The sequence below is a fragment of the Phocoena phocoena genome, chromosome 2, assembly GCF_963924675.1.
Source record: "Phocoena phocoena chromosome 2, mPhoPho1.1, whole genome shotgun sequence".
Lineage (NCBI taxonomy): Eukaryota > Metazoa > Chordata > Mammalia > Artiodactyla > Phocoenidae > Phocoena > Phocoena phocoena.
In genome coordinates, this window is record NC_089220.1 from 20,878,828 (window position 1) to 20,950,916 (window position 72,089).

The window sequence follows — 72,089 nt, forward strand, 5'->3', positions numbered from 1 at the left end:
TCTTCTTTAAATCTTCTATTTCTTTGCTGAGACACTTTATTTTTTCATTTGTTTCAAGCATGTTCAGAACGAGTCCTTGAAGCATTTTTACGACTGCTTTAAATTCTTTGTCAGATAATTCTAACATCTCTGATATCTCAGTGTTGGAATCTATTGATTGTCTTTTATCATTCAGTTTGAGATCTTCCTTGATCTTGCTATAATGAGTGAATTTCAATAAACACTTGGACATTTGGGAGCTACGCCATGACACAATCTTTTTTTTTTTTTTTTACATCTTTATTGGAGTATAATTGCTTTACAATGGTGTGTTAGTTTCTGCTTTATAACAAAGTGAATCAGTTATACGCATACATATGTTCCCATATCTCTTCCCTCTTGCGTCTCCCTCCCTCCCTATCCCACCCCTCTAGGTGGTAACAAAGCACCGAGCTGATCTCCCTGTGCTATGCGGCTGCTTCCCACTAGCTATCTCTTTTACGTTTGGTAGTGTATATATGTCCATGCCACTCTTTCGCTTTGTCACAGGTTACCCTTTCCCACTCCCCATATCCTCAAGTACATTCTCTAGTAGGTCTGTGTCTCTATTCCTGTCTTACCCCTGGTTCTTCATAATATTTTTTTCTTCTTAGATTCCATATATATGTGTTAGCATACGGTATTTATCTTTCTCTTTCTGACTTACTTCACTCTGTATGACAGACTCTAGGTCCATCCATCTCATTACAAATAGCTCAATTTTGTTTATGGCTGAGTAATATTCCATTGTATATATGTGCCACATCTTCTTTATCCATTCATCTATTGATGGACACTTAGGTTGTTTCCATCTACTGGCTATTGTAAATAGAGCCGCAATGAACATTTTGGTACATGACTCTTTCTCAATTATGGTTTTCTCAGGGTATATGCCCAGTAGTGGGACTGCTGGGTCATATGGTAGTTCTATTTGTAGTTTTTTAAGGAACCTCCATACTGTTCTCCATAGTGGCTGAACCAATTCACATTCTCACCAGAACTGCAAGAGTGTTCCCCTTTCTCCACAGCCTCTCTAACATTTACTGTTTCTAGATTTTTTGATGATGGCCATTGTGACTGGTGTGAGATGATATCTCATTGTAGTTTTGATTTGCATTTCTCTAATAATTAATGATGTTGAGCATTCTTTCATGTGTTTGTTGGCGTCTGTATATCTTCTTTGGAGAAATGTCTATTTAGGTCTTCTGCCCATTTTTGGATTGGGCTGTTTGTTTTTCTGTTATTGAGCTGCATGAGCTGCTTGTAAATTTTGGAGATTAATCCTTTGTCAGTTGCTTCATTTGCAAATATTTTCTCCCATTCTGAGAGTTCTCTTTTGGTATTGTTTATGGTTTCCTTTGCTGTGCAAAAGCTTTGAAGTTTCATTAGGTCCCATTTCTTTTTGTTTTTATTTCCATTTCTCTAGGAGGTGGGTGAAAAAGGATCTTGCTGTGATTTATGTCATAGAGTGTTCTGCCTATGTTTTCCTCTAAGAGTTTGATAGTTTCTGGCCTTACATTTAGGTCTTTAATCCATTTGGAGATTATTTTTGTGTATGGTGTTAGAGAGTGTTCTAATGTAGCTGTCCAGTTTTCCCAGCACCACTTGATGAAATGGCTGTCCTTTCTCCACTGTACATTCCTGCCTCCTTTAGCAAAGATAAGGTGACCATATGTGTGTGGGTTTATCTCTGGGCTTTCTATCCTGTTCCATTGATCTATATTTCTGTTTTTGTGCCAGTACCATACTGTCTTGATTACTGTAGCTTTGTAGTATAGTCTAAGTCAGGGAGCCTGATTCCTCCAGGACCGTCTTTCGTTCTCAAGATTGCTTTGGCTATTCGGGGTCATTTGTGTTTCCATACAAATTGTGAATTTTTTTGTTCTACTTCTGTGAAAGATGCCAGTGGTAGTTTGATAGGGATGGCATTGAATGTGTAGATTGCTTTGGGTAGTAGAGTCATTTTCACAATGTTGATTCTTCCAATCCAAGAACATGGGATATCTCTCCAACTATTTATATCATCTTTAATTTCTTTCATCAGTGTCTTATAATTTTCTGCATACAGGTCTTTTGTCTCCTTAGGTAGGTTTGTCCTAGATATTTTATTCTTTTTGTTGCAATGGTAAATGGGAGTGTTTTCTTGATTTCACTTTCAGATTTTTCATCATTGGTGTATAGGAATGCAAGAGATTTCTGTGCATTAATTTTGTATCCTGCTACTTTACCAAATGCATTGATTAGCTCTAGTAGTTTTCTGGTAGCATCTTTAGGATTCTCTATGTATAGTATCATATCATCTGCAAACAGTGACAGCTTTACTTCTTCTTTTCTGATTTGGATTCCTTTTATTTCCTTTTCTTCTCTGATTACTGTAGCTAAAACTTCCAAAACTATGTTGAATAAGAGTGGTGAGAGTGGACAACCTTGTCTTGTTCCTGATCTTAGTGGAAATGCTTCCAGTTTTTCACCATTGAGGACGATGCTGGCTGTGGGTTTGTCATATATGGCCTTTATTATGTTGACGTAAGTTCCCTCTATGCCTACTTTTGGGAGAGTTTTTATCATAAATGGGTGCTAAATTTTGTCGAAAGCTTTCTCAGCATCTATTAAGATGACTGTATGGTTTTTCTCCTTCAATTTGTTAATATGGTGTATCACACTGATTGATTTGCGTATACTCAAGAATCCTTGCATTCCTGGAATATACCCCACTTGATAATGGTGTATGATCCGTTTAATGTGCTGTTGGATTCTGTTTCCTAGCATTTTGTTGAGGATTTTTGCATCTACGTTCATCAGTGATATTGGCCTATAGTTTTCTTTATTTGTGACATCCTTGTCTGGTTTTGGTATCAGGGTGATGGTGGCCTCGTAGAATGAGTTTGGAAGTGTTCCTCCCTCTGCTATATTTTGGAAGACTTTGAGAAGAATAGGTGTTAGCTCTTCTCTAAATGTTTGATAGAATTCGCCTGTGAAGCCATCTGGTCCTGGGCTTTTGTTTGTTGGAAGATTTTTAATCACAGTTTCAATTTCAGTGCTTCTGATTGGTCTGTTCATATTTTCTATTTCTTCCTGATTCAGTCTTGGCAGGTTGTGCATTTCTAAGAATTTGTCCATTTCTTCCAGGTTGTCCATTTTATTGGCATAGAGTTGCTTGTAGTAATCTCTCATGATCTCTGGTATTTCTGCAGTGTCAGTTGTTACTTCTCCTTTTTCATTTCTAACTCTATTGATTTGAGTCTTCTCCCTTTTTTTCTTGATGAGTCTGGCTAATGGTTTATCAATTTTGTTTATCTTCTCAAAGAACCAGCTTTTAGTTTTATTGATCTTTGCTCTTGTTTCCTTCATTTCTTTTTCATTTATTTCTGATCTGATTTTTATGATTTCTTTCCTTCTGCTAACTTTGGGCTTTTTTTGCTCTTCTTTCTCTAATTGCTTTCGGTGCAAGGTTAGGTTGTTTATTCGATATGTTTCCTGTTTCTTAAGGTAGGATTGTATTGCTATAAACTTCCCTCTTAGAACTGTGTTTGCTGCATCCCATAGGTTTTGCGTCATTGTGTCTCCATTGTCATTTGTTTCTAGGTATTTTTTGATGTCCTCTCTGATTTCTTCAGTGATCACTTCGTTATTAAGTAGTATATTGTTTAGCCTCCATGTGTTTGTATTTTTTACAGATCTTTTCCTGTAATTGATATCTAGTCTCATAGTGTTGTGGTTGGAAAAGGTACTTGATAGAATTTCAATTTTCTTAAATTTACCCAGGCTTGATTTGTGACCCAAGATATGATCTATCCTAGAGAATGTTCAATGAGCACTTAAGAAAAATGTGTATTCTGTTGTTTTTGGATGGAGTGTCCTATAAATATCAATTAAGTCCATCTTGTTTAATGTATCATTTAAAGCTTGTGTTTCCTTATTTATTTTCATGTGGATGATGTGTCTATTGGTCAAAGTGGGGTGTTAAAGTCCCCTACTATGAATGTGTTACTGTCGATTTCCCCTTTTATGGCTGTTAGTATTTGCCTTATGTATTGAGGTGCTCGTATGTTGGGTGCATAAATATTTACAATTGTTCTATCTTCTTCGTGGATCAATCCCTTGATCATTATGTAGTGTCCTTCTTTGTCTCCTCTAATAGTCTTTATTTTAAAGTCTATTTTGTCTGATATGAGAATTGCTACTCCAGCTTCTTTTGGTTTCCATTTTCATGGAATATCTTTTTCCATCCCCTCACTTTCAGTCTGTATGGGTCTCTAGTTCTGAACTGGGTCTCTTGTAGACAGCATATATATGGGTCTTCTTATTGTATCCATTCAGCCAGTCTGTGTCTTTTGGTGGGAGCATTTAATCAATTTACATTTACGGTAATTATTGATATGTATGTTCCTATTACCATTTTCTTAATTGTTTTGCGTTTGTTATTGTAGATCTTTTCCTTTTCTTGTGTTTCCTGTCTAGAGAAGTTCCTTTAGCATTTGTTGTAAAGCTGGTTTGGTGGTGCTGAACTCTCAGCTTTCGCTTGTCTGTAAAGGTTTTAATTTCTCCATCGAATCTGAATGAGATCCTTGCTGGGTAGAGTAATCTTGGTTGTAGATTTTTCTCCTTCGTCACTTTAAATATGTCCTGCCACTCCTATCTGGGTTGCAGTTTCTGCTGAAAGATCAGCTGTTAACCTTATGGGGAGTCTCTTGTGTGTTATCTGTTGTTTTCCCCTTGCTGCTTTTGTTTTCCTGTATTCAATTTTTGACAGTTTGATTAATATATGTCTTGGCATGTTTCTCCTTGGGTTTACCCTGTATGGGACTCTCTGTGCTTCCTGGACTTGATTAGTTATTAGTAGTTATTTCCACTATATTATCTTCCAGGTCACTTATCTGTTCTTCTGCCTCAGTTTTTCTGCTATTGATCCATTCTAGAGTACTTTTAATTTCATTTATTGTGTTGCTCATCATTGCTTGTTTCGTCTTTAGTTCTTCTAGGTCCTTGTTAAATGTTTCTTGCATTTTCTCTATTCTATTTCCAAGATTTTGGATCATCTTTACTATCATTATCCTGAATTCTTTTTGAGGTAGACTGCCTATTTCCTCTTCATTTGTTAGGTCTGGTGGGTTTTTATCTTGCTCCTTCATCTGCTGTGTGTTTTTCTGTCTTCTCATTTTGCTTATCTTACTGTGTTTGGGGTCTCCTTTTTGCAAGCTGCAGGTTCGTAGTTCCCGTTGGTTTTGGTGTCTGTCCCCAGTGGCTAAAGTTGGTTCAGTGGGTTGTGTAGGCTTCCTGGTGGAGGGGACTAGTGCCTGTGTTCTGGTGGATAAGACTTGATCTTGTCTTTCTGGTGGGCAGGTCCACGTCTGGTGGTGTGTTTTGGGGTGTCTGTGGACTTATTATGATTTTAGGCAGCCTCTCTGCTAATGGGTGGGGTTGTTTTCCTGTCTTGCTAGTTTTTTGGCATAGGGTGCCCAGCAGTGTAGCTTGCTGGTCGTTGAGTGAGGCTGGGTGTTGGTGTTGAGATGGAGATCTCTGGGAGATTTTCTCCATTTGATATTATGTGGAGCTGGGAAGTCTCTTGTGCACCAGTGCCCTGAAGTTGGCTCTCCCACCTCAGAGGCCAAGTAGTGACTCCTGGCTGCAGCACAAAGAGCCTTTCATCCACACAGCTCAGAATAAAAGCAAGAAAAAGTAGAAGGAAAGGAAGAGAATAAAGGAAAATAAAATAAAGTAAGATAAAAAATAAAGTTATTAAAATAAAAAATTATTAAGAAAAAATTTTAAGTAGAAAGAAAAAAAAAACGGACGGATAGAACCCTAGGACAAATGGTGAACGCAAAGCTATACAGACAAGATCTCACACAGAAGCATACACATACACACTCACAAAAAGAGGAAAAGGGGAAGAAATCATAAATCTTGCTCTCAAAGTCCACCTCCTCAACTTGGATGATCCATTGTCTATTCAGGTATTCCACAGATGCAGGGTACATCAAATTGATTGTGGAGATTTAATCTGCTGCTCCTGAGGCTGCTGGGAGAGATTTCCCTTTCTCTTCTCTTTTCTCACAGCTCCCGGGCCTCAGCTTTGGATTTGGCCCCACCTCTGCGTGTAGGTCGCCGGAGGGCTTCTGTTCTTCGCTCAGACAGGACCGGGTTAAAGGAGCCGCTGATTCGGGGGCTCTGGCTCACTCAGGCCTGGGGGAGGGACGGGTACGGAGTGCGGGGCCAACCTGCGGCGACAGAGGCCGGCGTGACGTTGTACCAGCCTGAGGCGTGCCGTGCGTTCTCCCGGGGGAGTTGTCCCTGGATCCCGGGACCCTGGCAGTGGCGGGCTGCACAGGCTCCCCGGAAAGGGGTGTGGATAGTGACCTGTGCTTGCACACAGGCTTCTTGGTGGCAGCAGCAGCAGCCTTAGTGTCTCATGCCCGTCTCCGGGGTCCGCACTTTTAGCCGCAGCTCGCGCCCGTCTCTGGAGCTCCTTTAAGCAACGCTCTTAATCCCCTCTCCTCGAGCACCAGGAAGGTCCAGACTTTTCCCCAGATTCCCTCTCGGCTAGCCGTGGTGCACTAACCCCTTCAGGTTGTGTTCACGCTGACAGTCCTCTCCCTGCGTTCCAACCGAAGCCCGAGCCTCAGCTCCCAGCCCCGCCCGCCCCAGCGGGTGAGCAGACAAGCCTCTCGGGCTGGTGAGTGCCGGTCGGCACCGATCCTCCGTGCGGGAATCTCCCCGCTTTGCCCTCCACACCCCTGCTGCTGTGCTCTCCTCCGCAGCTCCGAAGCTTCCCCCCTCCACCACCCACAGTCTCCGCCCATGAAGGGCCTTCCTAGTGTGTGGAAACGTTTCCTCCACAGCTCCCTCCCACTGCTGCAGGTCCCGTCCCTATTCTTTTGTCTGTTTATTCTTTTTTCTTTCGCCCTACCCAGGTATGTGGGGAGTTTCTTGCCTTTTGAGAGGTCTGAGGTCTTCTGCCAGCGTTCAGTAGGTGTTCTGTAGAAATTGTTCCATGTGTAGATGTATTTCTGGTGTATCTGCAAGGAGGAAGGTGATCTCTGTGTCTTACTCTTCCGCCATCTTCCAGGGTGGTCTCAGATGATGCTTTTGAATAGAATCCAGAAGCGATCCGCGCCGCTGTCCCCACGACTGTCGCGGCTTCGGCCGCCGGGGCCACTCCAGAGCCTGCAGCTTCAGTGAGGCCGCCCTCCCCTCGGGCTCCGGGGCAGTTCTGTGATGGCAGAGGGAAGAGACCCCGAGCCAGGAGTTCCAGCTCTGAGGAAACCACTGAATCTTACTTGAACCTTCTTCTGGTCTACCTGGCTTCTTTTGACACCACTCTTGCTGAATGGAGGTGGGGGTTCTGGCTCGCAATAGGCCTTCACAAGTACCTCACTGGCTAGGAGGAGTCGGAGGACCACCTTACTGCTTCCCACATGTTCTCCACTAACACCATGGTGGGGAGGGGTGGCCTCATGATTGTTGAATGGTGATAAAAGTCCCAGATCTCTACTTGGTCTTCTCTGACACTACCCCAGTGGTGGGTGTGGGGCACTCCTCATTTAAGCTCGGAGAGTTTTTGAAGTCTAGGATGCCCACTTTCTTACTGAGTCCAGGCTTGTACTGCTTGCTGCACAAGAAGCCAATAAATCGAGAGACAAAGTTTTGGGGCAAGGACTGGCAACTTTTATTCAGAAAGCCAGCAAACCAAGAAGATGCCAGACTAGTGCATTAAAGACCCATTTTATCCAGGTTAGAATTCAGACTTCCTTTACACTAAAAAGGAAGGGGTGTGGCTAGTTGTTTCACACTTAGTGCCAGCCAGACCCAGGAGAGGATGTAATAATCCTTTGTTCTTGCAGCTGTCGAGGTAGTTCTGTTCACAATGTTCCTATAAAGCCCCAACAAGGCAAATGTTATTTTCTGTTCTGGAATTTTTAATCTCTAATGAAAAGTGTTATAGCTTTAAGAGTCAAGCCTGGGAGGCAGAGCCCTGAGAATGAGCTATTATGTATATTTCAGGCTAATAGGCAACATTCTTTAACTGACTGATGAAAACAAGGTGCAGAGCCAGCATGACTAAGCAAGAGCGCCCAAAGGTTAGAGCTTCAGTATGGAGTCAGGTTTGTCCTTCTCTGTTACAACTTGGCCTTTGTAGCTGGATAGGTGGGTGAGAGTGGGGACACAAATTTCTCTGTGATATGTGGCAGGAATAGAGTCCACAGGTTGTCTACCCTTCTAGGCTTTCCTTTCATGGCCCTGTAGCTAGAGAGAGTGGAATATTATCAGTGAGGGGGGTGGGAGAAAGTGGTGGTGGTGAGGGATAAGAGGGGGGAATGATGGGGGACAGAGGGAAGTCTGCACTAGTTAGCACTTCTAGGTTGCTGGCTTCTTTAGGTCCACGTCAAAACCCAAGGAATCCTTACCATGATGATGATCCTTGGGTCCTGAGGTCCCTAGCCTTTTTCTTTCCACCTCTTAAGATTTTTTGATGTTTGTCCTAAGATTTTAGTTTTACTTAATGTGAGGGATAGGGAAAAGTATGTCTACTTCATGTTCTCTGAGCAGAAGTTCAGTTTCATACTTGTTTTTGTGACTTTTTTGGGAAAGCATAATTCCTCAATACCCGAATGCCAAAAATTAGACTTTTTCATATTATGGCTTGGAGTCCTAAAAAGCCATATAATTGTGCCCTCAAACAATTCTATCAGATGCAGCCACCATGAGGAACCCCCGATTGTCAAACAGACACCCCATATCCTCACACTTGTGCGTTGCTGCTAGGAGCTGGCCACAGTCTTCACCACTCCTACCACCTGTTGTAAGAGGGTCAATGTCCATCATTGAGTGTGACCTCAGTATGTTCCAAAGCTTTCAATCATTAGTATCTCTGAGTACTGTTGAGCTCCCTAGAAATGTAAGAACAGCTTCTCTCCTCATTATGCCTTGTTTTTACATTTGGACCCCAACACAATTCCATTTATTCACCAGCCAGCCTCCACCCCCTTCACTCCCCATAAGCTGGAAACCACTCAAGGTAACAAGTGAGAGCCATTTCCCATTTTACTCCTCCCACCCTGCTCCCAACCAAAACTCCTCCGTCCTCTCTTAGATAGAAAAATGCTTTATGTATATACACAGGCACAAATAGCTAAAGAGAGTGATTTCATTCCTTACATTATCTCTACTCACTCCTGTCCTAAGCCAGTCCAAATACTGCCAAACATTTTGCTAGCATATGAAATGCAGTAGGGGATTTTAAAAAGTATGTGACAATATTTATGACATCAAAGACCTAATAATCTAGTTTGGAGGACAAAATTCATACTTCCAAAGAAAGTCTAAATAAAAATAATTGAACTAGTATTAATATGCCAGGTGTGAGGGTCTGAAAAGAATCCTCATTATCTTTTTTCTCTTAATTTTCAAAGAAAAATCTAAAAATATGAGAAACCTGACCCCAGGAAATTTAAGTGGCTTGTCCAATGTTATTTGACTAGTAAATAATGACTCTGAGACTAAAACCTGGGTGTCTCTGCTCTGAGCATGAGACCATGTTAAGACACTTCTAATGAGATCAGTAAGTATTTTAGCTCATACAAATAAAAATCATCTGAAGATTAAAATAGAGACCAGTGACAGGAAGAAAAGTTAGCAAAGTGACTGCTGCAACAAATTTTAACTACAAAAATAAGCAGCCTCTAGAAACCTCCACAGATAAGATTAGAGCTGTTCATTTTACAGTGGCATATATTTTTAAAAACAAAAGAAGGAAAAAAGATCTATGTCTTCTAACAATCTAACAAGATAAAATTCTGTTTATTCTTGCTGTAATGCCTAAAGCTTTTACTGTCTGGTAGTTCCTGATTCAATAATTAGTAAGCAGTAAACAAGAGAGATTTAAAGTTGCTTAATAAAAATTTCCTTATAGCAGGCACTAAAAGTATCAAGAAGCTGTAACTAGTCAAAATGGTTTTTAAATAGTAGTCTATAAGCAAAAGCATTTGATGGGTAAAAAAAAAATACATGAAAAACATTTTAAAGGCAGGGACTCATAAATTTTATTACTATATTTCCTTTGCTTAGAACAATGTATGGCACATAGTAGGAACTCATTAGATATTTGTTAAATTAATTCTAGGAAATTATTTCTGTTATTAGCAACAAAACTCTTTTAGAAACTCACATAATGTCACTTGATGTTGCTGCAGGGCAATTTTCCTGAGCCAAAAACTAACGTCTGAGCTCCTGATTACAACCTTTTTGTCCAAGCAAACAACAGGGTATAAAACTTATTATCAACACTGACAAATATGGTTTCATCATTTATTGGAAGAAGCTGCCCTCAGTTAACCAAAGCCAAGTTCCCATATCCATGTAAGTTCCAATCCCAGTGGTTATCACTTGTTCACTGAATAACTCTGATCTTCAGGGCTTTTTAATCTGAGGAATAAGAATTTTATCTCTTAAGGTACTTGTGATGATGTTTTTTAAGACAGCAAAAAAGAGCTACATTATAGATCTCCTGACACATAGTATGCCCACAATGCTTGCAAAATATTTAAATCAGATGCTGAAAATTCACCCCTTTTCTATGATGCTTACCAAGAGATTTATCAGTTAACCCAGAGTAATTTTATTAAATCCTAATAGCTGAGAAATAGATGTAGGGTTATTTGCATGGACAATTTATACCTATGTAACTCTAACTTCCTCCATGTCTACTAAATCCTGTAGCCTTTGATAGTCAGTACATGGGACAAATATCACCCTCCTAGTTATCCAAAGCTTACAGGTAAAAATTTCCAAAATATGTAAGCTATAGCAGCTTAGTAAACAATCAATATTATCACCTATTGTGTAGCTAACAACATGAAAACATGGCTTTGTATCTTTCACTAAAGCTCAAATATGATCACTCTGGAAAACAATGTCTCAGGGCTGGTTTATTCTGAGCTCCAGATAAATATAGCCAGAGAAGAAATGTTGTCAGTGTGGTCAGCACTGAATCTGGATGATTGGAGCTAACAAGAAAGAACAAAGAGAAAAAGAAAATAAAGAAAAATTATCACTGGATCACCTTGAGTCTCCCATCATAGATAGGGAACTAGATAAGACTTAAGTGAGATGCCTTCAGTCTTCTTTCACTGGGACCTAGTTCTTTACCCTTATTTTCAGCATCCTTTATGTATATGAAATTGTGCAGTTACTTAAGGGTGCCCCCAAACAACAGCTGATAGATGAGTTCTAAGGGCCTCCATGCTCTGATATCCTTAGTTCTGTGTATCTCTGAATGGTAGGTGACATGAACAACACAACAATGGCTAATATTTCTTTGCTATGTGCCAGTCATTATGCTAAGCACTTTCCTTTAATCTTCTTTAATAACCCAAGGACAAAGGTGCTACTAATACTCCTATTTTATTAATGAGGAAACCAAGGCATAGAGAAGTTTTATCACTTTTCTAAGGTTCACAGTGAGCAAGTGCAGAGGTGAGACATGAACCTAGGCTGTCAGCTCGCTAAGTCCACACTCTTAACCAACTCCTGCCAACCAGGACATCGTTTAGAGAATTAATGAGGCAGGCTTAGAGGTCAGATAAATTCAAGGAATTATTGAGCCCAACTTCTGGAATATGCGATGGCATAATCTTCTTATTGATGATCTTTAAAACAAAGGGAAAGGGGAAGTCAAAGAGACGAATCAGAATGATTTTCTTCATGTGATTTAGTAAAAGGTTCTTTCCTAACTTCCCCCTATGTGCTTTCTGAGCACAGAAACAAAAGTAGGATGAAATGGGGAAGAAAGCATTGAGCCTGGGGAATGTGTTTTCCAAGCATAAAGTGCACCCAACCTCATCCCTCAAGTCACCCACAATCATGAGCAGTTTAAAAATAAAAAACATATATATATTGGGCTTCCTTGGTGGCGCAGTGGTTGAGAGTCCGCCTGCCGATGCAGGGGACACGGGTTCATGCCCTGGTCCAGGAAGATCCCTCATGCCGCGGAGCGGCTGGGCCCGTGAGTCATGGCCGCTGAGCCTGCACCTCCGGAGCCTGTGCTCCGCAACGGGAGAGGCCACAACAGTGAGAGGCCCACATACCACAAAAACAAAACAAAAAACAAACATATATATACATGTATATGTATATATATATATATATGTGTGTGTGTGTGTGTATATATATATATGTGTGTATGTGTGTATGTGTATATATATAATCTCTCACTTTTGTGCATTTTGCTTTTCAGGCTTATTAAAAATAGCACTCATTAACACCAAATAGGAATTTATATCTCTTGTACATAAATTAGCATATCAGTTTCAACAATCTTCACTCTGTGGCGATGAAGTAAAGTTAAAAAGAAAAATCAGACCAGCTTTAGTCATTCTATTCCTTCCCTCTTAAACATTTTCATTTTATTTCTTGTCTTCTCTAACCCCATTCCCAGCTGCCAACCCCAAGCTCTAGGAGTGTCAAACCTCAAGCATAGAGTGGCATTTATCCGGAGGCTGCCTGCTATAGCTGAACAGGACTGCAGCCCGTCACCCATTCTAGGTTCAGGGAAACCCATGCAGAGACCCCACTCCTGTTGCAGTCATGCTTGTGCTCTCTCTCTGCAGTGTACCTTCTGAATGCTCTCAGGGCACACATTTCAGTAATGTTCATGCAGGAGAACTTCCCAGATGCCAGGGTCCTGCATTTTTCATGTTTTTAAAAAATATTTTTGCTGTGTCTTCACTGAAAGTCCCAATTCTATTCTAGATGCAGTATCAGTATGTGTTCAAGTGGGAACTCTGTCAGTTCTGGGTCTACTTTGTTAATGGATCCCTTCCACAGTAAATATGGGGAAAAGGAATTGGCCAGGAAACAAACTATTTAGTTTGGAAATTAGTTTGGAAATTAGTCAAAAGACTGAGTGATGAGACTGATACAAATTAGAGGCTACTTATATTTAATGTTAAGCTTTGCATACTAAATAAAATTACTTATCCTACCTTGAAATACCTGAAAATGGGGAAAAGATGGAATGGAATGGTACTGTATCTTGAGGTTTTAATTAAGTGTTTAAAAAGGCTTAAGTCCATTGTTGATTTCTTTAATGTTAAAACTTTTATAATCATTACATTTCCATAAGGAACAGAGTCATTTGTTTATTCATTTATTCATCAAGAATGAACTAATATGCAACAACTAGGGAAAGTCAGAGTATTAAATGCTGTGGGTGCTACACAGCTGTCTAAGACAGGGATGCTATTCCCAAGAGATGTGTGGTATATAAGGCAGACATACAGTCAGTCCTCCTCTTTGCACGGACCACAGTAGTACTGGTTAAAGGTAAATTCAAGAGCATCTAGTCCAGTGTTTCTCAAACATTAAGATACATACAAATCACTTGAGGAGCTATTTCAAATGCAGATTCTAATGCAGCAGACCTCAGATGGTACCTGAGATTCTGTATCTCTAACAAGTACCCAAGTGATGCAGAAGCTGGTGGTTCACGGACCACACTTTAAGAAGCAGAGTTAGACAACAATCCCGACCTATAATACCAAGGTATTTAGTTCAATGCAGCTGGAGTCAATGTGCATTAATCCTTTATATACCAATAAATATTGCCCTAAAAGAGCAACCACATAATATCTTTACAATATAATATTCCTCAGAGAAGCATCATATCCACATCTGTGACCCACCAGCTATTTTGCCTTTGCAAGCTATTTACCTATAAGCTCGTTTATCCATCTAAAAGATGGGAGCAATAATGCCTAACTAAAAGAGGATGAAAGAGAACATGCTAGTATAGTGCCTAGTACATAAAAGCTGGCACCCATAATAAGGAGCTTTTTTTTTTTTTACCATTATTATGAGTTGAGGAAAATGAGTATTTCTTTTTAAATTTTAATAATGAAAATTTATCTTTTCTAGTCATAAAAGCAATATCATTAAGAAAAGTAAACTTCAGTAGGCATTTGAGAGTTGAGTCATTTTTAAAGCATTGGTGAAGGACATATTCCAGCAAAAGCACTCGGTCAGAGGCTCCCGTCAGTAATTAAGGACTGCTTGCCATTAGCAGTGTGACTCTGCATTATGTAAGACATACCGATTTCTGGAGGAAGTCAACCGCAATCTCTCCCCTGCTAATAAGAAATTGGGGGGTACAAAACAACCCCAGATGGTACATGTTTGTAGTAGTGAATGAGGTATTTTAATGGTGTGAGTTAAGTTTTACTTTGCGTTTTTAATGAGAGACTCACTGCCCGCGACATTTTCATTGTAAACTAGATTGCCCCATTAGGTCTTAAACTATTTTATGTTAAACATAAAGTTTTGTAAACTTGTATGGGTGATATTGTTCATCCCCTGAAGCACAAGGGGATATAAAAATATTTCATAATGAGCCATGAATACATATCATAACCCCAGAAGTTTAATAATACTAACACATATTTTATTTCACCAAATTATTCCTTCTTCCACCTGCATGAAGCCATTTTCAATAGAGAAGATTCAAAGTCGGTTTCAAAAATATCAAGAGTTATTTTCCTGAAATTCTAAGTGAAAATAACCAAACAGGAAGTGGGATGAGATTATTTAACATTCTTTTGAAAGAATATTCTGGATGGATATGTAAGTCATTTACCTAAATCTCTTTTCCTTGATTACCTGAAAAGTTACATTACTTTGAGATGACTTGTTTAATGAGATTCAGTCTCCATCTCCCAAGAACCACTTTAATTTTAAAATTCTCATCTTTTATTTGGTAGAACATTTTCTTACAACTGAAGACTTGGGGAAAGAAAGTCAGCTGGAACATTTTTAGAGCCTTTACCAGAGACTGTGAACATAAGACACACCTTCAGATACACTGAGTCACTAGTACTGCATACTAAGGAAGGGGAATTAGTTTCTAGTATCTAAACATGGTTGTTTAAACTTGGGCAAGTTAATGAGTCCCTAGACCTCTCTTTCCCTGTCTGCCAAGAGTTTTTCAAAATCTGTTTGAGGATCACCTATATGCAATACCACCTGGTTGAGCTTCTTAAAAATTCATATTCCTGAGTCACACCAACTCCTACTGAATCAGGTTCCAAGGATTTCATTTTTCTTGACAAGTTTCCCAGGTGGTTCTCATGTTCAAAAGTATGAGAACTACTGGACTAGTTTAGTTCCAAGGTCTTCCAACTTCACTATTCTTTGCTCTGGAACACACACCCAATATGAAATACAACTCTTGATAAATCCCACCCCCAGCCCACTCCACCATTTCCCTATGATCTTGTATTTCAGTCTTCATTTAAGACTTGAGTTCTGTCATCCATTTGGCAACTATCAATTGTGTACCTACAACATGCAATCTCCTCTTCATCTCTATCCTAATTGAAACAGAACATGTGAAGGACATTAGGGGAAGCATATGGAAGAGAGTATAGGCAACTAGCAAGAGACTAGAAACTGACTAAGATTAATAATCCAAAACTTCTTGAATTTATAATCAAATAAATCATACCTATATTAAATTATGAGAGTTAAACAAGAAGCCAAAAGCAAACTGTATCAAAGTGTGTCTAATATGATCTATTTTTGTAACATAAAATCAAAAAGGCTATTTAGGGAGATGTATATGTGTGCCACATCTATATAGAAGCACTGATGATTTTTATATAACATATAAGCATGAGAATAAAAGGAAGTAACTATTTTCCTGAAATGCTGGGAGATAGGGATGATTTGTTAGAAAGAAACAGGGAGAAAGAAGCAAGAAAAAAAAGAATAGGTTAGTTATAGCAGTTAGGCATTTACAGAAAATTATAAATCTATGTATGTATATATATAAATACACTTTTTTTTTTTTTGGTTGCACTGCATCTTAGGTGCTGCAGGCGGGCTCCTTAGTTGTGGCATGCAAACTCTTAGTTGTGACATGCATGTGGGATCTAGTTCTCTGACCAGGGATTGAACCCAGGCCCCCTGCACTGGGAGCACAGAGTCTTAACCACTGTGCCACCAGGGAAGTCTCATAAATACACTTTTAAAGTATAAAAGAATAAATTTGAATACTGAACAACTAAGTAATCCAAAGGTTATGCAAATAACAAGTCATACACGTTTAAAATATATCACATAAAACTGGCCATCTGCACCGTTTTTCTGAATACTACGGCTCTATTCTAATTAGACATTTTCTAATTTAAAACCTAGAAATCAGGAGTTCTTTATAAAGAAGGAAATTTGGCTCTGTTCAAGGCAGAGTATCAGTATCAAAGCTTTGATATGGATTGGACTAACGTTGCCAAAAATTATTTGCACAATTCTAAGCAGTCCCTGTTGTCACTCTGGTCTTCATGCAATCATTTGTAAGATGAAGAGCTAGAGCTCTATTTTTTAAATTTTTTCATGATTGCTCTGCTGTCTTCAAATTCTGCCTCTGTAGGAATCTAAGTTTATTTTTCCCTTTCATCAAGTTTTGAGATAAAAAAACTGCTTTGTAAAAAACTTTTAAAGTAATTTCTTTTAGTTATCTCTAAAGGGAGAGCCACTACAAATACCATAAGCTATTCAGAAGACAATGAAAAGATACAATCCTTTCTTGCTAGGGAGAGGTGGGAGTGTAAGGGGATACTAAAGATTTTTCTCTAAGAATTGGGCAAAGAAAGAAAGAGAGGGAGAAGGAAGAAAGGGACGAGAAGAAAAGGGAGGGGTGGGGAGGGGGAAAAAAAGAGAAAAGGAAGAAAAGCTAAGCATCTGCAGTGTAAGAAGGGGTCTTTTCAACCAAGCAGGCATATGCCAGTTGAGTGTAGCCTGCGAGAAAAGGAAACTATCCCAGAAAAAGTGGCAGTCTTACATTCTTATCCTAGCCAAGATGTGGGTAATAATGCTATCTGTAAGGGAGATAATGAAATATGAGACAAAGAAAATGAGTTCATGAATTTGAGATCGAGAGAGAGAGAGAGAGAGAGAGAGAGAGAGAGAGAGAGAGAGAGAGAGAGAGAGAGAGCTCATTCGATATCTCAGAACGGCCTAAAGCTTTCTTTGAGCCAAGTTTAATTTCCTTTGCCAAGTTCAATTTGCAGATCTTACAGGACATCACCCATGGGTGCATGTACTCCTCCTAGTACCTATTGTACTATTCTGTCCATCTGCAGCTCAGCAGGGTGAACATATTAAGTAATTTACCTAAAGGCTCAAATTCCTTGCTGTAATGTTGGAATTTTCAAGTCTGAGCAAGTCTGCAGAAAACATCATCAGTCAGTTTTCTGCTTAATAAAAAGCAATGATTTTCTTCACCTTGCAGTGTCTTTATTTCCCAGTTCCCAAAATAGAAGTCATTCATCTCAGATTCAAAGTAGAGACACAAAGATGTGAAGTGACATACTCAAGGTCCCATATCTGGTTACTAGCTGTGTCCAGAAGGACTCTTTCAGTTGCAAGTGACAGCATACCCAAAACAAACTAGCAAAAGTAAGAGTTACTGGTTCAAGTTTAAGAGCAAGACCAACTTCAGGATTAACTTGATGCCAAGTCTCAAAAAATTTCACAAAGACCTAATTTTCTCGTAGGTCCTTGATCCCCATCTTCTCAGTTGGCTCCATTCTCAGCTGTCAATAGATCCAGATCCTATTCTCTTGGATTGAAATCCACTGGGAAGTAGCATCTGCTTCTGCATCAAAATTACCAGCAAAAAAATTCATTGTGGGGACTTCCCTGGTGGCACAGTGGTTAAGGATCCGCCTGCCAATGTAGGGGACATGGGTTCAATCCCTGGTCTGGGAAGATCCCACATGCGGCGGAGCAACTAAGCCTGTGTGCCACAACTACTGAGCCTGCGCTCTAGAGCCGGCAAGCCACAACTACTGAAGCCCATGCACCTAGAGCCCATGCTCCGCAATAAGCGAAGCCACCACTATGAGAAGCCCACACACCGCAACGAAGAGTAGCCCCACCCCGTGCCGCAACTAGAGAAAGCCCATGCATAGTAACGAAGACCCAACGCAGCCAAAAAAAAAATTCATTGTGTCTTGATGACTCTGTAGCCAGAACTATTGCGTGACTCGATCACGTGCCTAAGTCTAAGGTAAGAGTCGTACTCTGCAGGTAGCACATGGACTAAGAACACAGTAGGCAGAGTCTCAAATAGCAAAGGCTGTTAACAGAAGGAAGGAAAATGGATGACAGCAAGGTCCACAAGTATCTGCCATGCCAGTACAGCCTGAAACAGAAGTCAAGTCTTCTGTCTCTACCTCAACACACTTTTTTTTCATTCTGTGCGTGGCTGTGGTCTTAACAACTGATGGAGAGGTTAATGACATGGTGATCCCTAGGGTTTAAATGAAAATAAATGTTTGGTGATAATCCAAGAAACAAAAAACGTTCATGCAGTGTCAAAGTTGTAAAAGTCAAGCACATTGTCATCTTCATGACCTTGGGTTTGGCAATGTATTCTCAAATATGACACAAAACCATGAACAATAAAGGGAAAAAAATTAGACTTCATCAAAATTTAAAATTTTGGTAGTTCTATTTTTAGTTTTTTAAGGAACCTCCATACTGTTCTCCATTGTGGCTGTATCAATTTACATTCCCACCAACAGTGAAAGAGGGTTCCCTTTTCTCCACACCCTCTCCAGCATTTATTGTTTGTAGATTTTTTGATGATGGCCATTCTGACCATACAACCCAGCAATCCCACTACTGGGCATATACCCTGAGAAAACCATAATTCAAAAAGAGTCATGTACCACAATGTTCATTGCAGCACTATTTACAATAGCCAGGACATGGAAGCAACCTAAGTGTCCATCAACAGATGAATGGATAAAGAAGAGGTGGCGCATATATACAATGGAATATTACTCAGCCATAAAAAGAAACGAAACTGAGTTATTTGTAGTGAGGTGGATGGACCTAGAGTCTGTCATACAGAGTGAAGTAAGTCAGAAAGAGAAAAACAAATACCATATGCTAACACATATATATAGAATCTAAAAAAACAAAAAAAGGTTCTGAAAAACCTAGGGGCAGGATACGTACAGAATGGACTTGAGGACATCGGGAGAGGGAAGGGTAAGCTGGGATGAAGTGAGAGAGTGGCATGGACATATATACACTACCAAATGTAAAACAGATAGCTAGTGGGAAGCAGCCACATAACACAGGGAGATCAGCTCAGTGCTTTGTGACGACCTGGAGGGGTGGGATAGGGAGGGTGGCAGGGAGACACAAGAGGGAGGAGATATGGGGATATATGTATATGTATAGCTGATTCACTTTGTTATAAAGCAGAAACTAACATACCATTGTAAAGCAATTATACTCCAATAAAGATGTTAAAAATTTTTTTTAATTTTGTGTATCGAAGGACACTATCAACAGAGTGAAAAGGCAGCTCACATGATGGGAGAAAATATAAGCGTTTAATATTCAGAACATATAAAGAATTCCTACAACTCAATTAAACAACAAAAACTTGAACACATTATGGATGAAACTTGAACACATTATGCTTTATCAAGTAAGTCAGATGCCAAAGCACAGATATTGCATGATTCCACTTGTATGGAATGTCTAAATAGGTAAATAGGTAAATTTATAGTGACAGAAAGTAAGTTAGAAGTTATCAGGGGCTGGGGGTAGGGGGGATAGGAAATTATTGTTTAATGGGTACAGAGATTCCATTTAGGGTGGTGGAAAAGTCTTATAAATAGATAGTCTATAACAAAAGACAAAAAAGGACATTATATAGTGATAAAGGGATCACTACAAGAAAAGGATATAACACTCATTAGCATACATGCACCTAACAGAGGAGCACCTAAAAATATAAAGCAAATATCAACAGACATAAAGGGAGAAATTGACAATAATACAATGACAGTAGGAGAGTTCAACGTACCACTTTCATCAATGGGCAGATCATCCAGACAGAAAATCAATAAGCAGACAGTAGTCTTAACACATCTGACCAGGGGACGTAATAGATATTTACAGGACATTCCATCCAAAAATAGCAAAATACTCGGGGAGGGATGGATTGGGAGTTTGGGGTTAACAGATGCAAACTACTATACATAGAATGGATAAACAACAAGGTCCTACTGTATAGCACAGGGAACTATATTCAATATCCTGTGATAAGCCATAATGGAAAAGGATACGAAAAAGAATGTATGTATAGATGTATAACCGAATCACTTAGCTGCACAGCAGAAGTTAACACAAATTGTAAATCAAGTATACTTCAATGAAATAAATTTTAAAAACACAAAAATAGCAAAATACACACTCTATTCAAGTGCACATGGAATGTTTTTGAGGATAGGTCACATGCTAGGTCACAAAACAAGTCTCAAAAAATAAGAGAATGGAAATTATATCAAGCATTTTTTATGACCACAATGGTATGAAACCAGAAATCAATTATAGGGAGAAAAACGGGAAAAACAACATGTTACTAAAAACCAGTGGGTCGATGAGGAAATCAGAAAATACCTCAAGTCAATGAAAGTAAAAACACAACTTTTCAAACCCTCTGGGATGCAGCCAGTAGAGTTTTAAGAGGGAAGTTTATAGCAAAACAAGCCTATCTCAGGATACAAGAAAAATCTCAAATAAATAACCTAAAATACCATCAAAAGGAACTAGAAAAAAAAAAAAAGAACAAAGCCCAAAGTCAGCATAAGTAAGGAAATAATAAAGTCAGAAAAGAACTAAAATAGAAGCCAAAAAAAATTAGAAAAGATCAATGATGCCAAGAGCTGGTTTTTTGAAAAGTAAACAAAATTGATAAGCCTTTAGCCAAGCTCATCAGGAAAAAAGGATGGAGGACACAAACAAAATAAGAAATGAAAGGGAAGAAATACCAACCAACATCACAGAAATTCAAAAAATCATGAGAATATTATGAAGAGTTATATGCCAACAAATTGGAAAACCTAGAATGGACAAATTTCTAGAAACATACAACCTTCTAAGACTGAATCAGGAAGAAATAGACAATTTGAACAGACAATCAAAACAATTGAATTGAGTTTGTTAAAAAAAAAAAAAAAAAAAACTCTCAGTGAACAAAATCCAAGACTGGATGGCTTCACAGGAGAATTCTACCAAACATATAAAGAAGAGGTAATACCTATCATTCTCAAACTACTCCAAAAATTGAAGAGGAGGGCACACTCCCAAATTCATTCTACAAAGCCAACATTACCCTGATACCAAACAAAGAAACAACAAAAAAAGAAAATTACAGGCCAATATCTCTCATGGACATAGATGCAAAATCCTCAATAAAATATTAGCAAACTGAATTCAACAATATATAAAAAAGATCATACACCATGATCAAGTGGGATTTATTCCAGGGTTACAAGGATGGTTCAATATCTGCAGTCGATCAATCTGATATACCACATTAATGAAAGGAAGATTAAAAATCACATAATCATCTCAACAGACACAGAAAAGGCATTTGACAAAATTCAGTATCCATTCATGATAAAAACTCTCATCAAAGTAGGTAGAGGGAACATATCTCAACATAATAAAGGCCATTTATGAAAAATCCACAGCTAACATCATACTTAAAGGTGAAACGTCAAAGCTTTCCCTCTACAATCAGGAAAAAGACAAAAGATGTCCACTCTCATCACTTCTACTTAACAAAATATTGAAAGTCCTAGCCACAGAAATCAGACAAGAGAAAGAAATAAAAAGCATCCAAATTGGAAGGGAAGAAGTAAAACTGTCACTATTTGCAGATGACATGATAGTATATATAGAAAACCCTAAAGTCACTACCAAAAAGCTATTAGAAGTAATAAATGAATTCAGTAAACTTTCAGGACTCAAGATTAACATACAGAAATCTGTTGCTTTTCTATACACTAGTAATCGACTGTCAGGAAGAGAAAGCAAGAAAACAATCTCATTTAAAATCACATCAAAAAGTGTAAAATACCTAAGGAGGTGAAAGACCTATACTCTGTAAACTATAAACTACTGAAGGAAATTGAAGATTATACCAAAAAATGGAAAGATATCCCATGTTTGTGGGTTGGAGGAACTAATATTGTTAAAATGTCCATACTATCCAAAGCAAACTACAGATTTAATGCCATCCATATCAAAACTACAATATTTTTCACAGAACTAGAACAATTATCTAGAACCACAAAAGACCCCAAATCACCAAAGCAATCTTGAGAAAAAAGAACAGGGTTAGAGATATCATGCTTCCTAACTTATACTATACTACAAAGCTACAGAAGTCAAAACAGCATGGTACTGGCACAAAAACAGATACATAGATCAATGGAACATAACAGAGAACCCAGAAATAAATGCACACACTTATGGTCAATTAATCTATGAGGGGGAAATATACAGTAGGGAAAAGACAGTCCCTTCAATAAGTGGTGCTGGGAAAACTGGACAGCTACACGTAAAAGAATGAAATTAGAACATGTTCTCACACAAAACCTCAAAATGGATTAAAGACCTAAATGTAAGACCTGAAACCATAACACTCCTAGAAGAAAACAGAACCCTCTGATATAAACTGTAGCAATATGTTCTTGGATCTGGTTTCCTAAGGCAAAGGAAACAAAAGTAAAAAATAAACAAATGGGACAGAATTCAACTTAAAAGCTTTTGCACAGTGAAAGGAATCAATGACAAAACAAAAATATAACCTACTGAATGGGAGAAAATATTTGCAAATGATATGGCCAATAAGAGGTTAATATCCAACATATACAAACAGCTCAAACAACTCAATATCAAAAAATAGCCCTATTAAAAAAAATGGGCAGGGCTTCCCTGGTGGCGCAGTGGTTGAGAGTCCGCCTGCCGATGCAGGGGACACGGGTTCGTGTCCCGGTCTGGGAAGATCCCACATGCCGTGGAGCGGCTGGGCCCGTGAGCCATGGCTGCTAAGCCTGCGCGTCCGGAGCCTGTGCTCCGCAACGGTAGAGGCCACAACAGTGAGAGGCCTGTGTACCGCAAAAAAAAAAAAAAAGAAAATGGGCAGAAGACCTGAATAGACATTTTTCCAAAGGAGATATACAGAGTACCAACAGGCACATGAAAAGATGCTCAATGTCACTAAGCATCAGAGAAACGCAAATCAAAAAAACAAGATATCACCTCACACCTGTCAGAATGGCTATCATTAAAAAGCCTACAAAGAGCAATGTTGGTGAGGATGTGGAGAAAACAGAACCCTAGTACACTGTTAGTGGGAATGTAAATTGGTGCAGCCACTGTGGAAAACAATATGGAGGTTCTTCGAAAAACTAAAGCTAGAACTACCACATGATTCAGCAATTCCACTCCTAGGTAGATATCTGAAGAAAACAAAAACACTAATTCAAAAAGATACATGCACTCCAATGTTCACAGCAGCATTATTTACAATAGGCAAGATACAAAAGCGACCTAAGTGTCCATCAACATATGAATGAAAAATATGTGGTACACACACACACACACACACACACACACACACACACTGGACTATTACTCAGCCATAAAAAAGAATGGAATTCTGCCATTTACAAAATTGTGGATGGACCTAGAGTGTATTACACTTAATGAAATGAAATAGAAAAAGACAAATACAGTATATCACTTATATGTGGAATCTAAAAAATAAAACAATTTAGGGAATATTACAAAAGAGAAAAAGACTCACAGATATAGTGAACAAACTAGTGGTTACCAGTGGAGAGAGGGAAAGGGAAAAAGTACAGGATTGGAGTAGGGAATTAAGAGGTACAAACTATAATATATAAAATAAATAAGCAGCAAGGATATGTTGTACAGCACAGGGAAATACAGCCATTATTTTTTAATAACTTTAAATGGAGTATAATCTATAAAAATAGTGAATCACTGTGTTGTACACCTGAAACTAACATAATATTGTAAATCAACTGTACTACAATAAAAAGGTGAAAAAATTATTAAAATGGCAAATTTTGTTATATACGTTTTATCACAATAAAATAAAAACAAGAACAAAGTCGAGCATATTTTCAACTTGCATATTTGTAGCTAGCAACTGCCTCTTAGGTTTCATCAGTTCCCAACTATCACTTGGTCAGCCAGCTGCAAATGAGGCTCAGAAATTTTGTTTTTACATGAGTACATGGAAAACCAAAAAATTGGGCCAAATTAGTAAGTAAGAAGCAGAGAGTGGGTATCCGGTAGGAAACCAGTAGCATCCAACGTTTCTGCTCATTTTTTTTTTCTTCTCTTTCCTCTCAAGCATCCAAAACTCCATCAGCATGGCAGCAATCACTATTTCCCATTCATGAGGCAATACAGATACCACATATCTAGAGACTGTCAGTGACATATTTGGCAAAATTGCAACTATCATTTTTGTTGGATATTGAAACCAGCTGAGCCCAAGATTTACTAACTTTAATGAGAAATTCCTGTCCCTTTCCGATATAGAGCCAAAAAAAACACCACTCATCTGATGGATACATTCTGTATTGCGTAGCTACACATCTGTAATTCCCTACTTTGCATTCATTTATCCTGATAGTTTTTAACCTGGAATTTTTTTATTGATCTATTGATTCATTCACTCCTTCAACCGTCATAATGCAGCTACCTGTGTGTGCAAGACACACAAGGTGATGGAAGTACTGGGTTGGCCAAAAAGTTCATAAGATGTTACGGAAAAACCCGAACCCAACGAACCTTTTGGCCAAACCAGTATCAATCAGAAAAAGTATCCACCTTTAAGGAGCCTCCAATCATGCTGAAAAAGTGAGAGAGGCTGTCAAATAACTACGAAGACCTAACAACTCCTCTGACTCCGTATCTCCACCGCCAAGGAGGGGTCACCCAACTTACACTTTCCAACACAGACTCCTTCAGGGCTGAGCTTCTCCATCTCAAATCTCTGTGTCCCATGGGATTCAATCTGACCTTGTGTGCAGTTCTTGACAAAAGCTTCAGCTTCAGCTGTACCCATGCTCTTCCACTTTCACTAGTACTTCCCAACCCCCAAATGCCTAACCCTAAAATAAATTCATTCATTCATTTACTATATAAGTATTTGTTTCAAATATTTTATTAAGCCAGGCCCTACCATAGGTCTAGGGATACTATAATGAACAAAAGCAGCCATAGCCACTGTCCTCATGGAGCTTAGTCTTCAGGAAGGAGGAGGCACACAGCAGTCACACATTCTCCCAAATTTAACATCCCTATGGCAGAATGGCCCTGGCCCCGGGGGAATCTGTAGTGAGGGGGTGTGGGTCCAGGCTCTGTTAACTTCAATCAGGTCTATTTGATGCTAAAGGCTAAATCCACACGTTCGTGTTATCAACAGATATACTGGAGGCAACTTTAATGGCATTAACCATCTATTAAGTGCTTACTGTATGCTTAGTTTCCTTGATTTCCATCTGCTTCTAGGCATCTGGCATTCCCTGATTTCTGAGTATTTCTGTGTGGTGAAGCTATCCCCAGAATGACTGACTGTTGGATTTTCCCTGCCTGATTTTCTTCTCATTACATGAAACATAGCCTAAGTCACAGAAGTATCCCGTCCTAATAAACCTGACCAGTTTCCAGACTCAAATGTTTCTGATGTGGCCATCTCAATTACATTCCAAGCTCCTTATCTACTGTGGGGATTCTGATTTTTTTCCCCAAATATACACAACTTATGATTTGTTTCTTCATGTCAAAGATTCTGGGGGCATTCCTCTAGCTTGTCAACCCTGAAGTCTGATCTCTTAAAATTGAGAGCTTCAACTTCAGCTCTGGTTTGTTAATACCTAATTTTCCAAGTAGCATAATGTACCACTGCACCTGAAATGAGATTCAGATAGGTGGACAATCTCCTGCCAGAGAAGGCTGGGTGGGAGAGGCCTAGGTATCTGCTTTCAGCTCCAGCTCCAGGGCCTGGATCTGATCTCCATAAAGAAAGGACTTCAGGCATTGCAGAAGGGCTCTTTGTGTGAGGAAATTTGTGAGGCGTGGATACAACAAAGCTACTTTAGAAAAGAGACCACACTCTCCCTATTTTTGGGTGGAACACAACTTTGCTCCAGCACAGAGAAACCTGAGAGAAAGCCACCCGGTATCCTGAAGGCCTTGATGTCCCTGCACCCCAAGCAGGAAGCCATGATAACCTAGAGGACAAGAGAGGCTTAGAGACCTTCCAAAGAGACTGTGGTTAGAAAGTAGCTGCGACCACAAATTCTGGGTGCCTTACCATCACCTATTCTTCCCATTCTTCCAGGCCATTAGAACCCCAATTTGTTCACCGGCAATGCACTCAGTTCCAGGGGAAGAATCACAATTGGTTTAAGCCAATTCTAGTAATTATACAGCTCTTTGAAAGTGACTATTGTAGGGGTGGGTGTGAGACCTAGTTCCGGCTGAAGGAAAATCTAGTAGCAGCTTCTGAAATTTTTTTCTTCCTTTTCAAATAAGAGAGGAACACACGGAGAAATGCTCCCTGTCTCTCTCTTTCTGCTTTTGTACATTTTCTATGTAAAGGAAGAAAATAGGGGTGGAAAGCAAAGAAGGGACCAGGGCTTGAAAGGGGAGGTGTAACAGCAATCTATGTGGCGCTGGATTCCTAGAGCCCTGATGATCACAGTGGTCAGGCCACTTTCCCTCTCTGTTGTAGAATCATGATTGGTAAACTGTGCCTATTAACCTCTGCCCCTTGTGGGCCAGTACATGATGAGGATAAAGGGAGGGTCTGAGTGACGTCCTTTGTTCTACCACGATGGAGGCATGGTACAAATGGAAAGCATTATCATCTTGTTATCCCGTATAGCAGGAGGGGTCCACATTAACGAGTGCAGGAGGGGTCCACATTAACAAGTGGTCCACATTAACTGCCACAGCCATAAAGCAAGAAATGGTACAGAAATGAGCCATAAATTACTCCTAATTGCACTATCCAATCACATCAGAACCAAGGCTGCTCCAAATTAACAGGCAGCAAATTTAAAGCATATATAGGGATATCATTTTCTATGTAATAATTAGCCTCTAGAAACTGCTACCATAGGGCACTGCTACCTCAGAGCCCTAGACACATCTCCAGAAGAGCTACTGCAGTCACTGTGCGTAGTACAAAAGGCAAGTATAGCCTCTCCCAGAGTTTACAACCTACTCTAATTGCTCACAGACTGTAATCAGCAGAAACTAACACACCATTGTAAAGCAATTATACTCCAATAAAGATGTAAAAAAGAAAAGACATCCCTTAGTGGCATACTGTGCAATTGGCCTCTTACTTAATCAAGTGGTCTATAGCTGTTCCTTTATGGCTAAGTTATGCCACAGCAAGCCCTTCACTGCCCCTCCATGGTCTTGTCAATGATCTGACTGAGACAGGGTGGCTCTTCATGTATATAGTTTAGAACAACATTGAGACCAACTGAAAACTCTAGCTGCCAATGAAGGAAAGGTAATCTTGGTGGAGGACTCTACAGCCTTCTGTTTAATAACTACTTAGAGTGTCATTGTGTTCAATATTAGGGTTTAAGCTGGACAAGAGTGGAGAAAGTGTAACACTCACAAGGCAAAGCACAACTTACAGCATGGCCAGTCATCCCTGCCAATGACAAAGGAAGCACAGAGTTTATTTTTTCCTCCACTGGCTCAGTAGCTGAAAAAGCCCTTTGCAATTGGTTTTAGCACACTTGTCATTGGATTCTCTTTTGAGATACGTGTTCAATGTCTAATCCTCCTTACTTCCTTGGATTCTGGACATTGTTGCTTGGAAGATATAATTATACTCATTAGAATATACAAGACCTAAAGCCAGCTGGAAAAGCCTCTCCTTCAAATTCTTCAAAAAATAAAAAAATTATACCACAGAAGCGAAAACATGGTAATTAAAATGACCATTATGTAGCAGGCTTCCTGTAATTATTGTTATTCATTTTGGCAACGGGGAGTTTGAGGATTTAAATTTTATTTTCCAAGCCATAAGTGGTAAAAAAAAAAGCAATTTATTTATTTTACTTTTGATCACGAGGAATTAATTTTCAGCCATTTCTTCAGACTTTATTTAAGGACTACATCATTCTACTTTATCCTGGTCATTCATTTTTTAGGGATAGTTTTCCTGTCTATTCTTCGCAGGCCACACTGACAAATACTCTTCCTGCCCTGTGCCAGTCACCGAACTCAATGCAGAGCCTCTTCTAGCTCCTCACATTCTCCAAATACTTTTTTTTTTTTTTTTTCGATCTGGAGCAGGAAAAAAATTAACTCTACAGAATTGCTTGAAACCATCTGGATAATTTTTAAATTCTCCAGTATTGACTGCCACAATCATTAGTGATTATTGCTAAACCTACATCTAAATCATTAGATGTCATCTACTCACCACTCTGTATAATAGTGTCAATCCCAGGACTGAAGGATGTAATATAACATGTGAAAATTAAAACTTGTAAAGAAAAATCGTAGGAGAGGAACTCAGAAATTTTACAAAACAGAAAGATGAAGACCAAGGAAAGGAGAATATGAAAAGCCAGAGGAAAAATAGGTGTTACTGTATGCAACTATTATAAATCAGATATGACGCTGAGCATGCTGTATGCATTAATCACGCACATAGGAACAATCCTAACAGCTATTTTTGTCTGCATTGTACAACTCAGGCAAAGAGGGGTTAAGTAACTTGCCCACATTCATTAATAGAACTGTAATCCATGTCAAATTTCTCAATTCAAAGGTCAAAACAATCATTATTTAATTCATATTAGCATGATATATATTTCTCCACCTCTTTGCTCTCAACTTATCTGAATTTTTGTAATGAAAGTAGGTTTCTTGGAGACCCACTTTAGTTTGATTGTCTTTTTATCCACTCTGGGAATCTCAAACTTTTAATTGGTGCATTAAACCATCCATATTTAAAGTAATTATTGATTTACTTGGATTAATACCGACCATCTTTGCAACTGTTTTCTATTTGTTGCATTTTTTCTTTGATTCCTTTTCCCCCCTTTTTTTCTGCCTTATCTAATTTTAACTTAGCATTTTGCATAATTCCATCATATCTCCTGTCTCATCATATAATCTATACTTCTTTTTGATGGTTACCCTAGAGTTTAAAATACACATTTTTAAATAACCGAAGCCAACCTTCAAATAACACAACGCTGTTTCACATGCATTCCCATGTACCTTGTAAGACAGTATCCCCAATTCCTCCCTCCCATCCTTTGTGACACTGATGTCATTTGTTTCACGTATCCATCTGCTATAATCAACCAACACATTGTTACTATTATTGTTTTAAACAAATCATTACCTTTTGAATTAAGAATAAGAAAAGTACAAATATTTATTTTACCTTAATTCTTGCTCTGACGTTCTTCCTTTCTCTAAAGCAGATCCAAGTTTCTAACCTGTATTATTTTTCTTCTGTCTGAAGAACTTTTTAAAACATTTCCTGCAGAGCAGGTGTGAGGGTAGTGATTTTTGTTGGAGAAAGTCCTTATTTCTTTTTCACTTTTGAAGAATAATATTTTTAAATATGGAATTCTAGGGTGGTGGGCTTGTTTTTCTTTCAACACTGTAAGATTTCACTGCACTTTTCTTTCTTGCATGATTTCTGATGAGAAGTCTGCTACAATTTGTATCCTTTTTACTCTAAAGGCAAGGTGATTTTCCCCCTCTGGCTTCCATGAAGCTTTTCTTTTTGTCTTTGATTTATTTGCAGTTTGAATGTGATATACCTAGATGTAGGTTTTCTCATCTTTATTTTGCTTGGTGTTCTCTGAGCTTCTTGGATTAGTGGATGGTGTCTGTCATTATTTTGGGGAAATTCTCAGCCATTATTATTTAAACCATTTCTTCTCTGTTCTCTCTTCCATCTCCTTCTAGTATTCCGATTAAGTTTATGTTACACCTTTTGACTTTGTCTCACAGGTCTTTTACATTCTTTTTTTTTTTTTCTCTTTGCATTTCAGCTTGTGAACTTTCTATCGACCTATCTTCAATTTCACTGATTTTTATCCTCCACTGTCAAGCCTACTGATGAGGCCACCAAATCATTCTTGATCACTATTACTGTGCTTTTTATTTCTAGCATTTCCTTTTGACTCTTTCTTACAGTTTCTATACCTCTGCTTATATTGCCCATCTGTTTTTGCATACTATCTACTTTTACCATTAGAGCCCTTAACATATTAATCATTATTATTTTAAATTCCCCATCTAATAATTCCAGCATCTGTGGCATACCTGAGTCTGGTACGATGATTGTTTTCTCTTCAGACTCTGTATTTTTCTTGCCTGTTGGCATACCTTGTAGTTTTCTGTTGAAAGCTGGACATATAGCATCAAGTAATAGGAACTGAAGATTCAAGTCGGCTGTTAGTGTCAGGATTTATGTTAAGCTGACCAGGAGGTGGGCTGTGTTAAATGTTTGCTGTAGCTATAAGCAACAGAGGCTTCAACTCCCTCTAGAGTCCTTGTTTTTGTCTCCCCTCTTGGCTTTGGGGCTTCTCTGTGTCCTTATAGCTATAATCCACTGTTGTGATACTGGAGTATGTGGTGTGGTATTAGGTCAGATATGAGGGAGAGGGATCGTTTTATAGTGTTTATATTATGTCTCCATCTTTCAGCAGGCCTGTGTGTCAGGGCTGTGGCTTTCACAAGTGTTTCTGTCCCTCATCCAATGGTATAACTCTTCCCCCCTGATCTCTACTCCCTTCTCCAGCTGCAACATTCCCAATCTATTTCCTTGAACCCCCTCCTCCTGTTGACTGTATGTTTTGTTCCCCATTTAGATGAGACAGGAAGAATGAGGGTTGAAGGAAATAGGGAGAATTTACCTTATCCCTGTGCTGTGGCAAAGTCCTTTCCGCTGGAGAAAACACCCATGTAACAAGAAGTCTCAAGGCATATTTCACAATGGTTACTTTCCCCCTCCCCCTGCCAGGGTCACCAGAAGATCTTACACAAGGCTGAGCTCCAGGAGTTTCTCGCTCTCAAGCTAGTCCACTTGGCCTGCAGCAATCTGTCAAAATCACCATCTAAGTGTTCCTACCAGTTTACAATTCCAGTGGCTTCTGCTCCAGGTAAGCAGATCTCAGTTGCTGTATCTCTCTAGATACTCCTGACTCTTCAGATGTCAGGGTAGTAGTTTGCCCTATAACCTCAGTTCTCTGATGGGTCCGAGCAAAGTAGATGATTTTTCAGTTTGTCCAGGTTTTTCTTGTTGTAAGGATGGGAGTGCCAACTTTCAAGCTCTTTACATATTAGAGCTTAAACTGGAAGGAATTGTCCTTTTTGGATAAGGACAGTTTGGTGAGGAAACTAATAAAGAATAAATTAAAGTTTGATTCATCAGACCTAGCCAAAATCTAAAGAACTAAGGTCCTTTGAGAAATTTTATTATTCATTTTCGGTATCTAAGTTCTGTCTATAAGTAATGGAAAGCAATCAAAGTTTCCAGCTTTCTTTTCCACTTTTACCCATGACTTTACCACAAACACTAGTCTATTAAATACTCTTTGGGGGAAAAAAAGATATCTGTTACCAAAAAGGTTAGGAATAAAGGCTCAGGAAAAGTCTGAGCCTGCATTAAAAGTCTCATGTTTTCTGTTATTTATGCCAAAGTTTACCAAATTCATCTGACTATGGAATCCTTTTATTCCCTTCATATTACCTATTAATATCTATGATAGACAGAATAGTGGTACCCCAAAGTCCACATCCTAATCCCCAGATATTTTGACTATGTTACTTTATAGATGTGATTAAATTAAGGATATTGAGATGGGTAAATAATTCAGGATTATCTAGATAGACCCAATATAATCCTAAGGGTTCTTGAGGGAGGCAGGAAGAGTCAGAAACAGAGAGAAGGCAATGCTGCCATGGAAGCAGAGAGAGATTTAAATACGCTATGCTGAGTGCTTTAAAGATGGAAGAAGAGACCACAAGCCAAGGAATGAGGGCAGCCTCTAGAAGATGAAAAAAGGTAAGAAACAGATTCTCTTCTGGAGCCTCAGAAGGAAATAACTCTCCTAACACTTTGATTTTATTTAGCACAGTGAGACAGATTTTTGACTTCTGACTTTCAGAACTGTAAGGTAAATTCAGGTGGTCTTAGGCCACATATGTGTGGCAATTTGTTCTAGCAGCAAATATAATACTAATATGATACCTTATTATGTTAGTTTTTGGTGAAACAACCTCTGGGAAATGCTATGCTATAGGCAAGCCATGGTGGTAGGCATCGTGACAGACACAAGTGAAAGAGACTCTGTCTCTGCTCTAAGTAAGCCTACAAGTTAGCAGAGTAGGCAGAAATGTAAAGAGCTGATGTAAGACAGAATATGAAAGAAAAAAATCTACTTCATAAAGATATCAAAAAGAGATTAATTTTTACCAGGTATATTTAAGGAATTTCACAAATATTTATTCAAAACTTACTGTAAGATAGGCACAGTACCAGCCAGAGTAGCTACAGAGATGAATAAGAAATGGTTCATGCTCTTCCTTGGATAATCTCCTTTGCACAAGAGCCAAGTCAACCAAAACAAGATTGGTTGCAGTCTATGTTAGAAGTGAAAAATGCCTTATTAGTTTTATATAGTTGAAAGTATCTAAATTACTGAATGAGAGAATTCAACGAAAAAATATTCATTTCTCTAGTCCAAAACATTAATTTTTTCTAGGCATATTAACAATATGAAAACAGAAGTGGCATTTTAATCTCTCATCCTATTCATAAATGCTTCAGAGGCATTATTTCATTTCATCCACAAAATATCTGGGAATAAAAATATTGATCCTATCATCCCCACCTTAGAAATAGGGAAACTGGCACTCTATGAGTTAGCACCCCAAACCTGCCACTTCTGTATCGGTAAAATCTTTATTCATAGGCAGTTGACAATTGGTGAGGTTTGTGAGCACTGGTGTGGCATGATCAAACCTGTGAATGTCTTTGTCCTTTTTATCATGACTCATTAGTGATACCAAACAGAGATTAGCAGTAATAGCTCCCTTCGCCCTGAAGAGAAGTCCCTTCGCCACTTTCTACAGAAAACGAAATATAGGTAGCACACAATTGCTTAGCACTGAATAAGCCACAAAACACTGAGGCTACACAGTTTTTGTTAAAACTGCTGGTATTTCCAGGTAAAGGAAAACATTTAATTTACCTACATACTCTAGTCCCCAGAAGACAAATACACGTTATCATTTAGAGTGTTTCCCTGGTACATGGCAGTTACAGAGTCTATAACTCATCTTTCCCTGGAGGTTCTAATACAAACACCAGAGCCCTAAAACAAAATGCAGGGGGTTCAAGTCTACAGATACTTCTTAACCAATATTACTCATTTTATCCCTAAATTCTGAGTTCCTACGAAACTTTGTTTTAATCCAGATAAAAGTATAAAAGTCATTAGTTAAGTAATTATTTAAGTCATAAACTTTGAGAAATGCTTATCAGAGGCAGTTAATGACCTAGCCTCTCAGCTAATGGAGGTCAACACTCTAATAAACCGCTTGTTAACTGCTGCAATTGACTGACTGCAAGAGAACTACAGCTATTATATCTCTTTTATGAGTGATGGGGGGAAAGACACAGTTGGATGGGGACAGCATGTACAAGCACACCAAAAGGTGACTATACAGAAAATGATTGCTACCTGTCAATAAAAGGTTCCCCTTACAATAAATGAGAAGGGGAGAGGAGTCACCATGATATAAGTACATAGTGAATAATACTATGGGAAATGTTAGTCTTGGTATAAAGTAAAAATGCCCAAAACTAAGCCTGCCTGAAGCATTCAAATGTATCCTCAGTAAAAATGGACACAAAACTCTGATGGAAGTAAGTTTGGATCTGCTCAAACACTGAGCATGGAGAGAACTTTTCCTTTAGAAGGAAATGTCTTTCCAAATGCAATTAAGATACTTCTCAAAAATGTGTACTTTGAAGATTGAAAATTGGAGTCATATATCCCTGACAATTAGTGAGACATTTTTTTAAATGAGGACAGTTTGAAAGTAAGAGAGTAGGCATTTGTCTTTCTCAATCAGAAAGTCAAGAATATGCAGTTTGGGTTAGGATTATATTTAATGATGTGAAGAGGGAAAAACGTAAAAAATAAAATGACTTAAGTCAGATGGATTTTTATTCCTCACTGTATAAAAAAAGTTTAGAGTTAGTCCGTGCTGGTGGATGACTTCCGCGACATGAAGTCATCAGAGGCTTGGGTTCCTTCTCAGACACCATTCCATCAACTCTAGGATGTGGTTTCTTCCTCAAAATGATGGTTGTGAGAGCTCAGTCACTAAACTGGTGTTTCAGATAGAAGCATGAAGGAAAAGTCCTGACCCTCTGGGTAGTGGTGAATTGATCTTACCCAAAGACAGTTCTGGCTTTTGCCCTCAGCTACTGGGAGGTGATCTCTTGGTCCCTGAAATCCTCCACATGATAAAATGTCTTCATTTGCCTGGAGAATTTGGCGACTGGACAGTCTAACAACATGATATATGATGGGGTCCACACAGTATCAGGTCCAACCACCAGAGCAACTGGAGACTATATTAGCCCAACTTCCTGGAGGGGCTAGAGACTTCAGGTCAGCCAATGAGCAGTATGTGATGGAGCCCCAATAAAACTCTAGACACCAAGGTTTGGGTGAGCTTCTCCCAAGACTCTGTGTATTGTCAGACGTTATGGCCGGGAGGCATTTTACAACATTCATAACTCCAAGAGAAGATAACAACAGGAAGCTCTGTATTTGGATCCCTACTGGATTCTGACATATGCATCTCTTTCCCTGTATTTAACTGTAAGAATAACAGCATTTTTACTCTGTGGGTTTTATGAGTCCTTCAGTGAACAATCAAACCTGAAGGTAGTTTGGGAGCCCCCTGAACTTGCAATTGGTGCCTGCTGTAAGTTTTGTGTGAACTGTGTACCCTCTAAACTGTATAGCTGGCTAAAACTCACACCCTCCATTTTGAGGGGCATTCCAGAAGTACCATATAACCCTTCCACTCACATTTCATTGGCTATAACCTAGACATATGGACACACCTATCTGCAAAGGAGACTGAGAAATACAGATTTTCCGCTGGGTATACTTCAACTCAATAAATCAGAGGTTCTATGACTTAGAAAGAGAAAGATAATGGACCCACACATTATGAGTCATACATTCTGTAAAAACAGACAGTAAAATATCTATAGTTGAAAAAGTTCTTCATTCCTACATACTAGATGATGAGCAAAATTGAGAATGTTAATGTTGTAAAGAAAATCAAGAATTTTCTATTTCACTGAAAGTAGTTTTCATGTCAAATTTTACTTTTTTGCCATATAATTTATATTCTTGCTTCCAAGCATCACCACTCTGCCTTTTACTTTAAGTCAAATATATTATTCTTGAAATTATCACAAAACAGAACAAACATGGTGTCAGCTACACGAGGAGGGTGATGTGTTTGGCGTCACATAAAAGTCGAACTACTCTATCAGGGATGTAGTATTTCCATTTTATAGGTAAGGAAAATATAGCTCACACATGCTAATGACTAGCCCTCTGGGGCTTGATAGATGGGGGTGGGGGTGTCCTATGTTCTTACAAAGTACAGGCTTTCCACAGAGGTCCTACGTCACTGCTTTACCAAAGTCAAGATAGATTCCATTTCAAGTGGGTAATGGCCTCCCACTACCTTGCTGGTCTGGGCTGATGCCACTCCAAGCCCCCTTTGCTTCCCAAGGAAAGAAAGGCTGAGCCCTAGATGAACTACCAGTAAACTCTTACACTCCCTGTCTCCTTTCAGCCACCCGTTTTATTTCTGCTTTGTAAATTTCAAGCATTCGGTTGTTCTCTTTCAGACTAAGTTTCTTTACGATACAATAATGGTATTTCTGAAGTCGGCTGAGACGTCTCTGGATACCAGTCCTCTCACAGGGTCACCTCTATTGATTCACGATGGTTGGGTTTTATCTGTCCCTGGGTTTCTCCGTTAGGCACAGATATCCCTTGCATTAGCATTCTTTAAATTTCTACACAGCAACCAATGTGTAGCGAGTATAGATTTCACCCCATGAACTCATCCGTAAGAAACGTAGCTCTCTTCATATTTATATAACCAAACTTAACGGATTTTATGACGCTTCTTTTCCTCAAGATGCTGGAAAGAACCCACCCCACCTCCTTTTCCCCAGGAAGCCTCTGAGGTTTGGGGGGTGGGAGAGGTGGCAGAAGGTAGGTTTCTAGTCCTCGGTGTCATCACCTGTGCACACAGCACGCAGGGGACATCCTCACCCTGCTATGGTTTTTGGTCGTCCAGCAGTGCAGATCACTGTTCATCAGCCTCATCCCAACACCACAGTCTCATCAAGTCAGCTGCTCTCTGCCAGCCACATCCGAGTCCTGCTAAATGCCCATGAGGATACTTTGCTTGCTTCTGCCCCTTGCTGAGGCTCCAAGAAACCCTGTAATGATATCCCAAGCGTGTCCACCAAGACACTAAACGTAGTCTCTTCCCAGCATGCTGAACAATGGGAACTCCAAGGCTTTGCAGCTTCCACGGGCTCCACCTGGCAAAGCACACAGGCTTTCTCTGTTCTCAGGTCTACCAACCCTACCTGGGGGTTCTGGGGAGTTCTATTTTTTTCCCCATTTCCTCTCAGCCTCCCCTGGGGAAGAGTCCAGCAGAGACAGATTCAAAGGAACCCGCCAATGTCTGTGCTTTCCTCCATTCCCTCTATCCTGGGAAGTTTTTCTAGTCTCAGGATCCAAAAAAGCCAGAAAAGAATGATCACACATCTTCCTATACCCTAAGTGGCCTCACAGTCTGAACTTGCAAAATGGAAAAGCCTTGACTGTTTTTCTGCCGTAACAACCTTTTTCTGGTTTATGAGTATATTACAGAGACGCATAGTACAGTGGTCTTAAAGTGTGCCCTTCAGACCAGTAGCATCAGAATCACCTGAGAAACTGATAGAATGCAGATTTTCAGATCTCACCCCAGACCTACTGACTCAAAAATTCTGGGGGCGGCACCTATCAATCTGTGACTCAAGGAGCCCTCCAGGTGATTCCGAGGCATGCTGAAGTTTGACAAACATAGCACAAGGTGAACCTATAGAGTCAGACTGCTTAAGTCTTGGGAGCTGTGTGATCCTGGGAAAGTGTCTTAACATCTCTGTAAAATGGGGATGATGCTTGTATCCACCTCATGTTGAGGCTTTTGTAATTTTACATGGGTTAATATAAATATAAAGTACTTTGAACAGGGCCTGGCATATAGTAGGTACTATTAAAATAGCTGCTGCTTTTATTTTTATATCTTTTAACTGAAACTCAAATTGCAGGAAGGGCTGCAGCAACAGAAAATGTCAGGGAAAGAAGCAAGTTCAAATATACCAGCCCACAAAATGTAAAGGAAATAAAACTGTTTTCCTTCAATTCTTTTAAATTCATTCTATAACACACATTTTGTATTATTTGACTCTCTCACTTTCTATTTTAATTAAAGACTGCCTTGAACCATACAAAAAAGGTTTTCTAAATCATTCAGTACTTTTACCAAAAGAATGGAACAATTATGTGGGAACTAATTTTGATACCCCAATAAACACTGTTTCATCCACCTACAGGCTGCTGACCAGAGCACTTGTTTACTGGTTTTACGCATTCAGATATTGTGTGAAAGAATCATGCTACTGGCTGAAAAACTGGAAAGTGTTTTAAAATGCATATTCTTTTTCTTCAATAGGATGTGACCTGTATTACTGAATACTGGCTGTGCTTACTGTTAAATAAATTACCTGTTGAAAGAAATTGCTCACTCAGTCACATGAGACAAATTTAATTCTTCAAGGAATCCAATGTCCCATTTAGTAATTTAGGTAATTTAGTAAGCATTAGTTATTTACTCCAGTCTCCAGAAAACACTCGCCTCATTTCATTCATCAGCACACTTCTAGAGATGAGGTCAGCCACAGTTTTGGAAACTAATACCTTCCACAACTTTGTGAAGTTACCACCCATATGACTAATGACCCATCTCTTATTTTAGAGGGAGTGTTATCCTGGTGTCAACACTCTCTCTGAAGGTTTTCCACAAGGGAAGGGTAGCTCCATGAATGAAAATGAAAATCAAGAACAATTGATAACAGCTGGAAATCTCTGCCTTTACTACTTTCTTATGAAGAATATTCAAGAATGCATGTAACAGACGAAATTACAGGGGTTTCCCTGGTGGCGCAGTGGTTAAGAATCCGCCTACCACTGCAGCGGACATGGGTTCAAGCCCTGGTCCGGGAAGAGCACACATGCCGCAGAGCAACTAAGCCCGTGCACCACAACTACTGAGCCCATGTGCCACAACTACTGAAGCCAGCGCGCCTAGAGCCCGTGCTCCGCAACAAGAGAAGCCACGACAATGAGAAGCCGGCACGCGCACTGCAACGAAGAGTAGCCCTCGTTCACCACATAGAGAAAGCCTGCACACAGCAACAAAGACCCAACGCAGCCAAAAAATAATAATAATAAATTAATTAATTAAAAAAGACAAAATTATATAAAGGTTAGCTACATCTTCTAAATCCTCCAAACATCTGCTTCACTTTGGCTAGCTTTCCCTTGCCAAATTCACAGTGAAGAATAATCTAACGTCAAGCATTGTTGAAAACAGAAAAGTATGTTTTTAAAAAAAGATATGCTTTCTGGCTTCTCTGGTGGCACAGTGGTTGAGAGTCTGCCTGCCAGTGCAGGGGATACGGGTTCGAGCTCTGGTCTGGGAAGATCCCACATGCCGCGGAACAACTGGGCCCGTGAGCCACAACTACTGAGCCTGCGCGTCTGGAGCCTGTGCTCCGCAACAGTAGGGGCCGCGACAGTGAGAGGCCCACGCACCGCGATGAAGAGTGATCCCCGCTTGCCACAACTAGAGCGAGCCCTCGCACAGAAACGAAGACCCAACACAGCCAAAAATAAATAAATTAATTAATTAAGTAATTAAAAAAAAAAAAGAATCTGCCTGCCAATGCAGGAGACACTGGTTCAAGCCCTGGTCCGGGAAGATCCCACATGCTGCAGAGCAACTAGGCCCGTGCACCACAACTACTGAGCCTGCGAGCCACAACTACTGAGCCTGCGCGTCTGGAGCCTGTGCTCCGCAACAGTAGGGGCCGCGACAGTGAGAGGCCCACGCACCGCGATGAAGAGTGATCCCTGCTTGCCACAACTAGAGAAAGCCCTCGCACAGAAACGAAGACCCAACACAGCCAAAAATTAATTAATTAATTAATTAATTAATTTAAAAAAAAGAATCTGCCTGCCAATGCAGGAGACACTGGTTCAAGCCCTGGTCCGGGAAGATCCCACATGCTGTAGAGCAACTAGGCCCATGCACCACAACTACTGAGCCTGCAAGCCACAACTACTGAGCCCTCACGCCACAACTACTGAGCCAGCGCTTGAGAAGCCACCTCAATGAGAAGCCCGCGCACTGCAACAAAGAGTAGCCCCCGCTCACCGCAATTAGAGAAAGCACGCGTGCAGCAACAAAGACCTGATGCGGCCAAAAATAAATAAAATAAATTTTTTTTTAAATATACGCTTCCTATATAATATGAAACATCTGGGTATTTGAAATCATCACTATTTTGGCTAATCTTTCAGGCTTAATGTTGGTGATGCTTGGCATCACGGAAACATGACAACAATGAAATTAAGACAAGATTAAATAAAATCACAATATTTTTAAGTTGGAGAGAGCCCTATTGATGAATCATCTCATTCAACTCTTTCATTTCACCTACAGGAAAACTCAAGGCCAAACTGGTGTCCTACCCAGAAGCTTAAACCCTTTTTAAAACACTACAGATTTACAAACACATGGGCTTAAATTAACAGACTTTGCAAACCTACTCTTTTCATAAGTAGGGATGCAACTGCATTTTATAAGGACTCTTCTGGTCACTGGGAGTTCTGAAACTGAGTAAGATCTCATCTCTTACCCAAAAAGTGCTTACCAGTTAATAGAGTAAGTGGGACACACAACAGATTATAATATATGGTACTGGTTTAGTTGGAGGAAAGGCATCCTGGAGTAGAATGGCCAGGCATCCTGCTTAAAGACAGGTGGATGCAAGATGGTTAAAGACCTTAGGTGCTGTGCCAAGAAAAATGTAGCTCCTCTATTAATAACAACAAACATTGAGTGATTTTGTTATGTCACTGTGCTAAGAGTTTTACCTACATTCTTTCATGTAATCCTTATAATTACCCTGTGAGGTAGGATCCATCACTATACCTTTTTTACACATGAAAGCACCGAAGCAGCAAGAGGTTAGTGCGTTGCCGAAGGTCAAATGGACAAACGGCAAAATTGGGACTCAGAACTGTCCCAATTCCCTTAACTGTCTGTTCTTGAGCAGGGGAATGATATGATCAAGCTATTCTTCTAAGAGATTAATTTGGCAACAGCACAGAGCATGCACTGTCTTTTTCCTGGCCCACGGCACAAGCAGGAATTACTTAACTACAGTTTCTTTTAGGCATTTAGAGATTTATGAGAAAGTCGTTCCATACTTCTTGGATTTAAAACTTTCATTTCTTTTTGCGCCACCATTTTTTAAGTCATGAGCTGTGACCTGAGCCTTATTCTCAGGCTCTTCCTCCCTCTCTGCCTTTATCTCTCAATAGAGCCAATTTCTGTCTCGGTGACCATTATTGCTTTCCTAAGGCCTTGGGCAAACAGACCAGGCATCTCCCACCAGGCTAATCACCAGAAGACACAAAAAGGGGAGAGGGGATGAGGGAACGTACTCAATATAACTGCACACAAAGCTTCCTCCATCACTTAGTGCTGAAATGTATCCGTTCAAACTAATTATTTTTGGGGGGCTCACTAATAAATCCTAATATTTCTCAAAGAGAGATGGCTTGTAATTTAATTTATATTAAGCTGTTACTGAAGTTTATGCTAATTAAATGTGGGCTTCAACAGCAATTAATCCCAGGAACAATCTAAAAATGTAAATAATGTAATAAAGTAAATAACTCTGCATACCCCCCAACCCCGCAGAAGCAACAGGCAGCATGAAACGGGGCGCCCCAGAGTGTGTGTGCGTGAGTGACCGCGAAAGGAGAGGGAAACTGTTTCCTGCCCTCTCAGAACAGAACATTTGCTCTTTAATAAGCATAGCTATATTCTGCATGTATTTCCTGCAGGGAGTGGATCCTCCATTGTAAATGTTGAAGGTTATCTCTGAAGAGTCTTCCATGAACAAGTGACTTGTCAAGTCCCACCCTGGGAAGAAGATGAACTAAACAGCTTGGAGGCACAAGGCAATCTCCAAGGACAATGCCAGGCCTAAAGTCACCTCCCAGCATATGCATGCAGCTCTCTTTGGATGTCAAACTGCCTTCGGGTCTTCACACAGGTGAAAATACTTAACTTGGGTGTGATTTCCCCCTTTACGCCCATTCACTGAACCCTCAGAGCAAAGGGGATGAGATGAGCCCTGTTATGTACGTGGTGGATCCCTGCGTGCCATTTTTCCAATCCAGACTGTCTGGGTTTTACGGTATATTTCTCAAAGTTTTGCAAAGTCTTCCAAGTAAAACTTCACAGAGCCACAGAGGGGACTAAAATTTTAAAAGACTGTTTATGGACTAAAATTTATACCTGACAAAGCAGTTTTCCTTTGCATTCTGTCTTTGGAACCCTTTCAGCACATTAAAAGCTAAAACTCCTGCACCGGCGTTGCTTTGGTGATAATGTAGTTCTCAGACTTACAGCTTTCCCAGCGTGCAGGAGACAGGCTATTAGCCAAATCCCCTCCGGGATGAAGTGAGCAAGGCCTGTGTCTTTCTTGACAGCCCCACTGTCCTTCCAGGAGCCAGCCCCTGTCCACTCTGCTGGTCCTCCTTTACTGGAATTCTCTGTCCACTTCGCAGTGTTGTGAGAATCAAATGAGATGATACACATTGGAGGGTGCTCTAAATGACAAAAGCCTCCAAAGACATAAGGCTACTGTCTCTGAAGGATAAATGTAGTAAATCCCAATTCTTTCCAAATGTTTCCCCAAGCAATCAGTGTCTAAACGAGGAGGTAAGAGAGAGGGCATGGAATTAAAGATTTGAAGAATTATCATAAAGCAAGTGCAGAGTTACATACAAAATGTCATAGTAGGCATCTCCATTTATAACAACAAATTTAACTCTTAAAACCTTCCTCTGAAAGAGGGAAAACTGAAGCACCAAGGGGGTAAGAATCTTGCTCAGTAACACACACTAGCCAAACTTAGGTTCAAACCCCGGGATCATGAATTTGGGTCCCAGATGCATAACACTTGAAAGGGAGCCAATTCTTCCATCTTTGGATTGACCATATTTTTGATAACTGTAATGACTGTGACTGGAACAAGGTCTAAAAGCAGCAAGGCTTTTCTCACGAGTTCAGACCTATATCACTAGATCTCGTTAGGGCATGGTTTCCATTTTCCCAGCCAAAAATGTCCTTACCTCAGTGCCCTCTTCCTCTCCTACCTGTCTATTAAATTCTGAAAGACTCAGATCAAACACTGACCTGAAGAAACCCTCCCAGATAACTCCATTCTGCTAGTGAAATGTCCCTCCTTGGAATCCTTAATACACTTTCAGTTGATCACATCTATTCCTGGGGCACTTAAATGATGCACATTTGGAGGCTGTTCCTGACATCATTCCTGCGGTTAGGGCTTCTGTCTCCAGAAACACCACCACCTCCTTGAAAGCAGGCTGAATATTTTTTGTACTCCCTTAGAAGGACTTACGCTATTCTTTGACTATTTAATGATATTTTTTGAGTGTTTATGATGGGCCAGGCATTATACTAAATATTGTATATGTGCTAAGCATTACATATGATTTACTTCATTGGATTTCCCCTAGAATGTACTATTTTTATACCCATTTTAAAGAGAGGGAAGCTGAGGTTCAGACACTATAACAGCTTGTTCAAGTTTGCTCAGCTAGTAGAGAACACAGCTGGGATTAAAACCAGATATGTCTAATTCCAGAGCTGATTTCTCATCCCCTGGGTGGTACTGCCCCTTCATAGCACAGGCAATTTACACTGACCTTAATAGACTATGAATCCAGGGTCTACAAAAACCCAGGATTATACACAAAACTCTCTGAGTTTAAATTTGATTCCAATTTTCAAACTATGCCTACGGATTTGGAATTTAACGTACTGTGCTCCTTTTGAACAGTTTGTTCCTTCAGTGCGTTTCTCATATAACATGACGGAGGTTTCTGGACTCATACTTGGCGTCATTGGGCTTTATAGTCCCTACAACTTCTACACTATGAAGCTGTGAACCTAATATCAGTGTGTCTTATGGTCTCCTCTAACTAAAGCTAAACCTAGCAACAACTATGTCAGGACTCTGTGGTGTATACCTAATGGGAAAAACTTTTGTTAGTGTTGACCCATCACTAAAAGCTCTTTTATCACCCTATGGATTATAGAGAAACATTAGGCTGGTCTCACCCGAAGGTAAATTTCTTGAGCATGGCTGCCAATATCACAGACAAGCATCTAAATCAGAAAAGATTAGGCATGCTATTAACAAGAGTATAATAATATTAAAAATATAGAAGAATGAAAAAGGATAAGGATTATGTGCATATACAGTGAGAGTAGAAAAAGTAAGAACAAGTGACCAGAGACGGCAGCACTGTGAAAATGAGTGTCAGAAGTGGGAAATATAAAACTTAACATCATCATAATCCGTGACATCTACACTGTCATAGTAGTGCTTGGAGAGTTAACTGAAATCAGCCAGATGTAGCATATATTTGGGGTTAGTACTAAAATACTACATTTTCCTTCTCACATTTCTCATTTCTCCAAAATAACTATACAAACTAGACTGCAAAGCCCAGAAGTAAAATTCAATTGTTATGAAGAAAACATGAAAAAGCTTACACAAGAAAAATATGTTTAAATGCCTCTCTCCTCTGCTTCCCTGGTTTCTCATCTTTTTTTTTTTTTTTTTTTTGCGGTTTGCGGGCCTCTCACTGTTGTGGCCTCTCCCGTTGCGGAGCACAGGCTCCGGACGCGCAGGCTCAGTGGCCATGGCTCATGGGCCCAGCCGCTCCGCGGCATGTGGGATCTTCCCGGACCAGGTCACGAACCCGCGTCCCCTGCATCGGCAGGCGGACTCCCAACCACTGCACCACCAGGAAAGCCCTCTCATCTATTTTAATTAAAACTCCCCATTTAGGGGACAAGTGATTTCATACCCTAAGAAACATAAACAAAAATTTACCCTTTTCACAATGTTTTCTAGTCTTTCACTGAATTATTTCATGCAGGTCAAAAAATAAGTATTTTATGAAATCAATTAAACTAAAATGAAACAAACTGAATGATTTTAAGATGAACATTTTCACTCTTGAAATTATCCCCCCATTGTAGAATATTGTATATGTCCTTTCACTTCCATTTACACACAGACACATACACAAGCACACATACAATCATTTGTTGCCAATACCTTCCTGAACAGCAGAAAGTCAAAAAGACATATTTCCTATCTTGTCAGTTAGTACTCTCAATATTAGGAAGAACCAGTTGTATGGAGGCCTTTGTCTTTCTTTAATCCAATTCTCAATCCATTATTTTATATATCTTTCTATGCATGAGATGCATGCAGGTATATTTCACACCCCCCCTTGTCCATCTATGAGTTTGCAATAAATCAGAGAAAACAATATTCAAAACGAAACAGCAGTTTGTAACACGGTTTTAAAAGATTTACACGTGGCAAGATTGCTATTGTTGCTAAATATAAACTATTCAGGATAGATCATTTTTCTCCTCAGATCATCCCTGCATGAATATAAAAATATCCATCTATATTTATCCATTTATGTAGCAGTATTTTCCCACACAACTGCTGAGAGAAATTATACAATAAGCCAGCCCAAGAACTTTTGGGATACTCCTGGAAAATTATTCTACACACATGTAGCACTTGATCTTTTCCAGGAATTTTCCAGAGTACAATTTCATTTGGTTTTTTATAATAGCCTTATAAGGATGGGAGAGCCAGAATTATTCCCATTTTAGAGGTGAGAAAATCTAAGTAATAAGCCCTTGCTTAGTGTCAGAGCCGAGCAGAAAATCCTCGACTCTCACAACCTTGATCAGTCATCTTTCTATGTGCTGTAACAATATGCTTTGTTTTTCTTTCATTGTTTTAAAATTACCCACTTACAAAGATGCTCATTGTAAATGAACTGTGGTTTTGAATTCCATATATAAGGATAGAAACATAAGTTATTTCATAACTCTGAAATTCTAGAATCCAGCACTATCTACAATAATGTTTATGAAATATTTACACTTTATTTATTTATGTCTGTATCTTAAAAAGTAAAAGTCAGCGAACTACAGCCTGTAGGTCAAATCTGGTCTGCCACCTTGTGTTTTACTGTTGTTTTTAACAGCCTGCAAGTTAAAAATGATTCTTTTTACATTTTTAAATATTTGAAAAACATCAAAAAAAAAGAACATTCATCACAACTGTATATTATGTGAAATTCAAATTTCAGTGTCCACAAATAAAGTCTATTGGAACACAGGCACACTCATTCATCTATACATTATTTTGCCTTTGTTACCAATTTGAGTAGTTACAACAGAGATCACATGGTTCAAAAGCCGAAAATATTTATTATCTGACAGTTACAGAAAAGGTTTGCCATGCCTATTATAGATTATACTCTTTTTTATTTCTACCAACTTATCTTTTCTTGACCAGGGAACAAGACAACGTGCATATCTGAAACACCCTCCATGCAACACTCATAGCATTTCTGTCCTTAGAAAGGGAGGTGAAAATTGAGAGACCTTTTCTGGAAATATGATTATCTTACTAAAAATCACAGTAAATTTTATATGACAAAGGAATCACATATTGTGTAATTTTGAAGGCTCCAGAACCTAACCAGCCCCGTTATGTAGAGAGGGAACTACAAGATGTAGGCTCAGTCATTCCTCTGTATCCACAAGGGATTGGTTCCAGGACCCCAAATCTGTGGATGCTCAAGTCTCTTATCTAAAATGGCATCCTGTTTGCATATATAACCTTCACACATCCTCCCATATACTTTAAATCATCTCCCGATTACATATAACACCTAATGCAATGTAAATGCTATGTACATAGCTGCCAGCACAGGGCAAATTCAAGTTTTGCTTTTTGGAACTTTCTGGAATTTTATTTTCAAATATTTTTGACCCTCAGCTGAATATGTGAATTCAGAACCTGTGGATTCAGAGGGCAACTGTATAGGAAAGTTTAACAGGCTGTACCTGGGAGCTCCTACCCAGCTCTCTGGAGTAGCAGGATTGAAACACCTTCCAAAGTAGAACAAGAAGGTCCCCTAATTCCTAGCCTCTCAAAGAGGAGGTTTCCAGGGAGAGAAACTCCCACTTCTCTTTCTCCAAATCTATTAAAACTACAAAACATCCAAGTAACTCCACAGACCACTGGGCCCAAGTACTTTTGGACATCGGCCCACTACAAGTCACAGCATATAACAAAAGTGAAATTTCAGGCGTTCACCTGGAACTTCTGGCCCAGTCTGTTGGCCAACACACCTGTTAACGATACGATGGCAAGCTGCCATGTTTTGCAGTAGTCAAAAGTTCAGTGTCATGTAAAAGACTTTGGTCCCTAGTGCTCAGATAATGAGCTTGTTCCTTCTTGATGATTTATGGGATGCAGATGAGAAATTGGCTGATTGAGGCTTTGGAAGATGAAAGTTTTCCGCTCTTGGCAGTAGTACTGGTACCCTGGAGAACATGGTATAACTGTTCCAGTTCCATTACTGCCATTTGTAAAAGTCCAATAACAAATTACGCCAGGTGAATATAAATAAATACTTATTTCACTCAATTTGCTGTTTGGAAAGCCCTCTGAATTTCTTTGTTACACCAAACTATAGTATTCCAATAAATAGTTACTGACATGCTCCAGGATCTTTTCTGTCCAGAGCAACTGTCTAGTTCCTAAATTACTACCCTCTTTCAGTCTTAAGTCTTATATGCTTATATTTAGGCCTCTACATTTGCTCCCTATTAGCCAAAAGCCTAACTTTTTCTACCTCCTTAATGTAACTCAATAACCAACTGAATTTTGCTAGAATGTGAAAGAATTTCAAGGTACCAATGTTACACACCTGAGGTTAATGAGTACCATCTTGTATTACAGACTTTGCTTCAAATCAGTATTAAGTAAATCCTTTTATCCAGTAAGGTAACCAGCAGCCACAAGAGGCTATTTAAACTTAAATCTGAATTGGGTAAAATTAAACAAAATTTAAAACTTACTGCTTCAGGCACACCAGCAGATTTCAAGGGCTCAAAGGCTCCATGTGGCCAGCGGCCAGTATATTGAACAGTGCAGATGTGTCACCAGCAAAGCCCATTAACAATTCATGGGAAACAAAAATAGAATCTGGGTAATAAAATAAAGTCTAACCTTTCATTTTCCTTGGTGCGAAGTCTAGTTTCACTTGCTCATGGGGTGCAGCATGCAGAGGCCTTGAACCCAGCACTTCAGACCATAGTTCCCCGCGCAAAACAGCTTTGCCTGACGCTTCATCTCGGGGAACCGTGTGCAGAAGCGCCGCGCCGGGTACTGCAATTCAAGATGGCGGCAGCAGGCAGGCTGTGCGCAGAAACGCTGCAGCCCAGCCCTGTGATCCGGAGCCCGAGCAGCGCAGCTGTGCCAGCATCGCGAGACTCCGCTCTCCCACTTCACTGCCCGAGATCCCTATAAAGCAGCCCCGCCCATGGCCTGTCGGAGACTGGGTGTGCTCTAGAGCCGGGGACGGGGTGTGCTCTAGAGCCAAAGCTTATACCTTTCCATTCTTTGATCAAAGAGTAAAACTTTAGTGTGTGTGTGAAAAAAAAAAAAAAAAAAGAGTAAAACGTTCCTTTGCTTCTGAACCAAACTCGGTCTCATTATATTGGCTCAAATGATACCGGGCAGGAGGACCCTTGTTGGGGCTGGACTCAAAAGGGTCAGTAACAGATGAAGAATATTTCCATCAATGCAGAAAGCTCTATTGGACAGCTCTGCTCTATATTTTAACCCACAAAGGTAAAATCATTCTTTAATCCTACTCTTATTCTCCACTTACTGTTACAGTCCAAAGCGAAGCTTTTGTCTTGTTTCTACTTCTGAAGAAAAAAGTAAAAAATAGAATGCAACTAATATTTTTTGAGAATCTGCCATGTACTAAGCATGGGTAATGATTCCATTTAATTTTCCCCAATAATCTAAGAGTTCCTTTATTCCCAGGTCTGCTTTCTAAGATGCCTGATCTAGGCCATCTCCACAGTCATCTCTTCACTAATTTCTTTGTCATTGAATAAACACTGAGCACCTACAATGTGCCTAGAACTGTTTTAGAAGTTGTCATTTCCCTGGTGCTAACCTCTAGGAATCCTATTTTCTCTACCTTTGATTTCCATGCCTTTCTCGGGAATTCAACAGCTCCTCCTGTTGGAATGAATGTAACGCACTTTCTCTCTGAGTATCTCTCCACAGTTTTCCTTTAGCGACCTAGAGTTTCCTTCCCACAGCTGCGTCCGCCCCATCTCAACCCTTAGCCAGTGGGTTGTGAAACTATTTACTCCCTCTGCCAAAAATGCACGGAAGATCTAAATATCCCCATTCCTTTTGACAATATCATTTGGAAATCCACAATTTGTATGTGTATGTGAAAAGGCAATCACTCTACATTCATTGCTCTGAGAAAGTCTAGTTATCTTATATGAACACTAAATATACATTAAAGGTTGTAGCCACTCAGGTTCAATCAGTCTTCAGAGGCAATATTTTACTAGAAATACGTTGAATCCTTCGTGCAAATTCAACGCAAAGTGAACTAGCAAGTGTGGCAGATGAAAGATGGCCACAAATTCTTTGACATTCCTCGCAACCAAAGGTGGAGTGTACTTCTCCTTGGCTCTGGGCTAGCCTGTAGCTGATTTAACCAGAGGGGAATGGTGGAAGTCATTCCATGCCAGTTCTTTAGAGCTGGCTGCTTCAACAATGGTCCCTCTTGGTAGGTCAGTCACCTTGTTAAGAATTCTGACTACCTGCTAGAAAGCCACATGGGGAAGTCCTGAAACTACAGGGAGAAGAAGTTCAGCCTTCCACATGTCCCTTCAAGATGCCAGGCATGTAAGTGAAGCCATGGTAGACCCTCTAGAGCAGCCCAGCCATCAACTGTGTATCGCCCAGTGAGCCAAGTCGTTGCCAGGTGGAACAGAACAGCCCAGCTAAAATTAAACAAACAGTCCTGCTAAATTCCTGTCCCAGAAAATCATGACAGACACCAAAAAGGCTGTTTGTAAGCCATTACATTTTGGAGTAGTTTGTTATACAATAATAGATAATTAGAGCCTAGGGCAACAAATTAGCTGTTAAAACTGGCTGCCTCATTTGAACATGTTTCAAGATGGTCCCCTAAAAGAATCACGAGGAGATGGGAAACAGACAGATTTTATGGAGAGAGTGAGTCACACAAAGCGTGTGATGCTACTGGAGAGACAAAAATGATGTGAGTGAGGAAGGAGAAGGGAAGCCCTACTTGTTCCTCTGGATGCTCTGTCCCAATATGCCACCTGCACTTTATCCCTTATTGAGATCTTTGTTTTACTTGCCTATCTCCCTACTAGGCTGTAAGTTCCCTGAGGTCAGGGATCTCTTGTCTGGACATGTCCCCAGCATCTAGAGAAAATACTATAAGGGCTTTATGACAGCACTCAGTTTCTAATCCAGCCCTGCTTCTCACAATTTAGCCTTGGGCAACTTAACCTCCATGTACTTCAGTTTTGTCATCTATAAGATAGGGATAATAGTATGGTACCTACCTCTTTGGGTACTAAGAATTGAATGACAAAATATTGTTTTGTGGGTGAATTAAAATACCAACTACCTGATAATCTTGCCCTAGGCTAGCCCTGGTGGATTTATAAGACCCAACAGAAGTATCCACTTATATACCAAAGATCATTAGAAGGGATCTCAGAGACCAGACCAGGCAGGTTCTTCAAAGACCAGGCTTTCCAGGAAAGCACATTGTGATGCTAATTGGAGATCTCCAATCTAGCTCTCTTTCAGCTATAGCCATCTCGGAGAGACTATAGTGACTCGGAGTGGCTCCAAACTGCTATTGAACTTGGGGCCTTTGTGCAGGAGAGGGCAGGAATTGCTTTGTAATCCTCAGGCTGGAGAGTAATAGCCCAGCTTCAATAGCTGGTCCCTACAATGGCCTCTGCTGGCCCAAGACCCAGTTTCCATAGGGCATAATAGGTGCAAATGTGGTTCAGTAACCAGGAGACCCGACAAATGGTAGAGAAAGCAGGAGAAACAAATGCTGAATCCCGGAGGCTGCACACACACGGTTCTGTTGGGCTAGAGGTAGCTTCTGGTGGGTGGATGGTGGGGGCTGAAGCTGCTGAAGCTCTTGTGGCCTTTGCTGGGGACTCCGTAGATGAGGCTGAGGGGGACCAATAGAGAAGGGACTCAGCAAGTTGTAGGGAAGGTCAAGCGGGGCCCTGACAGCCAAACTAAACTAGCACAGCTAAACTAGTTTCTAGAAGAATAAGGAGAAGAAAAATTTTAAAAGCCTACTGGGGAGTGAGAACAGCCTAGGGATTGGGAATACAGGTTCTGGAGTCCATACACCCAAGTTGGTATCCCAGTTCTACTACTTTCTAGAGCAATCTAGTTAACCTCTTTAAGTCTTTTTTCCTCATTTGAAAAGGGGACACAGAAATAATAGTACCTGCCTCAAAAGCGTTGTGAGGATTCAAAGAGGTAGTTTAGGACACCTTATTTCATGATTGCCCCATTTGAAATACCTCTTGCCCTCCTCCGCTCTTTTTCCATTGTATTTAATGCCCTCTAACATTTAAAAATGTGTGTATATATGGGTGAGTGTGTGTGTGTATAAAACTATACATGTATAGTTTATTCTTTGTTTCTCGCCACTACAGTGCAAGATTCAAGAAGGCAGGTATATTTATCTGTTTCATTTTTTTTAATGGATCCCACATTCTTAGAAAGGTGCCAGATGCATGGTAGGTGCGCAGTAAATATTTTTTAAATGAATGACTAAATGGAGGTAAAACACCTGACTCAGTAAACACTCAATGGCTGCCACTATTATTTGCTCACTACTCCTGCTTAAATCCTGTCTGAATTGCATTCCCAGAAGCTCCCTGTTCCATAACGCTGAGCTCACTCCTTTCTTACAGCGTTTATCCCATTTTTCTCATATTATCACTTCTGTATTTGTGTATCTTATTTCCTCTACTAGGATAAAGGTGGAACAATTCAAGTATGAGGTTCAGTGGCTAAAGACCAGGCCAATATGTACAGAAGTTAGGAGAATAGGCTTTTGAATCAGACCTCAGTTTGAACATCCAGCTGTGTCACTTACTGGGTGCCCCTGGGCATCTACTATCATGACACTTAAGTTTCCTCATCAGTTTAATGAGTGTCCTACTTGTTCTGCACTCATGGAATTGTTTTGAGGATTAAATGAGATACTGCTTTAACACTGCTCAGCACAGTGTCTGCCACATAATAAAGAGGAAGGAAATGTCAGCTGTGATTATTCATTGCCTCTCTCGTGGTATTTTGCACGGTGCCTTTGCACAAAGCATCCAGTAGAGTAAACAATCACTGAACAAATGCATCTTAGATTTAACCTGAAACAACCTGAGGCTTCACAGTTCTCCTAATGTTCTCTCACTCTGCCCTGCCTCGCCCTCTGTCCCAGTCCTCGAAGCCAACTAAGTTCCAATCTCCCCTGTGGACTGACCACATCCCCCCTCATGATGCCCTGCTCGCATTCATGAGCCAAAGCTCTCATTCTTACAGCAGTCTGACGGGGCTGTAGGTTAGTGTTCAGGCTGGTGCTCCTCCGGCTTGTCAGAGGTCAGGTTAAGCTACAAAGGGAGAGAATAGATGCCAAGGACTTACTGCATTTTAATGTTTGGTTCCTGGCCCATATTTATGCTGAGGGACAACAATTACAACAATGTGACCTTGCATAACAAATGGATCTGTCAAACTAGGCCTTGCAAAATGACTTGCATGAATTCAAGCTTAACTTGTGATATTCCAACACATAGCTGTTATACACACACCAGCCCACCATACTCATCTGTCAAAATTGAAAGGAAAGAGAGGCATTCACTCACTCATTTATTCAGTCATTTATTTCTCTCTCTGTTCAACAATCATTTGCTAAGTGCTAGGTTAGGACTACTGAATAAAACATAGTTTGTACTTCGAAGGAGCTTAGAGCATAGGGGTAGAGGCTACAGAAAAGTCAGTATTCTATGTAGAACAGACTGAACCCAAAGACTTCTTATTCATTCTGGAAAGCTGAGCTAATGTCTTAGCTTGGGCTGCTGTAACGCAATTCCATAACCTGGGTGACTTACAAACAGCAGAAATTGTTATGGGTGACTTACAAACAACAGAAATTTATTTCTCACGATTCTGGGAAGTCCAAGATCAAAGTGGCTGCAGATTCGGTATCTGGTGAGAGCTTTCTTCCTGGTTCTCAGCCAGCTTCTCTCTGTGTCCACACATGGCAGAAAGACAAGAGAGCATTCTGAGATCTCTTTTATAAGGGCACTAATCCCATTCATGTGGACTCTGCCCTCATGATCTAATCACCTCCCAAAGGCCCATCTCCTCATACCATCACATTATGGGTTAGAATTTCAACATATGAGTTTGGGGGGTTCACAAACATTCAGTCTATAGCAACTGTTAACTGAGGCAAGGATTTGGAAAATTGGAAGAAACATGGAATTTTATTGATACATGTTCCCCTCAAGCATCTAGGTAATTGTCTCACTTTAGGTTCCCTCTGCCAGGTCAAATTTGGTGTCTCCTGTACGTATAAGAGGACGAACGTTTTCTATCATCGCTCTACTCCATGCAAGACGTCCTGATGGTTTTATCTACTTCTATGTTGGTCAGTGTCTTGATTTTCCATTGCTGCTATAACAAATTACTACAAATTTATAACCACACAACACAAATTTAGTATCTTATAGTTACAGAGGTCAGGAGTCTGAAATGAGCTAAAGTTAAGGTGTCAGTAGAGCTGTTTTCCTTTCTGCAGCCTTGAAGAAAGAATCTGTTTTCTTGTCTTTTCCAGCTTCTAGTGGCTATCTGCATTCCTTGGCTTGTTACTCCCTTCCATCTCCAAAGCAGACTGAGGCTTTCTCCCATCACATCACTCTGGTGCTAACTTATCTGCCTCCGTCTTTCACATTTAAAAAACCCTATGAGTACATTGGACCCACCTTGACAATCCAGGAAAATCTTATGCTGAGATCAGCCTATTAGCAACATTAACTCCCTCTGCAGCCTTAATTTCCCTCTGCCATCCATGATAACATATTCATAGGTCCTAGGGATTAGGTAGACATCTCTGGGGAACTGCTTACCTCCCTATCACATCTATGGGGCCTTTGCCATCCACTGTTACTAACACACTAAATATTCAGGCTGAGGAAGAGGGAATACTTCAGAGTCCCAAGCCATTGAAGGCAGATAGTTGTTCATATGGGTTGGGATGGATGCAGAGCTAAGTCTCAGAACTCAAGTTCCAGAACAAAGCCAACACTTTGCTACCTGTTACCAACTGACAGTTCTCATCAGAAAGCTGCAAGGGCAAGTGTGACTCAGATTCCGCACAGCTCCCTGGAGGTTCTGAATGATGAAAAATCCATCAGTCTTAAGATCTTTCCATTTCAAACGGCTATTCCTCCCCGTCTCCCCATTTCTTCTCCAGCCTATCTTGTATCTGTCTTCAACTGGAAAATCTCTATGTAAATTTGAATAAAAATGTGTCATTCCTACTGACATTAGCATTTTTGAAATGGTTGCTCAGGCCAAAAGTCTTGGAATCATTTTCGATTCTTCTTTTCACAGCACCCCACATGAAATCCTCTGGTAATTCTTGTTGGTTCTACTTTTTAAATATATACCAAATCTAAGTTCTTATCATCACCTCCACCATGCACACTCCCCTTCAAGCCCCACCATCTTATGCCAGTTCTATTGTAACAGACTCCTCCACTTGCTTTTCTGTGGAGGGGTTCAGAGTATGCCACCCCCAAAATATGCTACTTTGACATAAGGAGTAATTTGAGCTGAAGGCATTTAAGAAGAAGCAAACACAAGAAAACTCTCCGTCCACCCCCTCTCTACTAGGAAAGGCAGGATGACTCCTAATCACTGGAGACAACCCTAGACTTTTATCAACCAAAGGCAGCAAGATCTATGCAAGGTTGAACAATCTACGTAACAACTTGCTAAAACAATATTTATCTTTTACCAGTTTCCCCCCGTATATTTACCTTCCCACAATTTGCCACCCCTAGAAGCTCAAAGTCCCTTTCTTTTATCTTGTGACTTCACTGCAAATTTATTATTCCTTTGTTAAGATGCTATATATGCCCAAGTTCTAGCCACCCTTCTGAGTTACTCATCACTGAGTACTCCTGTGTATGTTTGTGATGCGTGCAATGAACTTCTATTCGTTTTTCTCATTAATTGGTCTTTTGTCAGTCTACTGTACAGGGCCCCAGCTAATGAACCTAAGATGGCCAGAAGAAAGAAAAGAAAGAATTTTTCCTCCCCTACATCTACTTTCTCTCTTTCCTCTGGGATCTTCTCAACCCTGAAGCCAAAGTGATATTTTTAAAGTAAAAAGCAGACACTGCCACTCTTTTTCCGAAATGACTTCATCAGCGGTTTTCTATCATACTTAAAATCCACAATCTATACCATGGCTCACAAGGCTCTACACAACCTATACAATGACTCACAAGGCCCTACACAATCCATACCATGGCTCACAACACCCTGCACAATCCATACAATGGCTCACAAGGCCCTACACAGTCTGATCCAGACAACCTCTCATCCCCATCCCCAAACATTGTCCCCTCCTTCTTGATTTAGGGCATTTTACACATGCTAATCTCCTACCCATGCAGCTCTTTCTCCACAGCTTCCTATACCCAGTTTCTTCACATTATTCAAGGTGCAATTTAAAGATAGGGTTGCAAGATAAAAGAGAAGCCTTACAGTTACATTTGAATTCCAGTTAACAACAAATATTTGAGTTTATGTAGGTCCCATGAATTCATATACTGAGCGTCTTGTATTTTTATTTGCCAAATCTGGCAATACTATTTAGATGATACCTTAAATCATTAAGGTTGAAGTATCTAAATACCCTCACCTACTTCCCTTTCTATCTTTTCAACACGATTTTACTATTAATACTATCATTATTGTTACAGCACTTTTATTGATTATTCATTAGTTTCTGTGTATTATTTACCTACCCAGGTAGAATATAAAGTCCATGAGGTAGGGACCATGTTTTAATCACACTGTATCTCTAGAACCAGAACTCCTAGTACAACTTAGGATTTGTACTAAATATTTGTTAAATAAATTAATGAATAGATAGCTATGTTTCTTTGACCTTTGTGTTCTGACTATACGGTGACCTCCCTCTTCCTCTCAAGCAGTGTACAGCTGTCTGGGCTGGGATACAGAAGACACCAGGAATTTGATTACCACGGAAGGTAGTTAAAAAAAGAAAAAGCCCCAAGTGATGTTTCAAAATATGTTCCATACATGTGTGTATGCAGGTTAGCACTGGCCAAATACTGTAGACTCTCAGTCAATGTCAGACCCTCTGCCCTAGGATTACAGACACCGTGAATGGCATTTCCCTTTCTGTTTGTGAGGAATGAGGGGCAGCTAGCACAGGCCCCTGCAGAAATCCATTTGGTTTTAATTGTCTGGGCACTTAGGAAGGAATAGCGTCACTTTTCCAGTTCTGCTTTTCCTGTTAATTTAAATGCATAAATTTAAATCAGGTCCTTCTTCCTGCCTAGCTGATAATTACCATATTTGACAGTTGCTGGTCCTCAGCTATGCCTGAAGCTTGTGAATAATTTAGGAATGCTGGGTTATTCCCTTATCAAGACAACCAAATAAAAGTGAGATCTAGACTTGTAGCATCAGCAACTCCTTGCGGAAAATGACAGCATTAAAATAAAGGAAGAGATAGGCACATTTGGAAGGAGAAGCATTATTCCACAGCATTCTGCAATATATGTTCATTTTTTGATATAATCTCTTTCTGATATTCATATCACAATAGCTGCATATACCAACTTGATTCATAGTTAACAAGAATGAAAAGGAAATGCACCAGTCCTATATCCTGGATTTTATGAAGTCTTTACCCAAATACACTAGATCCGTGTCTTCCAAAACCATATACCATGGTGTTTGGTTTGGAAAATAAGGTCACTGTTCATTTGTTCAATTATCAAAATTGTATCAGGTACTCATTATTTGTTAAATATTGTGCTAGGCACCAGGATAAAATGATTTTTTAAAAAAGATACAGTTCCAAGCAGGACACACAGAAGTCTATCAATTGGTGGAAACAGATATCAAGCAAACAATGCCACAAGTGTATATATATATATATATAATTATCCATTGTAATAAGTTCTATGAAGAAAAACTTTAAAATGAAATGAAACCTCAGTATAGGGAAGACTGATTTGGATTAGTGGGAGAAGAGAGGGCTGGTATCACAGAAGGTTCCTTTGAGGAAATGATGTGAAAATTAGTCAGGTAAGGACTAGAAGAAAGCCTTCAAACTAACTTATATGAAACCTCAGTGACAGGCAAGAGATTGCAGCATTTGAGAAACTCAGTGAAAACCAATATGGCAGGAACCTAATGAGTCAGGGCCTGAGTGGCAGAAAGCAGCTGCAGAAGGAGACAGGCCAGACTGGAATAGGGCAGGAGGCCCTGTTGGCCTCCAATAACAGGATTTCATTCTTAGTGCAAAGGGAAGCCACCTGAGTCAGAAGCAGATGAGTAATGAGATTAGACTTACATTTTATAACATTTACTGCGGCTCTTGAAAGAAGACTATCTTGGAGCCAGCTCTTCAGCGTGGGATGAGGGTTCAAAGATCCATCAGAGAGTTAAGAAATAAATATCAGAATACTGACATTTTGTATTTAAAATTTCTGTTTCTGTGTATATTTTATAATGAACAGAAATACTGATGCAGCATTACAAGTATACATAAATAAATATATATTGGAGGTATATGCTTACTGTAAGTTGATAAGACTACAGGATAAAAAAAAAAAATTGATAACTAACGGCTTAGGCAAGTTAGAAGTCCATAGAGAAAAAGGTTGATGGGGCTTCCCTGGTGGCGCAGTGGTTGAGAGTCCGCCTGCCGATGCAGGGGACGCGGGTTCGTGCCCCAGTCCGGGAAGATCCACATGTCACGGAGCAGCTGGACCCGTGAGCCATGGCCGCTGAGCCTGTGCGTCCGGAGCCTGTGCGTCCGGAGCCTGTGCTCCACAACGGGAGAGGCCACGACAGCAAGAGGTCCGCGTACCGCAAAAAAAAAAAAAAAAAAAGATAGATGGATTTTGACCTAGTACCTAAAAGGGAGGAAAATACCTTTCTTCTACCCGCTTAGATTCTACATCTGGATCTGCAAATTAGACCTTCAAAAGTCAGATTAACAGGAGAAAAGGCATACGAATTTTATTTGATGTTAATATTTAAATTTTTACATTTAGGTAGGCCTTCAAAGAAAAGAAATTTAGTTCCAAGAATCAGTTAAACCCAAGGAGTTGTATATCATTTTAACAAAGGGCAATAAATTTGTGGAGAAGTGACAAACCAAAGGAAAGGGGGTTTGAATTCTAGGAGCAATAATTGTGGGAAGGTAAATATATGGAGGAAACTAATGGAGGATAAGGGTTATTCTAGTAAGACTTATTTATACAGACCGATCTCAGTACTTACTTTTTCTCTCCAGTAATATGGGAGAGAGAAGGGGGAATATTTATGACCTGCTTTTAAGCAGATGGGGAGGACAAAGAGCTTTTTCTTCATTTGTTGCTTAATTGTTTTCATCTTAAAATAATTCTTATGCCAAAGGGGCATATTTTGCAGTGGCATATTCTAATTCCCTTTTATACCCATGCCACCCCTCACCCTGGAAGATGCCACATAGAGTTGCCCAGATGGGAAAAACAAAATCCTAAATCATAAACAAGCAGCCACAATCAGAGTGTCCTCCCAGGACTTTGGATCTTGGAGTCACACTGTAGACATCATTTGCTTTCTCTGCCTTACACATTTCAACATGTCTGGCATGTGTCTTCAGACATGGCCCACAATGGGACTCCAAATTATATCTCAGTTTCAGCTTCTCCAGGAAAGGACTGTTTATCTCAAGGTGCTCCTGTGGCCCCATGAAATAAATTCTCCACACCTCCCATAGGTTACATTTTAAGTTCTACTATCCAAAATGTACCCTGTAAATATAATAAAAATTCATCCAGACATTTTCTTGAATTGTGACAATGGGTCAAATGCAACCTGAATTGCTACTGTCCATCTTCCCCCGATCCTAGACCCTTCTAAGGAAGCCCACAAAGAATGCTGGCTGATGAAAGTCTTTCAGCTTTCAGGGTTCATTCTGCATTCCTTGCTGTGAGGTCATCCCCTAAAAGCCCAAGGCTTGGGTCGTCTCCACCACCATCTTCTCCAAGTTGAGATCAGTATCCGCCAACCAGAAAATTTTTTTAAAAACCCGGTACAACTTCCTGTGTTACTGTGAAATTTGCTGGGGCCGTGGTGTGCCTGGATATGACTGAGAAATTTCACTGTCTTTAACCTCAATATGCATAGCAAAGCTGATGTTGGCTGCTTAGTGTAATGGGAAGACGTTCAGAATACTACCCACACCTGGGATGCTCAGTAAAATACAGACAGGCACAGCTCCGAATCCTGAGACTCGGGATGAAGTAGAAATTCACCCTCCCTTGCCTCCTCCCACTGTGCTGAGGGCAGCCAGCCAGGGACACAGGTGTACAGCTCATTAAGAACAGAATGAAGCCCAACCGGATAGGCCACAGCCACGTGAAGAATGTTCTACAGAGTACAGGCACTCTCTTCCCACTCTGACCTTGGTAAGGGAGTCAGGAGGAAAATGCTGCCTCGCTTATTTACCTATTCTCCACTCTGATCAACCCAGCAAGAGCCACGGAACTGTTTTACCTCTAGATCTGCAGCAGGAGGCCCCGAGATAGAGTTGTTTTCGATAATATATTGAAGGAAATATCTGCTGTGCGTATATAGTATATCAAGAGCTGTCCTGGGGGCTGGGGAAGCTAATGAAAATAGCAGAAAGCATGCATTCCAAAGCAATCCCAAAATACGTGGACACAACTAAAACATTATTTCTCTCTTAACATTGTTTCCAAATACTAAAGCCACAGTGGCTGAATTTCTCCCTTCCACCCACCCCAGTCTCATAGAACATGAGCTTCAAACGGGGGCCTGAGGAAAATTAGAGGTCACTTTATGCCATACACTCCTGGGGCTGCTATCAAATAAAAGGTTCTAGAAACAAACGCTCAGTGCCTAATATCTATTCTATAGCCTTGTTTTCAAGAAGAAGGTGGGCGCAGAGAATTTTAGCCTAGAGTAGTGAACAAAATATGGGCTAGAGAGAGGGAGGGTTGGGAATTTCTGAGTAGAGACCACAGGAGGAATTATCATTATAACTCATTCTAAAACATTGAAAACAGCAAGAAAAATTTCATGTCTGATTTATTTTCCCGAAATTCTCTGAGCTCCTCGGGATACAGTATCTAACAAGTATAAGTGATGTCAAATAAAAAATGAACTTGGACGTGGTAAGGAGAGGCTTATGAAAGGATTATTGTGAGCAGTAAAAGTGGGGACAAAAATTGCAATAGGGAAAGGGGGGCTACTGCAATAGGAAGAGCACTCTGACCATAAGGTATATAAGCACCTCAGGAGTTAGAAGAGAGGAGGAAACAAGGCTACAAGAACTAGGTATAGGGGAGTGGGTTGAAAAGGTGATGCAGTAGGATAGTAGATGAGAGAATGTGTCATCATAAGGCCAGTCTATTCTCAGGAGGGGCCATGTCTTAGTCAGTTCCGGCTGCTATAACAAATACCACAGACTGGGTGGCTTACAAACAACAGAAATTTATTTCTCACAGTGCTGGAGGCTGGAAGTCCAAGAACAGGGTGCCAGCATGGTTGGGTTCTGGTGAGACCCTCTTCCGGTGTGGAGACTGTTGACTACTTCTTGTCTCCTCCCATGGCATTGAGCAGAGACAGGAAGCATGCTCTCTCATGCACTAATCCCACCCGTGAAGGCTTCCCCCCCCAAAACTTCAGCTAATCCTTATTACTTCTGGAAGGCATCTGCCTCCTAATACCACCACATTGGGGGTACAGGGTTTCAACATATGAATTTTGGGGGGACACAAACATTCAATCCATAACAGACTGTTAAGGAGGGCTTGTGTGCAGGTTCAGGCTAAGAAGTGAGCCAAAGTTCAGTGATGGGGGAAGGAGGGAATCTTAACCAAAGTTTGGTTAACAAACATTTTGTTTCTATTGATGAGTGGAGACAAAACAGTTCAGCTAATCGTTTACAAGGTGAGGAATGGGAATTTGGAGGGGCTGCACCTGGCCTTATCATGAGTAAACAAAGCGGGGTGTCCACGAGTCTTATCTAAGCTCTACGAGGAAGAGAGTTTCTTTGCACGAAATCATTTCCAGGAACACAAAGCATAGGGGGGAATTTCTCAATCTTTGTTCTTTTCCAAGAACACAGGGCTCAGGTAAAACTTGACATTGTCAGTGAGGATAATTACAGAGGCAACAGCGCTGTTTGTTTAAAATCAGATTGTCCTAGAAATATCGTTTGAATGGAGTCTCTTTTAGTGTTAGGATGTGGTATTTTGCCTCTTAATTAATTGGGCATTTCCTTTTTTATAGAAATCTACAACACAAGAGCCCTTGCAGGGTGCCATTAGAATACTGTACTAACCCAACAAAGCCCTCAATTTAAACATATTATAGTATAAAAAATAACTGTCATGGTGAGGAAACCTCTCATTTATGACCAATTTGGTAAATATCTATTAAGGGCCTTTAACGTGCACCCTGCTTATTACCTACATTTTTGTGCAAATTCTACCACCACTAAATTCCCCAAACCCAACCAGATTTCAATAAAAGCTAACCTAAACAGCTAGTTCAAGTAATCCTAGGACAAATGACTTATTTACATACGAAAGGAACTTTGTTAAGGAAAACTGTCCCCTTTTCCCCCTGTTGCCAAATCTTGATCTGGGTTGGCTCTACAGGAGTTGTACCAAGAGCTATTTCTTAGCTGCTGGATAAAAATATTCAGGTATTTAGAAAATTCCTGTTAGAGAATATTGCAGTCCAAGGGGCACAGGGAACAACATAAGAAATTAAAGTGATAAAAAATTAATTACAACTTAATCCCTAAAATGCTTTACAACCTATAAACACAATGTACTGAGCCAACATAATAAGCAGTATACATTTAGATAATCCATTTTTAAACATTACTTCTAAACTGTAATCTCCCTCAATTATGGAACAAGAATAAAGCATCATTTAGCATGTAACAATGAAAGGGTGAACTGGCTGAGTTACAAGTTAAAAAAGCAAGCTCCCCCTACCACCTCAAGTGAATGCTTTAGAAGGGCCCTCCTGCCTCTCCATTTACCCCCAATTACGTTTCTCCTGCTCTCTCCACCCACCACCCAGAATTATTTCAAAGGAACTAAAGCTCTTATTTATGGAGTTGCCAGAGTGTTAATCGTGTCTAATGGTTTTAGCACAAAAGCAGCTAACCTTTGTGTTTCCTAAAGACCGTGAATGCCGTGCTTCCTTTTGTCCACTTTTCCTATCCCTAAATTCTCCCATGATTCCAATAAACCTCTCTCCCTCTACTAAAATCAGCACCCCTCTTTCCAGTGAACCTGAGATTTGGGGATGGAACAGCAATAGTGCAGAGACTAACAGCTTCAGAAAGGCATCTTATGAATCTCTAAACCCCCTACACTATCACCACTGTAGGAAACGCAAAATTTTCCCTCTACCCTCTTAGTGTTTTTTGGCTGGGCTTGACAATTAAACTGACAGAAGAGAGATTAACAGAAGAAAAGTATACAGATTATATGCATTTTATATGACACAGGAGCCCTCATAAAGAAATGAAGACCCAAAGAAGTGGCAAGGCTAAATGCTTTTATACTAGATTGAACGAAGAGAGGCAATTATGAAAAAGTAACTAAAATATTCTGGGTGGCTAAAACAAGATCAGAATGATTTTGACACTGTCTGTTTGTATGGAACTCTCTTGGCTTTGACTCCTTTTTGAAGAATTTCTTTTTCTCTTGGTACAGGGAAAACATCTCTCACACTGGAGCTTTTATCTCCTGTTTTCAGGAAGAAAAGGGAAGATTAGAATGCCCTTCTTACACCTGCTGTTTTGCAAGTATCTTCAGCTCAAAATAATTCTTATGCCAAAATAGCATATTTTAGGGTGCATATTCTTCTACTCTTTACCACCTAATGCAGTGCCTGACACACCATATATTCCCAGTCAATATTTATGAAGTAAATGGGGAGGGAGGAAGGAAAGGATGGAGAAAGGGAGGGAGGGAGGGAGGAGATATTACTCCTCATTAAGAGCGTAGAGAGCTCCCACTTTCCTGAGGGGAATTTACCAAAGAGGATAAGTATATGGCAAACAGTAGAAAGTAAAGACATGGGATGGGAAGAGAGCTCACCTACATTCCCTACTTCCCTTCTGCTCTACATATGTTTGCCCTTTCAAGGAGCGGCCAAGGGTAGGTATGTAACGGTTGGCTCTAGGACACAAAGAAAAGTTAGCTCTGGAAGCTTCTGCTGCCAAGCTGGCTTCAGAATGAATTGCTCTCTCTTATACAAGTTCAGGGTCCATTAGTGCAGTGATGCGGTAAGGGCCTCAGGGCTCCTTTCTCTGGACTCTGAGTGCTATCGTCCATCATCTGGCTGGGGAGAGTTAAGCGACACAGGCGTAAATGGATTGGGGGTGCAGCGTTTATGAGCTACAGACACTGGAAACCACCTACGGGTCACAGTTAGGATTTATTTCCCATTCTGTATAATTTTCTGAGAAGGTATGGGGTAATCAGTAATTACTTAGACTACAATGGCCAGAGTTAATTGTTCCTCTTTCGACTGTGTCAAAAAAACGAGGGATTTGAGCCTGTAAATGGACTTTGTGTAGCAGGAGGCATAAAATAACACTTAGTACTTTACTTAGGAGTTTTTTCAAAGCACTTGACCATTTGTTAATGCGTTATTCACACTGGATACCCTTCCAAGATTGGTCTGGTCATTTTGCTAATCCTTCAAGTCTGTTAGGAAGGAAACAAAAAGGGTGTATGGTGTGGTATGTTTGTCACTGTGTGTCCGTGGATGAGTGAGCTGTGCCTGTCAGACCAACCTAACCCCCAGGTCAATACAGAAGCCACACCAGAGGGAGCCCAAGGTGGTGAGACGTTCTCCATGGTTAGCCCTGCAAAGGCAGGGAGGGTGTCATTACTGTCCTTTGTGAGTAATCCATGAATTTTTGAGGCTTAAGCATTCAGTCCTTCCCTTACCCCACAGCTTCAAAATTAGTTAACAAATTCTGGGGCTCCTCCTAGTTTTCTTGTCAGAAGAATCAACTATTCATAAGAAAATGTGGAAAACAAACCCAGATGTAGGAATGGACATATTCCATTGTAGGTACAGCTCTGCTTATACATACCGTATCTGTGTCTGTATATATACAAACATGTGCACACTCGCATACCCGCACACCCTCACACACCTTCTAAGTCATGACATGCTCATCTAGCAACCCAGGCTACAAAGTCAAAGATATAGACGCAAGCCATATCTCTCCAATATACCCTTGTGTAAAAAAAAAAGAAAAAAAAAAATCTTTCCAATTCTAATTGCATCAGGGCCTCAGTAAAGCATTAATTTCTCTTTATAATACTCTGTGGCTCCAACCTTTAAATAATTTATTTAAGAGATGTGTTCCTGTCACAAGCATTAATTTCTTGTTAACCTCTTGTACTTTTCTAATTGCAGACATTTCTCTGCCTATTCAGACTGTAACCAGTCTGTGAAATGTCAAGAACTCATCCCCTGCAAATTGAAAGAGCGATGGTCGGGAAGGTGACGGGGAATGTGATGTGAGGAATGGACATGCGGTAAAAGAGAGAGAATTTCAGCCATCCATGCCTGGAATGGCTCTTCCTGAATACCATGCTGAATATTAAAATTTTTGTTCTAGGAAGTCGAAGAAGAGAAGAAGGTAGAAATATCTACACACACCAAGAAAAGCAGATTTTAAACATCTCCAGGAAAAGACAGGGGTAATGCCATGATGAGAGGCACAATAAATTTTTGTGACTATACAATCACAAATTATTCCAATATGAAAACAAAGAAAGAAGGTTCTGAAAACATATGTTTTGTTAAGAAAAAGTCCAGAATTCTAGAATTGGGCTGTTCAATATGGTAGCTATTAGCCACATGTGGCTATTTAGAGTTAAGTTAAAATTAATGAAAATTTAAAATGCAGACACTTAGTTGCACTAGGCAAAGTTCAAGTGCTCAATAACCATATGTGACTAGTGGCTACTGTTTTGGACAGTGCAGATATAGGACATTACCATCACCACAGAAAGTTCTATTGGATGGCAGTATTTGAGAGCATGGGGATTTTTCTAGAACCAGTTCAAAACCTGGATGGATCATAACGCGTTAAATAAATCAAATTTCCAACCCACAATAAGTTAAATCATGGTGCTAAAAGAACCTTGAGTCGGGATCATGAAGTCAGTTTCTTTGAGACATTCATAAGCAAGAAGGCAAAAAGTATCAAATGAAAATAACTCATAATTCAAAATGAAAAGAGCGTCTAGAAATTACAGACTAATAAAATTCATGTATTTCACTGGCACACACATCCTAATGGCTAAAGATAATGTTGTTGTACAAAGAGAAGAGTGTGATGATTCTTAGGAATTGGCATGAATCAAGACAAAAATACATTCCCTTCTCTCTTTTTTTTTTTTTGCGGTACGCGGGCCTCTCACTGTTGTGGCCTCTCCCGTTGCGGAGCACAGGCTCCGGACGCGCAGGCTCAGCGGCCATGGCTCATGGGCCCAGCCCCTCCGCGGCATGTGGGATCTTCCCGGACCAGGGCACGAACCCATGTCCCCTGCATCGGCAGGTGGACTCGCAATCACTGCGCCACCAGGGAAGCCCCCCTTCTCTTTTTGATAATGCAATTTGGTAAGACAATGCAATCTTACCAAAGATTTCAGCAAAGCTGTGACAGTTTTTAGGACACACCTGTGGGCAGAATGGAGAAATGTTTGCTGACTAATAACACTCTTATGAGTTTTCACAAAGGGTAGGACATTGGAACCTAAATGATATTGATTAAAGTATCCATATCTGTCTGGAGGGAGGTCCCAAATGGCAGACTTAAGGATCCAGTTCTTGGTTCTATCTTATTCAATAGCTTTATCTAAAGCTTAGATGAAGACATTAATGTCATATTTATCAGATGAAAAATGACAAAAATTTTCACTGGAGGACAGAATCAAGCCATAAGAGATTCTTAAGGCAATGAGAGAGAGATGAAGAGACAGAAAGTAACATGATAAAATTTAGCATGAATAAAAATTAAGTACCCCATTTAATATTTGGGGATATTTCATCAGTTTATATCACTACTTAAAGTGAAGTTAGGAGGTCAAGTCCTGAAGGCTCTGGTTGACCTTGTACTCTCTGTAAGCCAGTAATATCAGCTTCGTTTTATTCATGAAATTATAATTTGAGACTGCTTTGATAGAACTACACTGACATGATCAATAGAAGTCACAGTCACCCCAAATTCTCTAGAGCTCAGGCAGAGGGAAATCCATAGTTTTACATCCCAGCCAGGAGAGAAAAGAGAGGCAGCACCACAGCTGGAAAGGTGCCTGGGCAAGCCCTCCTCAAAGGCATTTTGAATTCTATGCTAAGTCTCATCCTCCACATTACTTCCTCTAAAATAATTTCATCGTAGTCGTAATCAGCATGATGTCAACATATTTTCCCTTTAAAATCAATGGAAAGACATTCCTTTAAGAGAGTGCAGTGCTCTTTTTGTCTCCTTTCTCTTCTGGCAGTTATATTTAAAGGAAATATTGAAGACCTAGCGTGGATCTTCAGAAAGGTGACCAGAAGAATAAAAGTTTCAGAAAAAAATTTCCTCAACTCAATTCAGCAATAGGGCAAAGAGGAGGAAAGACAGCAGAAATATGCACAAATTAATATGCTAATTGGCATGATATAAATTCCAAATACAAGAAGTAAAGTGCTTTAGAATTGTCAGTTATGAAAGAAATGGAGATTTTTACGTAGCCTCTAGAAAAGACTGATAGAGGACATGATAGTGAGCTTCAGCTGTTTGGAGGACAATTGTAAGAAAGATGAATTAAACCTATTCTGTGTTACTCCATAGAATAGAATAAGGGCCACTGGGTAAAAGTTATGGGAAGTATATTTCAACTCAATAGAAGGAAGGATTTCCTAATAATTAGCTCTGTCCTAAAGTGAAATGAGATCCCTCAAAAGAGCAATCATCATTCTTGGTGGGATGTTCAACAGAAGCCATATGTTGGTGGCACTTGGGAAAGATTCCTGCTACCAGCAGGAGATTAAACCAAATGACCTCTAAGAACATTTCTACTTCTGAAAGTCTATGACTCCCTTTCCTACTTCCTTTTACCTGCACTGATCCTACCAGGTGAATAACTAGGGAGTGGCCAATCTACGCAACACAGGATCGATCATAAATCAGACCTTCCACCGTTCTCTGCCTCCTGTCTCCAGACAAGATAATGTAGCTGCCCTCTCAAAACCTGCAGTGTGTGGGAGTGGATGACGTATTAGATGATTTCTGTGTCTCAGATTCACTTGGCTTTTATATAAACAACTTAATTCTTCTCATTTTCCCTCCCTTGGATACCATACAGAGCATTTGTTTGACCCATTTTTAAACATTAAATGTATAGATGAAAGCACAAGGAAAGCTTATAGTACATGTGGCAATTTGGGACTTGGTTTAACTGTTTGATTCAAACAAACATTTGCAGAGTAACTGCTTGTGTATGTATGTTCAATTACTTATAAAATACCTTTATTTTCTATATAAAAATTTCTATATCTTATTAGAAATGGCACCTAATTAAGGATTTAGCTGAGGGACTAGGATTCTTAGCATGGTGCTTTGAGATTCTATTCCATTGAAGTAATCTCTAATACCTACTATTTATAAGGCTTATTGCTAAACATTATAGGAAACTCAAAGATGAATAAGATAAAGACTTTGCCATAAAGAAGCATACAGTCCAATGGTATACAAATAATGGAAGCAAGACAGAATATGAGTGTCTCCACAGAGTTACATACATAGTTTCTTGAAGAGAAAGTTCATACCTGGCCAGGAAAAATCAAAGCAGATTTCATCCAAGAGAAGGGCAAAAAGCCATACAATGAAGGGCCATTAGTCCTGGAATAATCTGTTTTGTTCTTCACCTAGTGGATGTAGAGAAGTCAGCGAATGTTTATGTGTAAGAGAGTCTCACAGTAGCAATTATATTTAAGGAAGATTAATCTAGTAGCAATGTACATACTACTCAGAGGGTAAAAGGGGTAAGCTTGTAGGTCCTGGTGGGAAGGAAGCAACCAGACCTACAAACCACATGATGGAAGTAAGAATGGAAGGGAGTGGCTAAACTGAAGATATTGGGCAGGTCAATCAAAGCATTTTAAAATTGATAGAAAGTGGTGGAGAACTCTGTGAACTCAAAATAGAGAAGATGGATTGAGAGAATTTCCAGGTGTCGTAGGCTTAAACAAACATGAAGAACTTGGTGAGTGGAGTAAACAAATGGAGATAAAGGAGAACAAGGGGTATGCCAGTGGTAAGGGAAATTCCAGAGAACAAAATCCAAAGTGAGTGTGAAGCATAGTTAATCTAATATAGTGCTTCAGTAGCTTAAGTAAAGATGGTAATCGTTGGCACTGATGGGTCAGAATTTATTTATTTATTTATGGCTGCATTGGGTCTTTGGTGCTGCGCACAGTCTTTCTCTAGTTGCGGTGAGCGGGGGCTACTCTTCGTTGTGGTGCATGGGCTTCTCGTTGTGGTGGCTTCTCTAATTGAGGAGCATGGGCTTTAGGCACATGGGCTTCAGTAGTTGTGGCACGCAGGCTCAGTAGTTGTGGCTCGCGGGCTCTAGAGAGTGGGCTCAGTAGGTGTGGCGCACGGGCTTAGTTGCTCCACGGCATGCAGGATCTTCCTGGACCAGGGCTCGAACCCATGTCCCCTGCATTGGCAGGCAGATTCTTAACCACTGTGCCATCAGGGAAGTCCTCTAATGGGTTAGAATATGGATGGGAAGTTAAATTCTCAAGTATGCAAACAGAATATCAAGTTAACTGGGTGGGAAATGGAAGATAGTTAAGTGGGAAAGAAGATAGAAATCCAATCATTAAGAGATCTGAAGAGAATCTAGGAGACCAGATATATTAATCACACTTGTTTATTTTCTGTATTTCCTGATGCTTTGACATCTGGAGTCTTGCTGACTCTAGAGAGACTGTGCCTCTGAGGGCAGGCCAATTCCGAGAGATATTCAAGTGCTCCTTTCATATACAAACCAATGGATCCAAAGTTCCTACCCCCTAACTACCTCCCACATCTGTCTCTTACACTCCAGGCCACTATCTACCTGCCCTAATCATGCCAGGGCCAGGAACCAGGCAACCGAGGAAAGCCTCTACACTCCAGAGCCCACTGAAAGTATTCAAACTAGCCAATCCTAAACTGCTTACTCTGCCTCAATCATTCCTTCCCATGGAAACCACAATGAAAGTTCTTGCCTACATTTTCCCCTGCTCCCTCTGCCTTGTAACCCACCCCAATGCTTCCCTGTATGGCTGTGTATGGTGTGGCATGCCCCCTTCTCTTTGGAACTGTGTGTAACTAACTTCCTTTCCGATGGCAGTTGTCTTGATAGGATGGCCTTGCCACACCTGAATAATAATAAGACCTACAATTTAAAACACTGGAGATGACTAAAATGAGAAAAGAGAGAGGTAAGAATGTCAAAAGGGGGCATAATTTCAAATAAATACATTAGGCTAAAGGCAGAGAACATAGCCTGTCAGGAAGACTGAGAAAGGCTTTAAAAAAATAGACCTATCACTTGAGAGGTACAAAGATTGAACTGGATATTGCAAGAAATATACCAAACCCTGACTTGGTTCCCAAAGCTCTGGGGAATGCCAAAGGATTATAAGAAAAAGAAGTTACCAGATATTTGTCTGGTATTTATTGCCACATTTGGGGGTAACCTGTAGTTTAAATTAAACCTGCGTAGAAGCTTCAATAATGTGTGTGTAGATTATATAAAATTTAATCCAAGAAAGGTTACCAGTAACAGGGTAATGTGAGAGGAAAATCAGTTTCAGTTATGACCAGAGGGAAGGGGTGTTAAAGGCATGTTTCTAAATTACACAGTAGTACGGTAAAATAGGGTGGCATTAGTAGGATGAGAGTTTGGAAAGAGATAAGCCTGTGGAAAGAGATGGTGAAGGAAAGGGTTGGTAACTGTGCTTTAACTATCAGTAAGAGGGATTATAGAAGAAAGGGGTTCACAGTGCTGCAGGGAGACTGCCAAGTAAGGAGAGCTTCAACCCTAGAGGAATCTGGAGGACTCTTCCATAAAATATCTGCCACTTGGAATCTCTGTGGTCCCAAACAGTCCTCCCCAAATGACAGGCCCAGACCAAGGGGAGTACTTGCTAACACCTTTAATCCAAATAGAACAGCGAGACTACTCATTTACGGGTTTAAATATATAATGTGGGTATAATCTGTGCTTAGTGATGACTACAGTTAGGATGAGAGGAGTTGAACTTGTAGAAAACATAAAAGACATTACAGTCACCAGATATTTATCTGGTATTTATTCACCATGTGGGGGCGAAGTGAAGTTTAAACTAAAGCTCAGTAGAGGCTTCAGCTATGACACCATAGGGATGTATTTAGCTTAGAGAGATTTTTTGTTTTTAATCTCTGAAAGGGAAAAACAAAATTCTCATGAAGAGTAGCCCTCTTCCCATCTCAGCCCCTATTCTATCTCCAAAATATAACTTTAAATATAATGCACCAGAATATTTAGACAAAGACTATGGAATAAAGAAAAACAAGGGCAAGGTAGGTGGATTGGCAGTGCCAATTGGATGGTAGTGGGAAGCAGGCTGAGATATGAAGTAGGATGCTCAGGGAGGCCGTACTGAGAAAGTGAGATCTGAATAAATGGTTAAAGTAGGTGAAGGTGTGAGCCAAGTGGCTATAAAGGAGACGCACTTTCTAGAAGCCAGGCACTGTGCAAAATGCTTTATAGGCATGATCTCATTTTTATCCATATGAAACATTTACTACCATTATCAACACCTGACATGAGAAAATGAAGCAGAGAGGGTAACTAGCATTGCTAAGCTTACATAGCTGGTAACGGCAGAGTCTGCATGCAGACCCGGGAGTCTGAGTGTTAAAGACCATGCTCCTTTAAAAGCTCTATCTCAGCTTTTCACCACTGAGTATGATGTTAGTAGGAATGTACATTGGTACAGCCACTAATGGAAAACAGTATGGAGGGTCCTAAAAAACTAAAAATAGAACTACCATATGATCCAGAAATTCCATTGCTGGGTATATACCTGAAGAAAATGAAAACACTAATTAGAAAAGATACATGCACCCCCATGTTCATAGCAGTATTATTTATCAATACAGTAACCAAGATATGGAAGCAACCTAAGTGTCTATCAAAGATAGATGGATAAAAAAGATGTGGTGAATATATATAATGGAATATTACTCAGCCATAAAAAAGAATGAAATTTTGCCATTTGCAGCAACATGGATGGACCTGGAGAGTATTATGCTTAGTGTAAAAAGTCAGACAGAGAAAGACAAATACTGTATGTTATCACTTACATGTGAATCTAAAAAATAAAATGAATGAATATAACAAAACAGAAAGAGATTCACAGATACAGAGAATAAAATAGTGATTACCAGTGGGGAGAGAGAAAGGAGAAGGGGCAAAATAGGGGTAGGGGAGTAAGAGGTACAAACTATTAGGTATAAAATACATAAGCAACAAGGACATATTGTACAGCCCAGGGAATACAGCCAACATTTTACAATAACTTTAAACGGAGTATAATCTATAAAAATACTGAATAACTATGTTGTACACCTGAAACTAATATAACATTGTAAATCAACTATACTTCCATAATAAATAAACAAACAAACAAATAAATGCTCCTTCTCTCCCCTTAAGCTCAAACCTGAATTTTACCACCCTCAACCCTGTTACATGGAAGGAAGAAGTCCCAGAGAAGAGAGTGCTGGAGAGTTGGTTACAGAAATGTTACTGCTGTGTCAGTAGACAACCTCTATCACAGGGGAGGAAAAGAAAGTTCTGGGCACCAGAAAGAGAGGCCCACGGCCAGGCTGTAACCCTTGGTGCGCAGAGACATTGCCCCTGCAAATGTGGCCCAGTCAGGGTCCTGGAACCCAATGATCAGATCTGCCTCCTTGGGAGAAGGCAGAGAGGAGGTGATCTTAAACAAGGACTTCTCCTTAGTCTCTCAAAACACCCCGTTTCCCTGGTCTAAGGTGCTGCCCATTCCTATTCATTCATTCATTTCCTCTACAATGACCCACTGTCTCCCATATTCACTGCACCAGGCTCTAGGTGCACGCAGCAGATGTGGCCTCTCCACCCATGGTACTTCCAGTCCAGTGGGAAGGAGAGGGTGAGGAAGTCATATATGATGGTGGAACAGGGAATCAGGAGAGAAACCATAAGATTTTGGTAGGGAGTGGAGACTATTACTACCTAAATATATGCAAGAATTGGAAAAT